This window comes from Numenius arquata, chromosome 5 (genome assembly GCF_964106895.1).
Source record: "Numenius arquata chromosome 5, bNumArq3.hap1.1, whole genome shotgun sequence".
Lineage (NCBI taxonomy): Eukaryota > Metazoa > Chordata > Aves > Charadriiformes > Scolopacidae > Numenius > Numenius arquata.
Genome location: NC_133580.1, coordinates 27020649 through 27084521, shown reverse-complemented (window position 1 = coordinate 27084521; position 63873 = coordinate 27020649). Strand labels below are relative to the sequence as shown.

The following is a 63873-nucleotide window of genomic DNA, read 5'->3' as shown; positions in this document are numbered from 1 at the left end:
TAGTGTGGTGTTCACATCATGCTTGTGCTCTCAAAGTAACATATAAAAAGTAAAGTATATAGTAAAGTCTCAGTACTTTGCTAGAATGTCATCTGATGGTCCTCAGGGTTTAAAGTAAATTTTCAGATATAATTAATGGACTAGCTTTTATTAATGACAATGCATACAGCTTTGTGAGACCCTCGCCAAAAAGTCCAGGTTGAGGTTGGCAGGGACCGGGGCCAGTACACATAGGGCTCTATCCCTGTGCTGCTCTTCTTGGTTGTCTCTGTTGGATGGATGTCTGTTCTATGGGTGGGTTCTGCTCAGCTGATGGAAAACCTCAAAATGCACAACGGCTCTAGATATTTATTGGCAGACCTTTACATTTTCTTGGATATAAGTTAACCTAGGTAAAATCTTACAAGGAATAACGGAAAGAGGACTTTATATGGAAAAACTGTGCATGTCAAGTGGCTCATTAAAATTGTTTTTCGTGTTTTAAAACTTTCTGGATCGCTGACACGGAGAGAGAATGCATTTATATTGAAGTTTGTGCGGAGTGGAGTGAGCCGATTCGGTGTGAATTTGTTTGATACAGCCCATTTCTCAATCCGTTGCTGCTTTTTATCAAAAGTCAGCGGGATCACGCTAAAAAGGCTCAGTGAAACCCAGCAGGTGAATTTCGGGGTGCTGGTCTTCCAGATCTCCAGTGTTGTTAATACCAGTGCTAGCAGTGCAGAGGCTTGTTAGCACTACCTGGAATCTGAGAACTGCTCTCCTCTCTTCTCCTCCTCTCTTCTCCTCCTCTCTTCTCCTCCTCTCTTCTCCTCCTCTCTTCTCCTCCTCTCTTCTCCTCCTCTCTTCTCCTCCTCTCTTCTCCTCCTCTCTTCTCCTCCTCTCTTCTCCTCCTCTCTTCTCCTCCTCTCGACTGTTTGATGCTCTGTTCCCGTGGAGCAGCTAGAGTTAGCCATCTCCCCTGCAGCAATGAAGAACTTATCTTTCCACTAGAACACTTTGAATAGCTTTCCTTCAAAATGTTATTCTTTGAAAGAGTAGTTGACTTGCAGAGATTAGGTTTTATATCAGTATTAAAGATCTTTCTCACTCAAACGCTTTCTTACAGACTTTGCTTATATTTATGCTAGACTTTCCCTTAATTTCTTGCATTCTTAATAGTTTCAGGAATGTTTGTGCATGCAAAACATGAGGCATTTAGTACCCAGCTCAGGTGTTCTCTGTGGTTAATCTCCACGTTTCTTTAGTGCTAGAAGTAGTGAGGATTCTGTGTGAAGATTGTGCTACTGTTAACGAGACTGTTTTGGCAGATCTGATGGATTTAGGACTTCATATACCTATAAAAGGAGTAAAAAGTACATGTGTTCAGCTTTCCCCTCCCCCCTTTTCCTATGTATGGTGAATATGTGAATGTCTATTTTAAAAAAAAAAAAGCGCAATTCAAGAATAATGACTACATAAAAAGAGCAACTCTGGCACCAGCTGGGCCTCTGTGAATGCAGAAGCCCTCTGTGATGCACCTCATCATGGCATCTCGCATCCTGAAGTAATGGGAGTTTGAGCTAGGCAGAGAGTTTGTGTATCCGTCTGACTTGTATCAAATGTTAAGGCTTTAGGTAAGTTCGTATTCTTAATTTTCCTCGTGTCTTTGTTTCAAAGTGGCTGTAGGGCAGTTATTTTAAGAAGGGAACTGAATTTCAGCCAAATGCAACTGGCTTATCAGCTTGAAAGGTGTATCCATCCCTGTTAATTATGTCCTGTGTTGTAATTACAGAAAGCATACTCCAGTGCAGCGCAGTGCACCAATCTAAACCTTTGTCCAAAGGTTGGTAAGTTTTGACCAGATTGCTTTGAAAGTTTATTTTAGTAAATGTATCTTTTGTGTGGTCAATGAAGTAGCTAGCATGGGTGTTTATCCACGCTGCAGAAAGTTTATTGAGGCTCCAGCTTAAAGGTGTCACGAGTCGTTGACAGCAGCAGCAGAACAGTCTTGCTAGCAAGCGAATCATTTTGCATGGCAAAAGTCAGATACAACGAAGAAGTATGAAGTTCCCACTTCTTACAGCAGCACACGAGTTTCAGATTCATACTGCGGAAAAGCTGCAGCTCTAACCTGATGCATTTTGAGCAGCACCATCTTCACAAAGGACTTGTAAGTATTTTCATGAAAAGCAAGTGCTATCGTCTCGTACTATGTTGTACTTTTTATAAATACAGTGGGTGTGCCTTCATACGGTCACACATGATCTATTATGTACAAACACACGGGCATTCTTCTAAAATGACCTTTCCAAGCTTTGACTGACTTCCCTAATCCTTGAAACAAGTAATAATGAATTTGTGATTCCTAAAGGACCACGATGATTAATATTGGTCTGGAAATAAGAGCAGCTCTACCTAGAGCGCTCCCTGTGTGTGCAGGGCGCTCCCTGTGCAGGCTGCTTCGGTACCTAGATCACAGCCGTCTTCAGCTGAGCTGTGTGAATGCTCCCGCGCCTCTGCCACAGAAGAGGTGCTGTTTATTTGGCTGGTTGTTTTGTGTTTTTTTTTTTTTAAAGAAAAAAGGCAGGCTCTGGAGCTAGTCATTTCCACTAGCTATGAAGGAGTGTAGCTCAGCAGCGGGTACCCATCCTGGAGCACTTTATTCAGTCCTGCTGTCTGGCAGAACTTACAGGCTAAAAATACTAAACTTGGATCTTTCTGCTTATCACTTAAGTTGCTTGTTTTGAAGGCTGGATCCCCAGTTTTCAAGAAGATGGATGCTGTGCCTAAGGCTCAGTGGGGGTTCCACAACGGTTTGGTATCATCAGCAGGGCTCTCTCATGCCCTGCTGCCTTCCCCCGTTACCAGCTCTGCGATCTTGTCTTCCCTGCGCACTCGCTGGGGCTTGTCTCAGCCCGTGGGGAAGGTAGTTCAGAGAGCTTAACCAACAGGAACGCTAATTTATTTTTGTTTAGTTTCCTGAAGTAGCTCACAGCAGGGTCTGATGAACACCCCTGCTGGCATGTAGGTGGGAATGTTCATCTGGGCTGGAGATGCCTCGGTTTGCTTGAATTTATGCCCTCCCTCAGCTGCATCACACGGGAAATGCTCCCGCCGCCTTACTCGGGATGTTCCAGGTCCTGTAAGGGTTGCATGGCCTTGCAGAGAGACAGGAATCCCAGTTTAAACTACCCAGACTTGTATTTTCTGCTTTTTGGTCTGTATTGCGCCTTTCTGGCTGTGCTCAAAGCCTCTCTGAGGTGAGGCATCCCTGCTGTCCCTGTGGGATGTCATAAATGGCACTGACACTGTTACGAGTGTGTAGACAAGAAAAGGGGTTTTTAAGAGGACGAGTTTATTGCGCTGTGAGCCTATGACAGAGCTGAGCCCACAAACAGTCTGCCTAATTTCAATACAGTATTTTTCCATCGCATTCTGCAGGAGCAATGTGTCCTCTCTTTCCCACTCTCTTTTTTCCCACATTTAATCTTTTGCAGGAATTGGGGTTATTTGCCCTCCCCAAATCTCAGAAGTTTCTCTGGGAGAAGCTGCATCACGTTCTTGGTTTAGGACCGACAGAACTGTTCTAGAAATTGAGAAAGAGTAGCTTGGGGAATGCCTTCCATTTATTTTCAATAGTGCGGAGTTCCTCTGCTGCTTCCATGCCTCTTTCTTTTAGCAGGGCCGTTTCTGTGTCTGCCTTCAGCCACCAGCTTGCTTTCAGAACACTGGGTCCTCTGCAGCACGTGTCGGAATGATGTACGGCTTCAGGTTCCCTCGGGTTTGGGTCACAAAGTAATTGACAACATCCTGAAGGCTTGGGAGCGTCACCTGTTTCATGAAAACAAAAACCACCAACTAAAAAAAAAAACAAAACAAAACAAACAAACAAAAAAACCAGCTTGCCAAATAAAACACGCTATGTGTGTTGAGAATATATTTTTTTTAAAACATGCTGGCAGGCTGAGATCCCTAACAGCGTATCTCAAGAAACCGATACTGGATTTACATCCAGCATTTGGATGCAGTGAGGTTCAGGACAGCCCTCTGCAATCTGTGGTAACATTTTGACCCCTGAAGAGACAACTCCTTCCCTTCCATCAAATGAGTAAACAAAGCTGAAGAGAGATGGTTCTCTGCACCATCATGCTCTTCAGTGACTGCTGGTGATCTTCCAGCAGATGGTGTTACAGCAGGTATTTTTTCAAACCAATAGGATGTCTAATTTTCTGCAAAGTGGTATTTCTACACCTGCTTAAGAATCTTCAACAAGGGAATTGTTCACTTACCCGTCGTTCTAATTCAATAAGGTAACTTGTTCCTTTGGACACCACTTTATAGTGCTTTAAGTGTGGGGCACTGAAAGAAAATGAAAGTTGATATACTGCCTGAAATTAAATACTTTTTGTTGTATCGTTGTCATTATAAATTCCTTTGCAGGAGAAATGGGTGTGCTTTGTAATACCCCCAGAGCTCACTGAAGGTCTTCAGCAGGGTGAGGTTCCCCCCCCCCCCCATTTTAGTTTAGAAACATGGAGAATTGCAAACGTCATGCCTGGTGTCCCAGACGCCTCTCGTTCTGAAGCTCTGCAAAAGCTAAAACATGGCAATTCAGTTGAAATGTGGTGTGTTTTTTGACTAAGTTACTGTTTGAAAAGACTTCTCCCTCATTTTTTTTTTCATTTTATAAAGTGGTACGGCTTGTTCCGTTTTCATTCTGCGTCATGACCTCTTAAACAGAATAGGATTTCATGGCAAATGGGGGGGAGCCCATTTAGCCAAGCAAAAGGGCTTTTCCGGGAGGATCTTTATTGCTTCTTCATTTAATCTAACTGGCTTTGGAGGAGGAGAGAACTGAGAAATCAGTCTCAGGCCCCATTTGCCTTTCTCAAAATAGCCTGAAAGTAAGGCATATCTCGAGAGATGTCAGCTCTGGGTATTAAGAATTCAGCTTGTAACACAGTGTGTACTAGTTAAGAATGGGATAATACATTGTGGAATCAACCTACTCCAGCTTGTACAGGATAGTGATTGCATAGTTCTTGCTGTCGCTGCCAGGACGCAGGATCAAATTCCCATGTGAAGGGTTCTTTTCTAACATCTCTATTGCTTCTTGCCGAGATACTGCATAGAAGCACCTGGACAGAAGGAAAGAGAGAAAAGGCATACACGAGAGTTGCTCTGGCAAGGACACATCATTCTGAGCTGCGTGAAGAGACACAGTCTGCTGGGCTAACACCTCCTCACAATGCTAGGCTTATCCAGGGTGACTAGCCATGGCTGCCAAGAGGCATGACATCTGAAGAACTCTCGCTGATTAGTGCTACTATAGGAGCATAATTCAGGACAGCTGTGCTTTGGCCTTCTCAGAGAGAAAAGTGAAGCTTTCACGCAGGTATGACACTTTCTGGACCCTTGTAAAGAATGTGGGAAGACTAACCTTGATTTACCTTGACTTTCTCAATGGTAATCGGTATTTTCTCAGAAGGGCAGATACAGGAGCCTAACATCTGGTTTTCTGAAAAGTTTTCTAAGCATAGCAATACGTTGCACTCAGCCTTTTCAAAACAAAAGGCATTGTAGGAAAGCTCCAGGAGTAGTCTTTCCCTTAGGAAATATCTATAAAGGTCTCAAGGTAGATTTTGTTCATTGCGTATTATACAACCCTTGTACAACAGCTGAATTTTGAACCTCTGCACGGAAATAATACTTTGAAAGAAGAAGAGAAGGCTCTTCAGTCAGGTTGGGGTTTGCATAGCTTATTCAGAGCTTACGCTGGCAGAGGGATCGATGTACTGCTGGGAGGGCTCTTGCTGTCCAAGGATGTGCTGGAACAGTTGTTAAGCGTAATCCTTCTTTTCTTTTCTTTCTCTAGCACTTCATGCATTCTTCTAAGTTGCTCAGGTAGTAATGACTCATCTGGTGGAACGGATAGCTGAAAATGAACAGTGTAATTGAAAATGAAAGAGTGGACAAACATTGTGAGAAATCGTTTCTGTGTGCGCATCACGGCCACTCTCTGAGCGCAGCTGCTGTGTAGAAATCTTTCTTACCTGCTTGGTTTAAGCAGCTGTGATAATCTGGAAGGTTTGGATATGCCTCTGCTTCAAATAAAATGCTGCACGTGTTTTTGTTAGAATAGTGAAATAAGGATATCTGTGTCCCGATTTAGAAGCAATGTGCATTAAAAGAAGTGGGAATGATGTAAGAATCCACAACAATATTTTGCGGTTGCTATACTGCAAAAGGCTGTGTAACTGTAATTTAAACTATTTCATCCACCCTCGGCTTTCTAAGCGGTTCAGCTAGGACTATGTAAAGTCATTTGTGAGCAAACTTCATTTATTTTTCCCCTAGTCATTATCACAAAAGGGTCTCTATTTTCAAACTGCATTTAGCTAAGAAGAATAGTAAAATAAAACACAGGGCTGAGGGGTTCTCTCAGGTGTGGGGTTTGGCCACTACTTTGGTTATGTCTTTATCCCATGGTAAAGATCTAGAGAGTCGTCTCTCAGAGCAAGCTCCCTTTTTCAGAGCTGTAGGGGATGGACTTGTGCTAGAAATCTTTTCCTTCCTGGACAGCAAACTGGGAACTGCGCCTGACTAGACACCATGGCAGAGTGTGTATTGCAGACAAGCTGGGGTTAAGTCAGCCTGAATTTTGCTCTCCTAGGGGAAAAAAAAACCAACAAAACAAACAACAGACAAAACGCAACAAATCCCCTCAACAGTTTAGTGTGTGCAAACACCTTAGAAGCAAAGCTTTGTGCCTGTGGAAACCAACTTCTGGCACACATGAAGACAAAACCCACTTACAGACACTTTTGACATGAAGTGAGATATAAAACTCTTCCATACCTCTGTTACGGTGAGAATAAAACCCTTCCATTCTTTCCCACATTCACAATCATTAGCCTGAGAGAACAGAAAATGACAGTGTAAGAACAACTACAGCAACAACAAAAAAAGTATGATATTTCATGTGGAAATGTCAAATAACTCTCACCCTTTTAGAACTACCGTGCCTGGAAATGAGCTCCCTGCCAAGCTCCATCGCACCCCAAAACCCTGCACTTCCCCAGTACTCCATGTTCAATTAGAGGGAGAGAAAAGAGGTGGGAAGGTAAAAACACCCTGTTGGAGTAAAAGGAGAGGGTTATGTGGATCCAAGGAGAAAGCCATGCTAAGGTGAGTCTCAAGGCTAAAACCTTCTAGAAAGTCCCTGAGCACTACAACCTGAATGGCTTCTGAATGGTGGGGTGGTCGGGTATTTTATCACCTTCTTGATTTTACAGGTGATGGGGCCTGTCAGTGTGGTACTTCCTGGTTTCTCTTGTATATCTTCTTGTTCAATTCCTTGCTCATTTCATATGCCCAGATAATCCTGAGGAAAAACTTCTAATGCCTTAGGGGGAGTTTCCCTGGTGTTAGGTTCCCTTGCCCTGCCTTTCGGTGCTGCCCAGCTGCAGGCTGTTTGCTTAGATGTCAAGAAGGCAGCTCTACTCCCACACCAAAAATGCAGCTCTGAGTATCTGTGGGAGACTAAGTAAAGTACCAAGTAGCTTAAAACCACAGCTTTCTTCTTTTTACCTTCAGTTCTAATTCCCCATTTGACAGCATCAGGATGAACCGTGCAGAGCCATTTTCATCTGGATAAACATTGGTTGCTGAGGTCAAAGCCGATACATCCAGTTTCTGTGAGTACTAAGGAGGGGGGGAAAGAGAAATAGCACAAGTTGTAGTTTCCATCAGAAATGGAGCTGCTCTCCAAAAGAATTTCTTTAGAAGAAAATAGACTGAAACTTTTTTTTTTCGTCTAGAACTTGGGTTTAATTTAACTGACAGATGTGTCAAAGCTCTGTCCTTTGCTTCTGCTTACAGAAGCTCTTCTCACCAACAGCGTACCTTCTGGATTTTTCCCATCCTAATCTTCATAATCACAAACAGATTAAATCCACGAGACCTCCCCGAGTATTTGCTTTGTGACTCCTCAGCCAGAGCACACCATAACACCAAGTACTGCATAAAGGAAATTCATGTTACACACCGTGATAATGTTACCCTTGTGCACAGCTGAAGAAAAAGCACTCGGTAAAATTACGGAGCAATGGGGATATGTTTATAGGTTTCCAAAAAAATACTCCTTTTTTGTCTCGATGAGGCAAATTAATATGTTATAGTTTGTTTCACTCTGGCTTTTTTTGGTCTCAGCTTTTCTGTGAAAACATTCAGTACTATTTTTTGTACTCTGCAGATGAGAGAGGAAAGGGTGCCGAGGGGTGTCTGGAGTACATAAGGATTACTCGATGAAAATAGCTGATACACTTAATCAGATGAGTAATTATAAAGACAGCACATTACTCACTATTGGGGCTTTCTTATCGTCATAAAAGAAGAGCATAGTTCCTCTGAGTTCTGTCCAATACACTCTAAATTCCTGTTGGAAAGGAGGAAGACGATCTGTTTAGTTCCCACAAAATGCTGAAAGAACTGCTAAGAAAAAACTGTCGTCACATTTTCAGTGTTTTAAAGATCGTTAAAGAGCAAGTATGTATTTTGCAGGCAGTTTATGCAAGAAAGGCTCAGTAAATAATTCTTTACAGGCAAAAAGATATATAGGCTCTAGGCTTTGTTTTCTGGTATCCTAATCTGGCACAGAACTAGAAACCTTTTAACCAATTCAAAGCTTTTAACTAATTTAAATGTTTGTCAATAATTTGTCAAACAATTTAAAGGGGGTATGTAATGGCAGGAAAATATATTTTAAATACCACTTTAAAATCTTGCTCTCCCTAAAAGGTATACAAGTAGAAAATGGTGTGAGATGAACATGTGTGAAGGCTCCAGTCTCCTGAACAGCATTCTCTTGAACTGCCTATTCGCACGTGAATTTTGATCCTGCCGGTTTACTTGCTACAGGGAGCAAATCATAGACCTTGACAGTAGTCTGACCTATTAACTGGACTTTTTGCATTTGAAGTGGTATTTTACATGCTTTGTCTTTAAATTCCGTGTAGTAGTGTTCTTAAATCAACACCATGCCAAGGTAAATACAATGGTCCGACTCTTCTAACTGTTCCCTAACGCAGTTGTGCCAGAGTGAGGGGAAAGGTTTTTCCGTTTTCATGTGCCCCTGATGCCCTGAGAACTATAGCTGTTACGGGGCACTGAACTGGGAAGGCAACTTCTGTAAAACAGAAACTCCATTCTAGTTTTTGGTTTACTTACCTGTTTTGTGTTTGTTGTTTGGTGTTGGGGTTTCTTTGCTGTTTGTATGGAGTTTTTTTGAGGCGAGGGTTTAAAAACACATTCACAAAAATTAATTAAAAAAAACAAAACACAAAACAACAAAAAAGCAAACTTGTGACGTCTGATAGGTCATACGAATTAGGGTGAGCAACATTCCCTGGACTGTTCTGCAGATGATCCTTGCTTTTTACCCTGCTAGTTCTTAACTAGTCTTTCTGATGGTTTCTCTGAAATTACTAGCGTAAAATTTCTGTAGCATTCAGCCTCCGGACCCCAACCTCTGAGCACTGCTGCAGTGTTGTGTTAAGGTAAATGTCCTCACTAAGCCATCTGTCCCTGGCGTGTTAATGAAGGCTGTGAATGCTGGCTGTGGTGTAGGGCTGGATGTCATGGGCAATTTTTGAACCGTACCTTATGAACTGGGCTTTCTGCTCAATGGCAGAGTAGTTGCCCCGGAGCATTTGTTATTGTTCGACAGCCAAGAATATGTTTTCCTCTTGGGTGTCTGGTCTCTCAAACGTGATGGTTAACACCTTGTCAGTCCCACATAAGTCTCTTCAGATCAGCTGCATATTAGCGTTCTGCCCTGTTAGTTTTTGTTATTACAGTATGATAGTTACTGAATTTCAGGAGGACAGACTGTTCAGGGGGAAAAAGGTTTTACGTGAAAGGATATAAATAAAGGAATGTAAAAGGGAGCTTTATTAAACTTGCAGGTGTTCTGCTAGAGGCAACAAAACAATGTGTTGAATAATTTCTAGTGCTGCAGAATAATTAATAGTAAGATTATTAGTCTACTTTTTGTTTCTTGGAGTTCCTGTTTTCTGTGGTACCTGGCTGTTCCTGTGTTTGTGAACCACCATGCTATTTTGGGCTTTCGATTACACCTACCTTTAGCGCTGTGCGACTCTCATTTTCGCTATTCTGTCTGTGCTTCTACATCTACAGAGATGTGAGTCTAGGTAGGGTAAAAATGACTTTGTCACCCCAAGTACAGGGATTGGGATTATCAAGTGCTAAAAAAGGGCAGTCCCCTTGATTAGGAAAATGCTCTGGACATCTGTGCTATTGTAACATACACAAGCGTGTAGCCATTTCCACATTTGCATCTTAAATAGTTATCTTGGGTCAAAAAAAAAAAATCGCTCTTATTTTCCCAGTTAGTCCACATATCTGAAATCGTCAGCCTTTACTAACAAGAAAAAAACAGATGTAGAGACATAGACTTCAGGTGACGTGTCACTGAAGACTTCAGGATGGATACTGTTCTCCCGTAAATAGAGGATAGAGGATGCGTCAGAGCAATGTAACCATGTAAACTTTGCTCTTGGTATTGAAAATATCACATCAGCTTTTCACCACGGTGGAAGCTATGAAATCAGTCAAACTCAATCCACATTTCAGTAGGTAGTAGTAAATTACAATGAGATCCTGGAGATATTGATGGTTACCTTAATAGTTTATTTTACTTTCCCACCCTCGCCCCCAAGTAATATGGACAGAAATGACTAGATATCATTATTTCAGTGCAACCATTTGTGTCAGCCAGTGCTGAGAAACATCTCCCCCCAACAAACCTGTCCCTCCTGACTATACATTTTTTGAAGAAATATTCCAACACATCCACTTCCTGGGACTGCGCACCCTACCTGGCATCTTGAGCGCCGGACAGACAGGTAACCTTGGAAGTACAAAGGGAGACCGGTGATCCTCTGCCTCTCCTGGAAGATGAGCCGGGGGGCCGGCTGAGGAGTTTCCTCAGGCTGTTCCCTACCGCCTCTCAGCATCCTTTATGTGGGTATCTCAGCAGGGTATCTGGGTATCTCAGCAGGGTATCTGGGTATCCCCCCTTGCTGTGCTCTGTTGGGTGTTTTTTCCCCGTCCCCTCCACTCCCGTTGTTCTCGGTCTGCTCTGTGTCAGCCTCAGCCAGAGAACTTGCCCCAGCGAGAGGGGTGGAAAAAGCATCACCTCGAAGAGGAAGTCTCTGTCCTCGCTTTTAGGTCAGCACACACCGCCTAATTCTTTGCTCGGTGTGTCACCGTGGGGGGGGGGGGGAACCAGACTGAATGGATCCTTCCCTTTGGAAAGCGCCTCTCGTGTTTGCTCCTGAGGAGACATTCAAATAATGAGCAGGCTGGTACAAAAGTGCATTTCTGTGCTGGGTGTCACCTGGAGGTCACGATGGAAAAGCCTGCTTTTCATGGCTTTACAGCACCGGACACGGCATGGGCTGCTGCTGGAGGGAGGCTGCTCTCAGCTGCCTCTGAAATAATATTTAAATTTTTCATTGGGAGTGTGGATTAACTTTGAGACTATCGGAGTTTGGCTTTCTTTAGCAAAGGGCTAGGGGGGATTATACAGGACGCTGAAAGTAATATTGGAAATAAATCTACCTATGGTTGTTTATAATTGGTGAGGATGAATCAACTTTGCAACGGGCATGTACGAAGATGGTTTGCATTGGGAAAGAGCTAATATGCCAAAGCCTTTAAAGAAACTGTGAAGGCAGATGGTAGCTCAGGAGCAAAACGTTGGTCCTGATGAAATGAGAAGTGAAATTTCCATAGGTTTCACAGAACCATGATGTTTAATTTAATTTCTGGCATTCCCCTTAGCAGCCAGAAAGAACAGGGATGACAAGACTTGGTGTTTTGATGCTGGTTGCTACTAAATGCAAAGTAAACATTATTTATATATAAAAAATAATTTTTTTTTTTAATTGTGGAGCATCTTCATGGCCTTTTCTGTATCGATAAGATGGTAAGGTGATCTATCGTAGATCAGCCAGCCACCAACCAAGCCTAGGAAAGGAGAGGTTCAGCCCTACATGTGAAAGTAAATTCCCCACGGGGGCCGGTACATGTTCTCGGATTTTGATTAAATTACATTGTTGTCTTTTTTTTTTTTTTTGGTACATGTTCTCTATTTAAATTGTGTTTAAATGTCAGAACATTAAATACTGACTGTTGCAAAAGAGCTAATGAACACGGGTGCCTCCACCTTTACCTGGCAAGGCAGATTGATGAGGCGGCACACAGTCCGCTGCTTGCCAGTGTGTGGTAAAAGGCATCATTTAAAATTACACTTTTGGCCTGTCTTTTGCAGATACCCTAAGATACTGCGAATACCGTGGCGTTACGTTCTCGAGCGGCTGTTTTCGCCTGTTGCCGAGTTCTTTGCTGCTGTTTTGAAGAAAAAACAAACAAACAAACAAACAAAACCCCAAACAAACAACTGCAACCCCCCCTGTGGTGGCCGCAGGTGTTTTGTAGCGTTTAGAGACCCGAGGAGCTGAACCGGCCTTTCTCATGGGGGAGGGAAAATCAACTCCGGCGCCGCCGCCCGCCCTGAGGGAAGGTAAAGGAAGGGAACGGGCCCTGAGGGGAAGGCAGGGGAGGGGGCGGGGGGTGTTGCCACCGCCTCCTGCGCAGGCGCGGCAACGGCCCGTTGGGGGGTGGGGGGGGGCGCGCGCGCAAAGCAGCCACCCTCGTTGGCGCGCGGCGGATGCCGCCAACCAATGGGGGCGGGGGAGGGGGGCGTGGCCGGCGCGCCGCCTCGCCGCTGGTAGGCGCGTGCAGCAGGAAGGAGCCCGGGGTTTGAAGGCGGCGCGGCGTTGGCGGGAAACCACGGCGGGGCCGGGTCCCGTCCTGCGGCCCCGGGATGGCAGGGCCCTTGGTGAGACAGCGCGGAGGGGAAGGGATGCTGGGGGCAGCGGCCGTTCTCTTCCGTAACGATCGTGGCACGGCCCTCACCACACCACACCACGCTCCTGCGGGTCTGTCGGGCGGGGCTGTCTTTCCGCCCCCGGCGGCGCAGTGAGGCTGTGGGGGGGGCCCTGAGGAAAGGGATGGCGGGGGGGCGCGGTGTTCATGCTCTGCTCTGCTCTCCCTCTTGGCTCCGGGTGGTGGCACAGAGAGTTCTGCTCCGAGGGGGTGACTGCTGGCAGCCCTGCTCCCCTGTGGCTTGTCTCCGGAGATCCTCCTTCCGCGGGTTAGCGCGTAAAGAACCAGCGGTTCTTGTGGAGACCTGCCGGAGGCGCGCTCCCTCCTGCCCTCCTCGGCCAGAGGCCCGCGGGGAGCTTAAAAACCTCTTTTTATGTCTCTCTCTCTTTACGCACATGGCAATAAACCAACTGTTGACGGCTCTTCTAGATCCGTTGCAGGAGTTTTAGTTTCCTAATAAGAAAGCACGCCTGCCCTCCGCTGCAAGGGGGAGAAACGTAAGGCCCAGCGACCCATTCGCTGTGGGGCTGGGGTTCAGCGCTGGCTCTGAAACGATGGGGTTTCGGTCAGTTGTTTTCCCATGTGACCGGGAGTTGCTTCCTGCTATTTTAAGCTGATGTTGAAAATTTGCAGTGGAATAAATCCTTATGTGGTTTTGGTTGGTGGTTTTTTTTTTTGGGTTTTTTTTTTTGTTATTTTTATTACCAGAAGTAATATCCACAGAGGAATTGCAAAGTAACGTCAGTATGGCAAGCTTAGGAAAAATGACCTGAATTGTGTTGTATTAGGACCAGATAATCTCCACACCACGCGTGGACTCTAGTCCAGTCTACACAAATGAAGAAGAGGTCATAATGGTTTTTTTCAGCTAAACATCTAGAATTTTTTTGAGACATTTTCTTGCCACAGGGGTGGAAAAACTGCGCTCTACTTAGCTCTTTAATTTTTCTTGACTTACCCTTCCTTCTTGTTTTTATCCTCTACTGTCTTGGCCTGTTCCCAGCTCAGTAGGCTTTATTTCATTTGTTGGCATAGAAAGTACTGCTGATAATGTGCTGTCATTTGAATTGTCGCTGCTGTAGTTGCTGTAATAGGTGACTGGAGTCCTGTCTGTTATTCAGATTGCTTTGATTGTACTCGGGGTTCAAGTACATGCAGAAGTGCTGTGAGTTAATCGGGACTGTAGTCGTATCGTGGAACAGCTGATGTGCTCTCATGTGGTCTTGCCTGTGATAAACACAGGGTAAGAATCTACATGAGAGCAGTGGGTGTGTGCTAAGGTTATGTCCCAGTTTGCTTTGTGTAGTTCATTCGTTATTTCTGTAGCCATAGAATCACAGAATGGTTCGGGTTGGAAGGGACCTTAAAGATCATCGAGTTCCAACCCCCCTGCCATGGGCAGGGACACCTACCACTAGACTAGGTTGCTCAAAGCCCCATCCAGCCTCTCTGGGCAACCTGTTCCAATGTCTCACCACCCTCACAGCAAAGAATTTCTTCCCAGTACCTAATCTAAATCTACCCTTTCAGTTAAAAACCCTTACCCCTTGTCCTATCACTCCACTCCCTCATAAAGAGTCCCTCCCCATCTCTCCTGTAGGCTCCCTTCAGATATTGGAAGGCTGCTATGAGGTCTCCCCGGAGCCTTCTCTTCTCCAGGCTGAACAGCCCCAACTCTCTCAGCCTGTCTCTGTAGCAGAGATGCTCCATCCCTCATCATCTTTGTGGCCCTCCTCTGGACCTGTTCCAACAGGTCCATGTCCTTCCTGTGCTGAGGACTCCAAAGCTGGACACAGTACTCCAGGTGGTGGAGTACTTAAAGGGAGGGTGTCAAGAGGATGGGCCTGACCTTTTTTCAGTGGTGCCCAGTGACAGGACAAGAGGTAACTGGCACAAACTTGAATTTAAGAAGTTCCACCTAAACATGAGGAGGAACTTCTTTCCTTTGAGGGTGGCAGAGCCCTGGAACAGGCTGCCCAGGGAGGCGGTGGAGTCTCCTTCTCTGGAGACATTCAGAACCCCCCCCAGACACATTCCTGTGCAACCTGCTCTGGGTGGACCTGCTTTGGCAGGGGGGTTGAACTAGATGATCTCCAGAGGTCCCTTCCAACCCCATATCATTCTCTCATTCTGTTTTCTGTGGGGTCTCACCAGAGCAGAGGGGTGGAATCGCCTCCCTCAACCTTCTGGCCACACTTCTCTTGATGCAGCCCAGGATGCGGTTGGCTTTCTGGGCTGCCAGTGCACATTGCCGGATCATGTTGAGCTTCTCATCCACCAACACCCCCAAGTCCTTCTCCTCAGGGCTGCTTTCCAGCCATTGAAATGGACTGAGAAATGAAATGAAAATGAAATCATCACAGAAACATTAACCAAATACTTAGGTGGGTTCACTGTGATTTTTGTCACGTAAGTCTCTCTGACTTTAAGCGCAACAGGTGCTTGGTGGTTCTTGAGGAAAGCTGAATTTCTGGCAGTTGTTACAGGGGTTGTAGCTACTGGCAACATTTTAAGAAAAACAGGGCTGCAGTAACTCCCACTAGTTTCAGATGGATAGAGAATCCGAGACTTGCTTACATGAGAAACAGGAGGTTGGTCGCTGGCCTGTTTTTCTGTCCGGTGTCACTGTGCTTAGTAAAAATTGCTTCTTATTTCTTCACAGAATCAGTTTAAAAAAGACTACAGAGCAAGATTCTGCCATGGAGGAGGGTAATTTACATTTAAAATTTTATTCCTAGATACGATTGTTTGGAAAACTTACGTTGATTTTTGTCCGAAAGCCTAATGTCAAAACTGTCGGGTGTATCTTGTTAAACTGATCTTATGATATTCCCCAGACTTCTTGTATTTCTTAGTGGTGGGAGGAGCAAATTATGCCAGGGGGGGACAAAGCACCAAGGATTTCCTTCGTATTCCTGTCCCAAGGCAGCAGCCTGCGGTGTGCTCTACCTAAGCTACCCCTGATTAGGCTGCCTGAGCACGGAAGCAGTTGTCTGTGCAAACATTTTGCCTTTCAAGAGGAAGCCCACGCAGAGTTCCAGCTTATTTGGCCCGTGCTGGTAAACGTTAGAGATGAATTTGGGTATTTGCAGTGCTGTAGCTTTCTTTAAAGGTATGTCAGAAGTCCATCAGCTTTTTTGTTGCTGGAATCCATTTTTAGATGTCCATTTCATAAGCTTACAAAATCTACTAAATTACCTGGTTTTAAAGGCACGTGATAAGCCGTGGAATATTTCTCCTATAATGGTTTTCTCTTGCTGTTTTGTTTTTGATCAACAAGGGGATCATTTCTGCCGTTTTCGTTTGTCCTGGGGAGGTTGGAAATACTAATCCAAGCAGCTGAGCTGTTTGCTTGCTTATGGATTTGATAGGTCAAGCGGATTCTTGCTGCTGAAGCTTTTATAGAACCACAGAATAACTGTGGATAAGTGGTAGAAAAAGAAGCAGAGGGTGACTCCTTTTATGAAGGGATAGACGTTCATCCTACACGTTTAATTTCTGGGTCTGCTGAGATGGAGTCACTGGGCAGGCAACATTACTTGATGTTTTAAAAAAATATTATTTATTTAAAGTGGGAATCTCCCGAGGCCCTTTTACCTGAGGGCTATTGCGTAGTCATATGTTTTCTTTTATGTAGAGAGATTTCAGTCTTGTCGTATTCTGTGACAGTGGGTCTTTTTCTTCTGGAATCCTTATTTAGACAAGTTTCTTTGCAGATATCTATGCATGGAAATGGTAGGTTTAATATTGAAGTTGGGATTAGTGGAAATAATAATCTAAAATATTTAGTAGTAAGAAGTTTACTAATTTTATGTTGTTGGGATAGGAGCATTTAGCATTTCTGATTGAAAATATTTTTTTTTTTCCCCTCTCCTTTCTAGAACTAAGATTGATGTACGACCAGGTCAAAATGTGCTGGAACTCATAGAGAATTGTTTCCAAAGTAAGCTTTTATTTGGTGTTTTATTTAATTTGCTGGTTAAAGAAAAAATTCATTTCTTCCTTGTATTATATTTAGTGGTAAATAAACAGAAATGAAGAATAAAATGGATAAGAATAAAGTCTTTCTCACAGTCTTTAAAAGAAGCCCCTTCTAAGCTGCTTAAAATTGTGTCTTAACTGTCTTGTAATCTTTTTCCCAAGTAGCTGGTTTCTTTCTTATTTAGATTTTGGTGACCTTAACGAGCCGTAGCAACTTGTTAAAATAAATTAAACTTGGACAATTCCAAGAATCCCTTATTTATAGGTTTTTTTTTTTTTTCTTTATAGGTTGTGGTAGTGATCTTACAATAAATTCTCCAAGTACAAGTCTTTATTGCTCAACTCCTGTTGTCGGAAACAGGAGGATTTCAATACAGAGCCAAAGGGTAAGTTAGTTATGGCAGCGTCACAACAGCGTACAACATTGGGTACGCTTTCACTGTTCTGTAGGATTTAGTTCTGTATGAGCATTGAATGAATAAGCTCCATATGTCACTTGTATTAGTATATAGCTATAATTTAACCTTCTGTAATAGTTGTTGGTAATTTTTTCTGTTAGTTTGTTGTGCTCTAATAGTAAATGTTTTATAACTAGATTTATTAAACAGGTTATTTTCTTGTTTTTTTTTTTTTTTTTTTTTTTGCTAATGAAGGCTTTTTCAGCTTTTTGTCCAGGACAGTTAAATTTCTCATGGTCTCAGGTTGAAGCATGCTGCCTTATAACTGGTGGTGGGTATGGCCGTCTTGGACTCCACTGGGGTTGGTTTCAGTCACTTTGCCAGATACGTGGATACAGTTCTTAGCAGCTATCTGATGGATAGTCAAATGTAAAGATGATCCTTGTATGAAAGCAGCTTGTCAACTCCTGATAAACAGTTATCTGTACAATAACTTTGTTTATCTGTAACTTTTGTTGAAGAGTGGAAACAAGTTGAAGGACTTGTGCTGTCTGAGAGAATGATGCCAATAATCTAGTTTGTATATTTAGTTCTAATATTTTGATTCTAGTATTTTTTTTTTTTTTTTGTAAGAGTAGGGTATTCTACTAATGGTAGTGTTGAGAACAGGCATCCTTTATAATGGTGTTTATTTATTTTAGTCTTATGTTAGAATACTCTATAATCTCAAAGTAGTTCTTGCAAAATCTCGGCCTGGCTTAATAAAGATGAATTAAATTGCTTAAGTTAATTCATTCTAATGTAAAGAGTCGGTAGCTTTCCTGTGGACTACCAGGATGTCTGTTCAAAGCTGCAAATTGATTTTTACTGTACTCATTGTTTTACCTGTTGTTTGAAATTTACAGTTAGTTTTAGAAAGTCTTACGTGATAGAAAAGGGAAGTGTATAGTTAGGAGAGAACTGTGCTTCAAATGAGTAGGAATTAAGGGAAGGAAATTATATCGTGCTCTATAGAAATTTATACTCCTGTCAAAATACTGTTGCTTTATCAAATATTTTACTTTTTCTCATTATTTGTTATTGACTGTGACAGCCAGAGGCAGGGTTAACTAACTCTGTGAAAAGAGCCTGTAATGCTGCAGAGTCCTTACCTGCATCACCACTAAAAACAGCCAGCAGCAGAGGTTGGTAGCATTATTGAATTAAGGTTTTATGGGTAACTATTTCTTGGGATTTTGTAAGGTTTTGAGGAGAATAATTAAACCTATGTATATGGCAGGATGGTCGTATGAATTACCCCTGAAGCCTGCAATACATGATTATGTAGCTGATTCTAATCAACCACAGTCTCCTGTATCTAAAAGAGAAACAAATAATATATTAACAGATGTTGAAGCACTATGCAAAAGTCCTGCCTTGTCTTTGGACGCTGAGGATGATCATGGGTCTCTTGGATCACCTCTTCTTTTGGAGGAAGCAAAAAGTCCTCCGGTACATGAGTAAGTATAAGTAGAGCTGACCGTGTTGGTGGTGTTGTGTCCTGCCCGCCCTTAGAACATGGTGGTTTCAATCATTTCTGAGTTTGGATTGTGAACTCATTAGAAGTAATTCCAAGCTTTTTAGAAAATTTCCTTATCTGGGTTTAGAAAGGGCAGAATTGTTTTTTTTATGAGATGTAAGAGTTAATTCCCAAAAGTGCAGGAAGCCTGTCAGTATAGGTTTTAACTCCTTCTCGGATGGTCTAGATTATTTGTTTTTTTAGTGAATCCTACTGACAGTGTTGACCTCAGAAGTTAACAAAAAATTTGTTAAAGGAGAGATGAGCAGTCATTGTTCCTCTCGCTCTGAGTACGCAAATGTTTTATGCAAAGTAGAACAACTTCAGTTGTGATCGTTGTCTCCTCTTTGGAAAATTTGAAGCCCAGCTGCAATAGTGGCCAACGGTCCCAGCCACAGTTCTGCTTTCCTGGAGGACTGAATCTCCGGGGTAGACCATAGAGAAGGACTGACACTGATCCCATTGACTCCCATTGGTGGAGTGAGAATGGGAAGAGAGTGCAACTAGGGTCTAGGTGACAATTTCTGAAGCACATTCTCCTAAAATTAGGAATTTGTCTTGCTGAGCAGCCCTCGTTTTGATCAAGAGTCACAAGCTCCCCCCATGTTGCCTCATGGATTTGGATACTTGCTACTGTGCTGGGAAGTAGTACCACTAACCCGTGTTTCAGCAAATTACCAAATGAAAGCTCGTTCACAAGTCAGCGGGAGAAAATGAGAGAATCTGTCCATCCGCATGATACTTTAGTGCGCACTCAGGATTTATAGCATCATATTTGAATGCTGTTTCTCATACATAGATTACACTTGGATGACCAAAATACTCCTGCTGCAGTGAAGAGCCACGTGGAAGTTGAAAATTTGGAAGGACCTCAGACTGGGAGAGATGAGCGGGTTGTTCTCGAGCAAGGAATAGAACGTGTTGCTACGTCGTCTGTACAGAAAGAGAAGGATTTCTCTTCGATTGTCTTAGCAGCTGTAGCAACAGGAACGCTTGGAAAAAGGTTTGTTTTGAAGCTTAATATGGAACATAATTTGCTAGTGAAATAACCCAGTCCTGAGTACTGGAGCAACATCCTTTTATCTGTATACATGGTCTGGGAGAATATTTTGGTATAATCCAACATTGCTGAAAAATGTCACTTGAGAAAGGACTTGAATAGTTGTTTGGAAGTTTTGTGCTGTTAGGATTTACCAGTGCTGTTGCTTTTGTCAGTAAAATAGTATGTAGCTGTTGAATAGTGTTTCAGATTGAGCATGAGATGGTTTGATAGGTATCTTGGAGAAATCGGGAAAACCCTATGTGATTCTGAAGTTAGCAGTGATTGGGCAGTTTTTATCAGAGCTAACATAGATTTGGCTGGTTAGATAGGAAGGTGACTGTCCAGCATCAGAGAAATAATGAGGTGTGAATATGAGGCCAAAGCAAGGAGAAGCAGGCCTTCTGCTCTTTTTGGAAGCTAAAGGGTGGTGAACGATGAATTTAATCATAATTCTTCTGAGGAATGTCCTGTAGCGTGTTTAGGTGTTCTACAGTCACCACTAGATTTGCAAGATTGAAAGTCAATTTTTTTTCCATCAAACAATGTGAACACTTTGTCCCTCCTTTCTTTAGGTATTCAGTCTCGATATCACCACCATCACCTCCTCCTGTTAAAGATCAAGAGACAGAAATAGAAAATGAATTTGATTTTTTAATTGATGAATCAGATGATGTTTCTTGGTTTTCAATACCATGTAAGAAGAAAAAATCAAAAAAAGATTGCTCTGCAACTCCGGTTTCTAAACCTCAGCCCTCTGAAAAGGAGAAGACAGAGAGTAAGAAAGGCAAAAACAGAAAAGCACAGGTTGAAGCACGTACTAAACAGAAAGTGGATGGTTTGGATGTTAGAAGACATGACTTCAAAGGAACATCGGAATCGGATCCAGTCTGTAACAGTAAAGGAAAGGTCCTTAAATCTCAAAGGCAAAACAGTGCTCATATAGGTAAGTTATTTAACATGTCTTCAGACTTCTTCCAGGTGATATTACTGGATTTTTTTGGGTTGGTTTCTTGAGAAATAAAGATGAAGTAGATGAGAGACATTAATGGATTCCTGATTTCCTAATTGATGTTTCAGTTGCACAGTTAGGTTTGGGTGTATATAAGGCAATGAGATAGAGTGTCTTTACTCTTCCCCCCGCCCCCCCCCCAGCTTTCCCAGCCCTTCCTGTTAGGACATTAAAAAATAAGTTAGCAGTGTTGTCTTTTCTTACGAGCAGACAAAGGTGGTAAGCACCCACAAGCTTTCGTCTCTCCGTAGAAAGGAGGTTAAGATATGTGCTTTGAACTGGAGGGGATCAGTTTTTAGGAATTATTTGAGAAAAGTTTTGTACCAGGAAGCACTGAAAACTGGAAAGCAGATTCAATGCAACATTTTTGCCTGTTTTATCTGCTAGGAAATACTGAAAGTACACCAAAAATTCTGGTTTGAATTTTTCATGCACTATAGTTCAGAGAAGGCCTTCTTTTAACCATTTTAACCATTAACTTTTCTTCCCCTCCCCCCGCCCTTGATTCATTGTTTATTTTTATGCGTTCAGATGTCAATACGTATCTTCAGGTTTAATGGAAAAAGATATTAATGTCCAAGTGTTTTGTGTGTTGATAGGAAAGACTAAAAAGGATGCACTTAGGCAAGGCTTTCCAAACCAGAAAAAGGACACGTCCTGGAAACCAGAAGCTGAAGAGCTGATGCTGCCACCGTCTGGGTTGGAAACTAAAGCATCTGATGTAGAGCAACGTAAAACAAAAGTCATGACAAGTGAGGATTCCCCTATGCCCTCAGTTGAGCATCAGCAAGAGCCAACTGTGTCTCCAAAAAAGAATCTCGGGTCTTCCAAGTATCTGCAGTCGGATTCAAAAGCTTCTCAGCACTTAGTTGACAAGAAACAAACTGCTAAGCAGAAACTTCCAAAAGATACAGCAGCGAAGAGACTGGCAGAAAGTCCGAGGAAGAACCTTAAAAAATCAGTCAAGAAAAGTAGTAACAAAAAGCCTCAGTTACAAAGAGAGGAGAGTTCTGACAGTGGAGAGGAGAGTTATGACAGTGGACCTGCTGAAGCAGAGCTTGAAAGAGAGCCTGTAAAATTGCACGTGTTGGAGTCACCTGGTGGTGCAAATAACAAAACTCCTGTAAAAGCGCTACAGCATCTCACAGACGGCATGAAGAAGTCTGAAAAGAAACGTTTGTCAAGTAAATCTTCAGGGAAGATACGCAAAAAGATTTGTCACAGGACCAGTAAAGATGTTTGCTCAAACCCTGAGGACAGAGAGTCTCAAACGGATTCTGACAGCTCTTCTGCGCAGGACATGGCAAGCAAAAAACAGAAGTTATCAGATGTGAAAATAAAAAATAATATAAGAAAACATAACAAGCCACGTGGACCACAGTAAGCTTTTTATGTAATTCCTTACAAGTATCTACCAAGTTGGTAGATAGGTTTAATTATCTTGTTAACTTTTAAACAGTAATGGCCCGGTTGAGCTATGTGACAATTGGTGTGGTTGAATAGCTAACAGAGAAACCAAGTGGTGTGATCAGCATCCGGTTCTCAAAGGCAGGTGCCAAATCTAGGGTCTGCTCCTACATCAGGAAACTTGCCCTGGAATTGTTAAAGTGTTGTTTTGAGACTTGAGTAGCAGATCCAGTTTAAAAACATAGAAAAGACACACACGCACGCACAGCCCCACTACCTAGAGAATAACTTCATCGGCACGTTTGTTACTTTGCTTGTAGATTGAAAAAATACAGTGTTTAATTCTTCAGCTGTATTTATTTTTGTGGAAGTAACTTTACTAATGATTCCTAATTGAAAGAGGAAGTTTCCTTAACCAGTCTAATTGAATTTCTAATCACTGTTCTTTGCATTGCTTTTCAATTCTTTTTTTTTCTTTCAAAAGTAATTTTTAAGGTTCTGTTTAGTACATAAAATTACTGACCTACAGGTTCATTTCAGTAAGTAAAATTAACAGTAAACCTAGTAAGAATAATTTTTTCTCTTCTAGAGATTGCCTTGCAGCTGAGAAGGCTATGAGTCATGAAAGGTAATTTCCTGAGTTGTCTGTAAAACTTGCATTTAATCCCACTTCTGCCCCACTGAGACAGAACAGCTGTTTGGAGCTACTGCTGCCTTCTGTGTTCTACTAATGAAGAACCTAGGGGTTCCCTAGAAAGGGATTGTGAGTCATGCCTGAGGTGTTTAAATACTGTGCTAGTACACTTCCTGTAACCAGCGGTGTCCCCCGGGGGTCTATACTTGGCCCAGTCCTGTTCAACATATTCATCAATGACCCGGACGAGGGGACGGAGTGTATCCTCAGCAAGTTCCCTGATGATATCAAACTGGGAGGTCCAGAGGGCTGTGCCGCCATCCAGCGTGACCTGGACAGGCTGGAGAGCTGGGCAGAGAAGAACCTAATGAGGTTCAACAAGGGCAAATGTAGGGTCCTGCACCTGGGGAGGAAGAACCCCAGGCACCAATATAGGTTAGGGATGGATCTTCTGGAAAGCACTGCTGAGGAGAAGGATCTGGGAGTCCTGGTGGATAGCAAACTTTCCATGAGCCAGCAATGTGCCCTTGTTGCCAAGAGGGCCGATGGGATCCTGGGCTGCGTGGGGAAGAGTGTGGCCAGTAGGTCAAGGGAGGTCATTCTCCCCCTCTACCCTGCACTGGTGAGGCCACAACTGGAATACACTGTCCAGTTCTGGGCTCCCCAGTTCAAGGGAGACAGGGAACTACTGGAGAGAGTCCAGCGTAGGGCAACTAAGATGATTGAGGGATTGGAGCATCTCCCTTATGAGGAAAGGCTGAGAGAGCTGGGGCTCTTTAGCCTGGAGAAGAGAAGGCTGAGGGGAGACCTTATCTATGTTTACAAGTACCTAAAGGGTGGCTTGAAGGAGGAAGGAGCCAGACTCTTTTCAGTGGTTGCCAGTGATAGGACGAGGGGCAACGGGCACAAGCTGGAACATGGGAAGTTCCATTTAAATATGAGGAGAAACTTCTTTCCGGTGAGGGTGCCAGAGCCCTGGAAGAGGCTGCCCAGGGAGGTGGTGGAGTCCCCTTCTCTGGAGATTTTCAAGACCTGTCTGGCTGCAGTCCTGAGTGATGTGCTATAGGAAATCCTGCTTTGGCAGGGGAGTTGGACTATAGATGATCTCTAGAGGCCCCTTCCAACTCTGACAATTCCCTGATTCCGTAAACTCATAAAATGCTTCTTCCTGTCATGAATAAGGTTCATAGTAAGTTTCTTGCCTTTGGGCGTTTTTTTTTTTTTTCCTTTGAGGCTTGATTCCACATTAGTTTGTCATTTTTGAAAGGAATACCAGTGCTCCTAGAACTAAGAACAACTGTATTAATGAAGTTGCTGATAAGTAGGGCATAGAACTGTATCTACAATCCAAACTCTTTGTTTGCGCACGTAAATATGCACATATCTTCCCCTTCGTGGGATGGGAGCTTAATAAAGCAAACGGGAATGGCAGTCTGTGATTTTTATTAAATTCTTATGCTGTAATTCTACTGAAAAATTTATATTTTAATTATAAGCAGACGAATTTGTAGTGCAGGTTTGCTAACCTAGCATTGAAATACATCTTTTGGAGTTTAGGTGGCTCACAGCTGAGCTTCGTTGGCACGGTGAAAGCAGTGAAGGGTGACCACAGATGGGGGAAGGAGGAAAGGTTAGGGGTACTAATGGGGAGGCTGTAAGAGAAGTCCTGCTATAAGTGATTTGATTGCATACATGTTAATTATTGTCATTTGATGAGGGAGACCTTACGACAGAAGACATAGTACAAATTACAATTCCAAACTATTTTACTGTCCTTTCCTTACAGTATGCAAAACGTTTCTTTAAATCACTTCTGTGATCATGCGCTGTGGAAAATAGTTTGAAAGGTAACGCTACGGTAGAAGGTCTGTTTCTTCTGGAGGGGAGAAAAAGTCACAAGATGTTTAGTAAACCTGTTTAGAGAGAAGGTGTGAACACTAATTTGTTTGCCCAATGGCTGAGTAGTGGAGCAATTGATGAATTTCAGACCTGTGATTCCTAACTAGCATTCTAATTAAGATTAGACACTTCTATGTGTAATCGGTACAGACACATGTTTACAAGGGAAAAAAACCCACCCCACGGGATCTAAAAAAAACCTTAGATTTACTATTCTTGGTAGTGATGTAATGTTCCTTTGACATTCAACATATTCAAGCAGGTGTATTTTATTTTTATTTTTTCCTTTGAAGCGGGCCTGTTCTAGAACATTATGATAAACGCACTTTGAGAAGTAAGTTCTGTGAACAGGATAATACATCTTCAGGTAATGTTTAAAGTTGGTATTTTTCTTCTTGCATTTTATTTATAAGCTTCTTATAAACTGTAATTGATGGTACATTAATTTCTGTTCTATTTTGCTTGTCCAAAATAAGAAATGCAGATTGTGTTGACGGTGGTCACGTTTCTGCCCAACAGTATGCCAGCTTTACATTGTGCTAGCTTTGGAAGGACAAGCAATACATAGTTTGACATCAAGCCCACCAGGATAAAGTTATCCTTCCAAACGGCGTTGAAGAAATGTTTTAGACTCCAGTTTGTACCAGTTTGGTGTGTTGCCATGCAATGGTACTATAGAGATCACTTCAGGCCACCCTAGATTAAATTGTACAGCCTTAGGGAATCATGGCCTGTTCCATGATTTGGTTTTCTTTTCCGTTTCCCTACAGTTGTGAATGAGCCAGTTGAGAATGTCATTTGTTCATGCAATGCTTTCCTTAGAGACCTACTTTTGTGTGTGTTCTGTTAGGAATTTTACCCTAAAGTTAGGCTTGAGTGGTATAAAGCTGAATGACCTTGCGCTTTGATCAATAAATTATACGTGTGGTTATAATCTGCCAGTGTTTGTTTTATCGGAGGGATGGATCCGAGGAATATTTACTTGAATGTATAGTTTTCATGTCATTTACAAGCTTACACGATTTAAAAACTGATTACATACACTGTTTATCTGCATTGGGTTTCATATATGTTTAATGAAAAAAAGGTTAGTGGGAACACTAACATTGGGATTTCTGCTTGTGTTTCCTTTGGTTGCTTCTAGTGGGCGTATTGAATAAAAGTCAGGAATAGTAAATGCCTATAGTGGTGGTTTTTTGAATGTATTTTCAGATAATTCTGAAGACTTGAATTGTCAAGTAAAAGAACTGTTAGACAACATAGCAAGGCATAAAATAGGTAAGATTATTTTAAACAATCTTACTATAAGTGCATAAACACAAACACATTTCCAACTTGATATAAACTTTGCTGAAGACAACACAGGAAAGCACCTAGAAATGGGTTTGTATGTTAATGAGTATTTACAGATAAGGCTTGTTAGTTCTTCAGGCTGCTATAACCCTGCTCTAATTTTTAAATTACTTTTAAAAGCTTACAGTGTTCCTTTTTTATTATTATATTTAACAACTATCTTTTACCTGTCACGCTTCTGTTTTTCATTCGCTGTTGAGTCAAGGCACTGCTTACGGTTCAGTGAGAACAGTAAGAAGTTTGAATTAGTTTTACACAGAGTAACTGAGGGTGCAAAAAACCTGCCTTCTGTGGCGGTCTGAGTCCGGATAGGATGGAACAACGGGCATGCAGTCGGTTGTAGTCCCATACTAGACTGTTCTTACTGGTTTTTGTGTTCCCTTCATTACTATTCTATGCACAACACTATAGTTGTCTACCTTCAGAAACTATTTCAGCAAGTTTTTAGTTTTTTTTTTTTACTTATTTACCGTTTTTATTTTTAGCATTTATTCTTGACGAATCTGTCCTCAACCCTTAAGGAGCTTTTATTCTTTCTTACAAACACTAAGATATCGGATCTTACTGTATTCATATGTGGCAGCTTAGAAAAATTGAAAGTTGAGACTATGTAATAAGAAAGATAAATATCTGAGAAGTCTTGGAAATGTGTGGGGTTTCTGCTGGCAAAGGTGCTGCTCTTGAAGACCTTGGAGATGGGACTTAAGAATCTGGAAGAAGAGGGGCTGCTTATGCAGTCTCTGTTACTCTCCTCTTGCCATAACCAAGTCGGTGCCTTTTCACTGTTGGTAATGAAATCCCTCAGATTTAGGCACGGTTCTTAGTCTTTGTTGAGAGCTTTGTTTTCACAGTTGTGCTTGAGCCCCTAATGTCTGCGTCCCACTGATTCACTAAGACGCATAGAACGAAATCTACTGTAAAGTCAGCATGGTGATTGTTTAAGAAAAAGGAGAGCGAAATAGCGATGTCTGCAAAAGAATGGTTTTGGCAATACTTGATTTCCTTTTCCTGTCATGATAGCAGTGTGATATAAAATATCAGCTGGGAAGTGCTGACCACCTGATGGGGAACAACAGGAAAGGATATTTAATGTTTTCCATTTCTGAATTTTCCTTTCATACTTAAAGTGAATGATTTCATCCTTTAAATTAGTGATGCCTTCCAACACACCTAATGTTCGTCGGACAAAAAGGATACGACTAAGACCTCTGGAATATTGGCGAGGCGAGCGTGTAAACTATACAATGAAGCCTTCAGGTATTAATTCCAAAATACCTATTTGCTTTCTCCAGATAGGGCAGTAAAAAGAAATCAGTGGGTTGATCTTTGTGCCACGGAAGCTTTGAGACGCTTACTGTTTGGTAATTTAAAATAACCAACCACGTTATTTATGGTCTCCAACTATTCAGTCATCTTTCCGTGTAGTCTTTTTCTCTCCTGATACTCCTGCGTCAGCTAGAAATAGTATCAGCAGAGCATCTTAAGTACCCTTGCCTTAAATGTTTAGTGAAGAACAAAGCGGTTTCTCTGTACGAGTATGTTCATTAAGTCAAAGATTCTGTGTGATACTGGAAAGAGACAATCTACTGAATCATTCATTGCAGAATTTCTTTGTGTGTGGGTTTTTCTCCAGAGCAGGTACTATAATATTTTATCCAGTCTGAGTGTTAAATTCCCTAAGTGATAGGATATGTTTTGTTCTTGGGGATTTTTTCTGACAATTCAACCTAATTTGATCCTTTCCTAATTGATTAGTCTTCTTGAAAATAGTATTTCTTTGTGTCCCTGAAATTGATGCTTTGTCTTAAAAATTGACTCTCGTGTCATGGCTTTCTGAAATGTTCTTTGGCTGCAATATGAAAAAAATTCTTTTCAAAAAGTCTCAAGTTGCATTGCACTCCAAAATATTTGATGTTGAAAAGCTTTTTGCATTTTTCTGGCTTTCTAAACCTATCTGAAAAGTTAAGCATTAAGGAAATATATTCTCAAATGAAATGCTTGTTGGTTGTGCGAGTCTCCAGTCTTGTAAAATTATTATGACTTCATGAACTTTGTTTAACTTTCTTTCGTTTCAGGAGAGCTTGTGATTAGTGGAATAGCGTGTCCAGAAACAGAACCTCACAGGATGATTAAACAGAGGAGGGATGGTCACCGGCAGAGAAGACATGAAAAAAGTATGAATACAGGCTTTTTCCCTTGTGATACTTTAAAAAAAAAAAAATAATCTTTAATCAAATATTCCATTGGTGTAAGATTTTTCTACTGTAAAAACTTGATTCTCTGGGTGAAAATAATTTTATAATGAAGTGTGTTAATGTGATCTGATGTGAAAAAACCTGTTCTTATGTATGTATAGCAATGCTGTGTAATCTCCTCGTAAGAACTTTAACTTCTCAGCGTTAGAAAGGAAGAGATACAGGATGTATCCAGAAGTGCTGTGGTGCCTTTAAAGCAGGGGTTGAAAAAAGAGTAAGCTGTATTTCTGTCCTTGTTCAGCTTGCTGATTAATGATGCTAATGTGCGCAGTTAAGGTATAAAAACTTCTGCTCATTTTACTGATAACCTGTAATACCACATCTGAAAAGGCAGCATATGGTGTCAGTAGAGGTTTTTAAGCTATTGTAGGTTAAATACAAAAAATTAACAGGTCTACAATCAGGGCTGAAATAATCATTAGAGAAGTAAGGAAGAAAACAGTCGATGTTGGTACAAATTTGAGTGGTGCATGTAAATTTTATTCCTTACCTCAAAAAGAAAGTAGTAGGAATACCAAAGGTTCAGAGAAAGCTTGTCAGAAACACAGAAGGACTTCTGTAGGAGAAGCAACTACGTGATGACGGCTCCTCAGCCCTGAAGACACTACTGCAGGGGTGCGAGAAAGACCTATAAAAACACAGGTGGCATGGAGGAGGAGAATAGACATAAATTGTGCTTTGTTTTGTTGGGGCTTTTTGTTTGTTTGTTTGTTTTTAAACACAAGAACTAGAAGGTGTGGAAGGGAGGTGGTGAGAGAGAGGTTTTTCAAACAAAATTAGGGGTCTCTTCCTACTGGGTGCTCCCTGCCCAGAATACTGTGGATAAAAATATTTATATACATTCAAGGCGAGAACTAGATTAACTGTTAATAGCTCTAAGTAAAGTGTGTGAGCTCCATGTTAGAGGTGGAAAGTATTCCATGGAAGTGCCATTACTCTATTATAGCATTTTTACTATATAGAGAGGTGGGGGAGAACATCTATCGTTCATCTCAGTGGCCAGTCTGGCCCAAACCACCACAGGGATGGAAGGGGTACTTGCTTTTGGCCATTGATGGGAGACAGGATACTGGTCTAGATCAACTTTTGATCTAAGTGCGGTTTATGTTTTAATAGAAGTCATTTGCAGCCCGTGTAAACCTGAGCTGGTAGGGACTGTTCATGTTGTATCTTTAAAAAAATTATTGGTTGCTTTAGGTGAATTTGAGCAGTCTTCCAGAAGCGATGGATTTCCTTTTTAACAGACATCCATCCTGAGAGATGAGTCTTTCACTACCATACTTGAATTTTAAGTGATGCATATAAGGGCCATCAGCTGAGTAGAATTTCTAGGGCAAATACCTAGATTTTATTGATAACGATAAAAATTCTGTGGTTATAGCTATGGAGTTGCACCTGTTGCTCCCGCTTTTTATAGTGAGATGATTATGTTGGAATGAAGCTATTTCAAACACAGTAACTTTCTTCCTACCCCTGACTGTCTTGGCGTAAGAGTATTTAAGCAGCTATGAGTGCCTATAAAGTGCTATAGCTTGCCTTTAGCATCCTTGTTCTGACTGCATTTAAAGAAATTTCCCGTGCACCGTGGAGCTAAAATTGTCTGCTTAAGAGAGTTCTGCAAGAGAGCTCTGGGATATTTATTCTGTCGTGAACGTTCTCTGGCGTCTCTTTTTCTATTTGAAAAGTGTAAGGTTGTCATCAACTCTTAGGCTATTTCCTTCTCTGGAAAAATCCTTTTTATTATAGAAACGGTTCTCTGATTTACAACTTACACTGAGATTCCTGTAATGGTATTTCTTGAGAAAAGGAAAATTGAACGTGTGCTTATTCTTTTGAACACTTTATCTCTGAAGTCTCCTGATGCCCATCAGCAGTACGTAAAAGGAAGAAACCTGTTCTTCATACTTCATCATGTATTTTATGTCCTCACAGCATCTGCTGCTAGAAAAGCACTTCTCTTACAATGCAGATACTTTTGAGTAAATACTGTCACTAACAGCATAGGATAAATAGTTGGCGTTACCCTGGAAAACTCTTTAGGATTTAGAGGCCCTTTTGTCTACTACACACAGAAATAATTCCAATGAAAATTGCATTTTCGAAGAATTGTTATGGATGGCTTTATTTGAAGAAAGCGTATTCAGTCTGTTTAGTCACTTAAAAAAACAAATTTAAGCACTTATGTGTGAAATCTAAAATTGTGCACAAGTTGTGGTTAAATAATTCAGTTTTTAAAAGGTAGAGTGATTATTTTTCTGGTTTTGTTTTGGGTTTTTTTTTTTTGTCTCCTCTAGGAAGTGAGGTACCTGCAAATTTGGATCACTCCATAGTTGATGCTTCTAAGCTAACTGTTGTCCTGGACCCACTAACAAATGAGGAGGTACTTGTAGGTGAGACCAAGGGCCTTTCTGAATTATGTAGTAAAAAAGACTGATAAGAAAAAAAAATAAAAAATTGTCCATGCCACACTGGGCATAAAAAAGGTGAGTTGTTGAAATACTCGTTGTTCCTCTGGAGGAAATTCTTAGGGAGGCACAAAAAGTGTCCTGATTTTTCAGCTAAATACTGAGTCTAGCTCTGGAGGGTGTTGCACTGAAACAATACGTCTGCATAGGATTTTATAAGTAGTTAACTGAGCAAGTAGCAAGACTAATTATGTGTTAGCATTAATGTTCATCTCCTGGGCTGTTTTTTGTAGAATGTATTAACACTGAAAGCAGTCACACGTGCTTCTTCAAAGATGATTCGGTAGAAATATATAAAAATTTGAATACACCTGCTTTTGCCGTTGGTAGATTGGTTTTGAAACCATTGAAAGAAAAGGGACATCAGTTTGTCCACATGGATACAATAGTAAGTATGCTTTTTTTTCTTATTTTTATAAAATGGACTATGTGAACAGAAAACCTTAGAAAGGTTAGAAGTAGCATACAACGTTGAAAGGTTTTTCTGAGGTTTTTCCCCCGTAATGGAAATAAATACAGGAAACATTAATAAATCAGTTCAGTTATGAAATGGGTTATAACCCAGGAAACTTGCTCGAGGTACTTTGCGTGCACGTTGCCCTGCTTTGTTTCACATGACATCTGTGTGTCCATGTGCGCTTACTGTCTGGAGCTTGCAGGCAAGGTAGAAGTATCAAATAAATAAAATTGGCCTCCCACCCCCCTTTTAAGTTGTGCGCCTTATTTTTCAGCAGGGTGGGGAGAAGGGATCGCAGCTCTGCTAGCTCCTTTCTTTTTTGATCTTTGTTACGATGTGTGTGCAAAACCGAAGAGTGTATTTTCTTGGATAACTTTTTTTTAAATGTTTGCAAAGGGAACATTGCTAATCTTGTAACCCTTTGGCTTTCATTCAGGCTTTCCATGTTATCTATGGCAAAATTATTGTTACCTTACATAAGACGTCATATCTTCTGACTACAGGTCACTACTTCTATGTTCCAGCAGGTAAGTACATGTGTTTGAAACCAATATCTTGGAGATGGATGAGACTGAATTAGCATGCTAGGAAGCAAAACTGAGCTGAATGATGGGAAGAGCTAAGTTTGAGTAGAGAGTGGGATAGTATAGGGTTATGAAGAGAGGAACGTGACCCAACACTGGGCATGGGTTGATGACCTAACCTTTGAATGCAGTGATACAAACACTGCTTGTTTACCTGAGTTGGCCTCAAAGTTTTTGGTGACAATACCTAGTTCTAAGAGTGAATTTCTCGTGGTATTCTGGTTCTGTCCCTAGGTATAATGTCGGGGAAACTTCACAGACAGCTTAATGTAGTGGTAGTTAATGTAAGTGTTTGGTCACCATCAGTTTGCTGTTTTTTCTAGATAAAATTACGAAAATCCATTTGGATCAGTTCACCGTATTTTGTGCTTTGTGCTTGAGATATAGAAGGTGCAGAGTGTCTTGTTGAACAGGTTGTAACTTCATGTGGGTTGTTGAGAATTTAGACAACTCTGATTTTGCCCCTCCGAGATAGAAGTTGAATGAATTCCACATGGGAAGCTGTCCCGCAGTCGGTAAGACGCTAGTCAGGAGAGAGTTTGTGGTAGTTGTAAAGCAAGCTGTTTGTGAAGCTGTAGAGAGCTCTTTGTACAGCTTTCTTCTGAAGAGGGTATGTTAGAAAATGATGAGCTACCGTGTGTTTTTTCATTAACTTTTCACCATGATGTCCTAATTGAACAATCATTGTTCAATTAATGACTGGAAGGGGGTTTGTTATGTTTGTTTTAATCTTAAAAGTTTAGAGGTCTGCAGAGACAATTTTATAGTCTGCTTTTCAGGAAAGCAGAGTATATAAACTCCTCCAAGTTCCATATGGCCATAAGGATCTATACTTCATTTGCCTTCTTCCCTACTTCTCGATGGCCTGTCTCGGTATGCCTGGATGGGCAATGCAACGGATCTCTTTGCAATTCCTCCATTGTGTCTGTGTATGAATGTTAGGATGTTGCTCATTCCCAATATGCAGTGCCTTTTAGATTCTGTATTTGTGCTCCTGTCAGGATGCAAATCCCAAGTGAAGATCTGCAGATAAGTTTCCATGTGCAGTTTTTATTGAGATTTTCTGTAGGAATAAATTAAAGTAAATTCAGTCACCTTAAAGGTGGTTTTTTTTTTTTTGTGGGTTTTGAGAGCTGAGAGCTCAAGCCCATTACATTCTTTTCAGTAAAAATCTCAGCAAAGATGCGCTTTATTCTTACTACAGGTTGAAATACATGATACTAACTGTATTCCTTGTTAGCTGCTTGAAATGCAATGACGTGCCTCTAAGACTGGCATCCCAGATTAGGGACTAGTATGCCTTCTGTTAAAATATATGAAATAAAAATACACTTGGCTAAAGACAGAACAGGACTTCAAAAATTGCTAGCGGCTTCTAAATAAAACTTCTCTGTTTTTATTTGTAGGAAATGTATACAACATACGGAATCTTCTGAATGAAGAAAGTGTTCTTCTCTTCACACAACTCAAAAAAGACACGTGAAGAACTTTCTGCAGAGAAGTTTGCTGAAACTCTTTTCAAGTTTTCGTATGTTTTGAAGTTCTTTTTACATACAAAAAGTCTTTGAGTATGCCCAAGCTTAACGTTACAAATTAATACAGAGCAGCTGAAATCAACGTAAGAAGAGTTAAGAGCGAAACCAAAAGATTCTCAGTAGTTCGCTATCAAACTGAAATGACATACTGAAGGGCCTCACTCTGCATGTTACTGTTCTTGTGTCATCCAAAGACAGAGAGATATATGTATAAAATTTGTAGGTAAAGCACATTGTAAATTGTATTTATATGCCTCATCTCCCTAAAGATGCCTAGCACTTGAAAAAATTTGACATCTTCAGCTAACATTTGATAGTTTAACATCTGCTTGGTCAAACTGCTTAGAATAATATCTATTTAAACGTAGGACCATGCTGTTCACGTTCCAGTAATTGTTGTCTAGGAGATGGGCTGCTGGAATGCTTGTGTGCTGGGGTCTAACCTTCTTCTAATATGTTAATGACAGGCGTTTCTTCCTTGTCCAGCAGATGTATGATTAGTGCCTCAAATTCGAATTGTAAAATGGCAGCTCTTAAGTAGGAGCTTATCAGTTATATCTTCTGTATGGAAGCTATGGCTTGATTAATTCTGAACATTGTGGATAGCTTTATTTTGTGTGACAGTGATAGGTCATTGCCAAATGTATTACTTTAATACCTCCTGTTGTTTTGCTTGCTGTGTTCCTGGATAATAATGAGGACCTTTGGGAAAACTGTAATTATAGTGTATACTCCAGAAGCCAAGTCTAGACAGCAGATGGTACACATAGCATTTGTCTCCCAAGCTCTTCAAGGTTCCTTCTAGCTGAAGATAAGGATAATCTACAGCTATTCTGGGAGGGTGCTTTCCCTCTGTGGTCACCATTATTCTAGAAGGGAAGGAGATAGGGAAAGTTGAGTTGGAATCGTAAACTTTAGAGGATTGATTATTGACCTTGTAAATAGTTCTGGCCACGATCTTTATGCTAAATCTAGAGTATACATTAAAGTAGGGAAGATTAATTGGCTTTAGTGCTTCCCTTAAGATTTCAGCTGCGAGCTAACTTTGTGTGTCTGTGAAAGGGCTTGGATGCCAAGATCGCTATGCCTGTGTGAAAGACCCTTTAGACGAGGGAATTTGAGATAATATTTTTTTTTTTTTATTACTCTCTTTCAAGCAGTAGTTCCTATGATTAGTGCATATATAGACTGATCGTGGAAATACTTAGTAGAAGTTATGTGGCATCTTTGCATTCATGGCTAGGTCGTGCTTAACTCTGAGAAGATGAAACAGAGGAACGTGCCTATTGCCATTTAGTTCTTCCTCTGTCTTGGCAGGAGCTATTTGCTACCGGCTGCTTCAGACTGCACAGAAGGACCTTTTTTTCTTTCCCAGCCTCAACTTTTGTAAGCAGCTTAAGAGTTAAAATTTAAAAAAAAAAAAGTCATTTAGTTACAGCTGATAATAATTAGATGTCGGCAGCTTTTCTAAATTTTGGGCTTGGGTTGGTCTCTTCAAGGTCAGCAAGATTCAAATATTGTCCCTTCTGTGTTGGAGCCATACCAGGTACCAGATGGACACACATGCTGTCTCCACTGCTTGAGGGGATCCCACCCACTAAAACGTTTAGTTTGTAAGTCTTTCAGCTCCTCAGGCCTGCAGAGGTCTGGAAATTTGCCACTTGGAGAACAGTACAGGGCTAGCATTAGACCAAAGATCCTCTGCTCCTTGCCCAAGTGGTCAGGGCGTGGATGTGGTGGTCACTGATCTCCACAGTTCATTGGTTCCAGCTGAGAGCCAGAACAAGATCACTTGTGTTAAAGTTCAGAAGGAAGGTACCCTGCAAATTTTCTTCTGCGTTACTTCTCTGCAGGTTGGGTAGCAGAAAGGATACTTTTAGGGGATGGTGAACATTTATGAGCTATGGACCTCATAGCTCTAAAGGAAAACGTGGATATATGTTGTGACAGAGCTCAAGGCAGCCTGCTGCTTTCCAGCAATGTGTTCTAGTTTGGTGGCTTCAGATGAGAAGCGATACATTGCCCTTGTGTCTCAGGCACTGATGTGTATTCCCCAACAGCGCTATACTGCAACTTGGCAGCAAGGTTTTGAGTAGATTTTCTTTTGGGTCATGGTAAATAGTGAGAAATGCATCCTTGGGGATGTTTTCTTAAGCGGGAGTAACGTGTGCTTGCCCTTTCCTGACATGGGCTGGAAAGTGGCAGATGTTCAAGTGCGGATTCGAGGTCAGCACACCATGAATGCCTCTTTGTGTTTTCCTAATTCTACGTCTGGGAGTGTCAACAGAACAGGGTGGATTTGGTAAAATATATAACTTCTATAGCTGGCTGGTTTTGTTGCTTCCTGGCTAGTTGGCTTCTTGGGAGAAATGTCCCGTGTAGTTTGCAGAGAACATTTTGTAGTTGGACTACGTCTCAAAATGTTTGGTTTTTATTTTTATTTTTAAAGTAGCAAAATGAGTTGTGCCAAGCGTGGTGATGTATCTAGGGCGTTGCTTTAGTTCAGCAACGATTCCACTATTTGTCACTAGATGGGGCTTCAAGCAAAGCCGTTTGTCCTTGGCTGGCATCTATGTTCAGAAGGGTTTGGCTCTTGAAAGGGAGGGAGGGAGGGAGGAAGAAGAGTATGGTTACAGATGGAGATAAATTCAGTTGAATTCTGTTGTAAGGAGATGTCAGTCACTTTCCATTAACGTTAGGACCTGGCGCTGAACCTTGCTAAGTTCATTCTGCTAGCGTGTATGTTGTACTAGTGGCAGCCAGTTGCCCATAGTTGTTTTTTAAAACATTAGTGCACAGCAGGAGTTGAGTTGAGCTAGGTTGGATTGCGTTTGTCTGGATTGCGTTTTAAATTTTTCTCTTCAACTTGACACTTGTAAAAGGAAAAAAAAAACCAAACAACCAAACAAAAAACCACAAAACAAACCAAAAAACCCAATTTGCTTCCATGTCGTTAGCGTGAGGAGGTGCAGGAGGGTGTTCTGAGTTCCAGGACTCTGTTGGGTGCTGAGTCGTGCAGTGTGGGAAACGAGAATCAGTCATTAGTCAGAAGAAGTGGCTGATGTTTCACCTCTGACTTGTCTTGCTTTGGCTCCCCCTTCCTACGTTTTTGTGTACATCAGGCTACTAGGAGTTGTGGGTTACCTGCCTTTGGTGGGTCTGGTTTACTAGTTTATATACTGGTTTTACTGGTGTAAACCAGTACTGGTATACTGGCTTATAAACTGGTTTTATTGGTGGTCTGGTGTATATGAGTTCATTCCTTTCTGTGAACAGTAATTGAAAGAGCTGGAAACAAAGGCCGAGTCACATATTTCATCAGCTTGATGTTAGTAGATATGTGTTCTATGTTAGGCATTGTGGTATCAACCAGAGGCTTATTTTAAGGAGCTTAACTGACAATGTCCCACCACAATAAAAAGTCAGATTTTTGAAGGCTTTGGCTCACTTTGGAAAAAATATTACCGGTTAGAAGGTTCTTTTGAAAATACCTTTTTGTACCTTTCGCTTGGTTAGGAAGCTGTTCCTGTTTTAAACAAAGCTTTTCCGCAGTTTAAAGCGGCAGAAGAATGGTTGCAAAACTGTCAGATGCGTGTGCGCATCCGTATTGGTACAACTTTGTAAACAAAAAATAGGAGAATATCAGCTGAGTAACTACAGAAAAATAAAGAGTGGCAATAAAACAAGCTGTTGAGGCACACATACAATTTCTTCCGTTTTTCAAGTACACAGCTGAATTGGTTATCTGCAGATGATTTTAGATTAACATTTGGGGAATACAATAAATGTAAAGAGCTATTTCCGCATTTCGTAACAGCTGAAAAGGCGTTTCAGCACGAAGGAATATTTCTTACGTTTCTGTTGTATAGACTCGGTTGCGTGATGTCTTTTGTAATACAGGATTTACTTTACGTGGTGATTGATTGCAGATAATACATCTAATGGAAGGGTATGGAAGATGCCTGTTTAATAGTATTGACAGCTGTTGTAACTGAATATCTTGGTCTTTCCAAGCTGGCGTGTTTCCTCTTCAGAATATCCTGTCACTTCATGGATGTTCACGGATGTAGTCAGAAGAGATCTCGAAGCCAAACGTTTCTCAGGTTGCGTGAAAGAGCTTAATTTAGGATTTGACAATCAAAGTGATTCCTGTGGTCCGGTCCTAAGATGAAAACAGTAGTTGGTCATCAGTCAAAACGGTTGGCTGCGGGTTATTAGGGAGCAGACACGTTGAATGCGGTGCCTGCAGAGCTGCGCTGTGTTCTTAAGCCCACCCACAAAGCTCCTGTGCCGGTTTGCTTCATTTAAACCCCTGCGCTGAGTAAAAACACACACAACAGACGGTAAAACCACATTTACTTTGCGCTGCTTCTTCACTCTTCTATTGTTTGGAGCACAAGAGGGGCAATAACTGAAACAAGGAGCTGAAGGAAGCAAAGTGTTTATTTTCTCAGTCTGACTGAGTTGAGATGCGAATCTCAAAGTGTTCACAGAAAAACATATTCATGTCCTGAGTAAGATTTTTTAATTTCTCTTTGCGGCTCAATAGGTAAGGACTATTTGAAAATTAAACTAAATTTGAAAACTGAAGAATTGCAGTACTCTTGACAACCATTTAGGGAGTTTATTACATTGTTAGAACAACTGCTAAGCTAAATAAAGTAATGCATGTTATTAATTTTTTTGTGGTAATGGTGTTTTCAGTAACAGTAGCTGAAATGAGAATTGATCAAGGTGGCAGATGCATGGTAACACTGTGGGTGTCTTCTGGAATCAACGTGTGCCGTAAAGAGGGAGAGAAAAGGAGTGGTATGAGAGGTGTAAACATAATGAAGAGCTGTAGTAGCACCCAAAGGTGTTGCAGACTGGCTTGTCTAGGTTGTGCAAAGAGTTTTCTATGAAATTCAATAACTTTTGGAGGAGCAGAACGTGACTATTCTGATTGGCACGGAAACCTTTCCAGTGTCAATGCCATGTCTGTGCTGGTAACCTACACTCTTGCTTTGGGATTCTAGTGGTGCTATGTTCGCTTGCGTTTAAGAGCATTAAGTCATCTTATCTAAAAGCACAGGATTCAGCTAATGAATATGATGTATAATCCACTGAACAAGAGGCCTGAACCTACTGAATTTTATCCTTTCTTTGTGTTATCATCACTCTTGTGTTGTAGTACAGAGGAGGCAATTACAAGAAATGGAAGTTAATTATGAAGTTTATTTTCAAATACGATCTGAACTTAAAATTTCATTGCTGACAAAGAGGGGGCTCCCCTAGGATGCAGTAGCCTGTACACTGAAGAAACTAAGTACTTCTCCTAGATTTCAGGTAGTGCCAAGTCAGCTCTGAGGCTAATTAATCAAAACAAATGGAAACATGGAATCATAGAATGGGTGAGGTTGGAAGGGAGATCCAGATCACCTCTCAGATCACCTAGTCGAACTGTCAACCTAACACTGATAAAAAACATCACTAAACCATGTCTCTAAGCACTAGGTCTACCTGTCTACTAAATACCGCCAGGGATGGTATCTCCACCACTTCCCTGGGAAGCCCATTCCAAGGCTTAATGACCCTTTCCGTGTAAAAATTCTTCCTAATATCCAATCTGAACCTCCCCTGGTGCAACGTGAGGCCATTTCCTCTTGTCCCATCGCCTGTGACTTGGGAGAAGAGACCGACCCCCCTGGCTACACCCTCCTTTCAGGGAGTTGTAGAGAGTGAGAAGGTCTCCCCTCAGCCTCCTTTTCTCCAGGCTGAACAACCCCAGCTCCTTCAGCCTCTCCGCACAAGACTTGTTCTCCAGACCCCTCACCAGCTCCGTTGCCCTTCTCTGGACACGCTCCAGCCCCTCAATGTCTTTTTTGTGGTGAGGGTCCCAAAACTGGACACAGCCCTCGAGGTGGGGCCTCACCAGTGCCCAGGACAGGGGGACGATCACCTCCCAAGTCCTACTCCCCACGCTGTTCCTGATACAGGCCAGGATGCTGTTGGCCTTCTTGGCCACCTGGGCACACTGCTGGCTCATGTTCAGCCGGCTGCCCACCAACACCCCCAGGTCCTTTTCTGCCAGGCAGCTCCAGCCACTCTGCCCCAAGCCTGTAGCGCTGCAGGGGGTTGGTGTGACCCAAGGGCAGGACCCGGCACTTGGCCTTGTTGAACCTCATCCTGTTCGCTTCGGCCCATCCATCCAGCCTGTCCAGACCCCTCTGCAAAGCCTTTCTACCCTCCAGCAGGTCGACACTCCCACCCAACTTGGCGTCATCTGCAAACTGACTGAGGGTGCACTCGATCCCCTCGTCCAGATCATGGATATAAATATTAAAAAGGACCAGCCCCAATACTGAGCCCTGGGGGACACCACTCATGACCACCAGCCAACTGGATTTAACTCCATTCACCACCACGCTCTGGGCCTGACCCTGCAGCCAGTTTTTTTACCCAGTGAAGAGTACTCCCATGCCGGCCATGGGCAGCCAGTTTCTCCAGGAGGATACTGTGGGGAACGGTGTCAAAGGCCTTACAAAAGTCCAGGTAAACAACATCCACAAAATATCACAAATTTATGATTAAGGCCAGGAAGGAAGAATAATTAAGTAGCCAGTTAAGAAAAAGTGCTGGAGGAGGGATCAACGTTAGGGGGAAAGTATGAGACTCCCAGTATTGGCCCGTGAAGGACAATTAATTGATAATTGCAGAGGCCTTTTTGCATCCAGCAAATGTTCTCTGACTTTTATTACGGCTGATTTTCTTCACACTAGTGCAAGTTGAGCCGCTAAGCTTTACTGTGCACTCCGGAGGTAATTCATCGGTAAAACACAGGGGTCGCCGCAGGAATAAACTGGAACACAGCTCCTGGACTTGAACGGTATTTTTGCTGGCGAAAAGGGTTTTAAAGAAAAAGTAACTCTGAAATGTTTGCTTTATTTGCCTCTTCGTTTTGTGGCATACCAAGTCCATCTTAGCATCCCGTTTCACCTTTCGAACAAATTATATGGAGTGAATGATGAGAATTCAGAATAGCTGCCTTCTGTTCAGTTGCTAACCCCATTTGAGTTGGCAGAAATCGTTACCTTGGCCTGAGATAGCTTCTGTCGCTTCCATCCCGCGCCGGTGCTGCGTGACGTACTTGGCTTTCTTGATTGGAAAAAAGAGGGGGTGGAACGATAATAGTAATATTGCTTTTACCGAAAATAATTTAGCTCCTTCTGAAGGACTTTTTGAGCTTGCGGGGCTCATCTCTGGTGAGATGCTGAGGGTTGCAAAGGAGATGTCTGTCCCGCTCCTCCTGCACCCCTCCTTGCCTGTTTCCGTGGAACTGTGATGCTTTACAAAACCTGTCTTAATTGGACACGTGTGTGCAAAGAACTTGGTTTTTTTTTTGGTGCACTTATCTGGAACTTGAATTATTTCAGAAATTACAAAGAAGAGGTCTCCTTATGTATTTAAAAAAAAAAAAAAAAAGTTGCTAGAAATTTCCTTTTCTTCATGAAATTCTGTGTGCACTACTAATGTGATGTGCGGTGTCCTGCTATGCAAGTTGGTAATTTTTTCCTTCAAGTATCTGCTTTTTTTCCTTTTTTTTTTTTCCCCCCTCCCCCTTGGAGCGGGCCGTGGGATGCAGCGTTCGCCTGCCACTGTTCCAGCTCAGCTGCTCTATCAAGTTTCAATCTGCTCCATCATTTTTTATCTTGCTGCCTAAACTTAATTTCTTGCCTTTTTTGGATGCATTTCCCTTACCAAAGGTTTCTTTTCTGTCTTTGGTGCTGCTTGCAAGGACTGTATCATTTTTCTAACTCGGTTCCAGGTATTTGAATTATTTCAGAGGTGGTTTTATGCCTGAAGGTTCCTTTGCTACCTCTCCTTCAAGCCGTGTGGGGGGCCTGACAAAGCTCCTAATTTTCTCGCTCAGAGAAGTGATGCAAAGCTTCCTTTGGTCTCCATTCTTCGAAAGGCTTTTTGTCTAGCTTTAATCCCCGGAAGGTCGGCTCAGGGTGTCACTGGCAAGGCGTTTGTTATCATCGTCATCTTCCATTTTCCAGGCTACAGAAGCAGAACCCAGACCGCTTCAGGCCCACGTGATTGCCCTGGAGCCTCGTCCATCTGCTGAGGCTGGCTCTGCAGCCGAAGGAATCCGTCCCAGCACCGTTCTGCCCTGGCCAGACTCATCCCAGAGCGTTGCAGCTTTTCCCTCCTCTCGTAGCACTAATTCAGTGTGCCGGTGACTTCCTTCACCTTGGCACGATCTTGCCGTGGCCCTGCCATCGCTCAGGCACCACGCCATACCCTGATTTTGTGTTGGCAGGCTTAGTCCAGGCGTTCACCTGCTCTTACATCTTCATTCCTCTTTTGCCAGTGGGAATGCCGTTTGGCACCAGCTGGTTTTGGCACAGAAGTCTATAGAGCGTGGCAGCGCGTGCCCATTGCTGCAGATGAGGATGTGGAGGCACGTGCCCTCTCACACCACGTTGCTGCCTGGTTTTTCTGGTAAATGCCAGCAGAAAATAATCTTCCTGGGGTTTGATGTGTCCCGGTTTGAGGTAAAACCGAACCAATTTTCTGTTCTGTAACTTTACATCCTAGCCAGGCCTCCTCTCACTCTCTGAAATTAACGGCATATTGTGGAGAAAACTGCTCGTTCTCAGAGCGATGAGACCAATGTTTGTGCTCCATGCCAAGGGATGGTGTGCAGGGAGGCCCTTGCTTATCCTTATTGCTGTAACAACCAAGGGCAGCCAGTTTCGTTATTGGCCCCTTAGAGGGTCAGAAACGGAAAAAGCGTAGAGGGGTCTCACCTGTGGGGAGGAGCGGACAGGAGAGGTGACCCAAACCTGACCAACTGGGGTATTCCATCCCATCTGCCCCGTGCTCAGTATAAAAGCTGAGGGATCAAAGGGTCAACTCTCTTCCTTCAATGGCCGATGTCCAGAGAGGACTCTGTTCATCTGCCTTTGATCCTGATCCGTGTGTTCCTGACTCCAGAGCTGGAACCCAGTTCCCATCCGTCGCTGAGTCCAGTCTGGGATTCCCCAGTGCCTGCTGGTGACGTGACTGTCATCCTGGCAGCTTGACACGGTTTTGTATAGATTGTATCTATTTCATTATTTTCGTCTTTATTTTTATTTTAATATTAATTCTTCATTAAAGTAGTTTAGTTCATTCTAAACTTCTAAATCATAGAATCATAGAATCATCCAGGTTGGAAGAGACCCTTGGGATCATCGAGTCCAACCATCTACCCTACTCTACAAATCTCCTTATCTCTTCCTCTCCTCTCTTTTGGGGAGGGGGGAAGGGCCATCTCTTAGTCTCATTTTGGTAAATTTGGCTGAAACCACGACATGGCGTTTCTGTGGTGTCTAAGGAGGAGCCTGGACTGAATAAGCTGGAAGAGGTCACCTGCTCATACATTTCTCTTACAGACAGAGCTGACCGAGCTCATTTGACACATCCTTCCATGTGGAACAGTTCTCTCCACACGGTTCAGAGCCTGACATCTCCGTTCTACCCTACTTATTTATTGCCCATGGGTGGGAATCTGTATCTGCCAAGTCCATTGGAGTGCTTGTGTACACACTTGGCATCCTCATTCTTATCACTGTGGTTGCTGTGGAGAGGTCAAGAGGTATAGAAAGGATCAGGAGACAAAAGCTATGTGGGGAAAGAGAGCTTAGCTGAGTCCAGGGCTACCAGCTCTAAGTAGTCCTGCTTGAGCAGGAGGGTTGGGCCAGGTGTCTTCCAGAGGTCCTTTCCAACCCTAACCATTCTGTGAAACTGGAGACTCCCGTGCTCCGGAAGCTGCTCCTCTGTAAGTTTACTCCGTGCTGGCATTGAAAGGGGCCTTGTACCCTACACCTCAAGTGGAGGGCCTGTTCTGTGTCACGCGGCGGGCCATCAGTGGGCCAACTGGAAGAGCGTGGGGTGTGCCAGAGTGCTTGGCCACTGGGCAACCGCCACTGGTTTCCCTTTCTCTATAGGAACAGACGAAATGTGCGTTCCGAGTTGTGTTACAACTGTCCCCTTCTGGTCTTTGCTTTGTGTCCCCTTCTTTGCTTTGAGGTGTCCCTCTAAGGAAGACACGTACCTGGGTTTGATGAGAAGTCCGCTGATCAGTTTGGGGGAATTGGCTAACAATTTTCTTCACATATGCCCCAAAAACGTTTTAGTATAGGATGTTTAGGTCGTGGGCTGTTATTTTCACTTGCAAGCCTTAGAGCGGTCTTTGGTTTGTACGTGGGCTTCTTCCACGTAACTCTTCTTCTGGAGTAACAGCCTTCACCTGTTGTGCCGTGTGGTGAGTTGAATCAGACATTATTCTCTCAGTTGGCAACAGTTTTAATTCTCGGGCTTTTCCCTACTATCAACAGCTTTGTGTGGCCTTTGGGACTGCAAATCACAGGTTATGGACCGTTTGTCTAAACGTGAGCTAAAGCGAGTTAAAATACAAGTTTTTTTTTTTTTATAAAAAAATAGTATGAAGCTCACACAGACTGACTTCTGAGGCCTCTTGGTCCTGCACAAAACACAGCGTTTTATATTAGAGATAGTGCAAGGAGGCACGTGCAGAACAAGTGTCAGTGTCACAACCAGGTGTGGCTTTGACAACTCCAGACTTTGCACGGAGGAACACGTTTGTTAGAGATCACCGATAGCTAAATTAAATTAGGCTAATGGGCTCTTTTGAGCATAATTGAAATGGTACGACTGTTTTTATTGATGTGCCACCGGAGTATGAGAGTGCTGTAATGTCCTTGCTGTGAGTACAATTTGCAGTTGTTCCACTTTAACTGTCTAGTAACTCCCTCCTGTTATGGCCCGATCAGATAGGCCTTCTAAAAATTGTCTTAATTTGAACTATTTTCTATTCTTTTTATAATTTAGACCAGAAGCAAGAAGCACGTTGTTGGGAGACCTCTTCCCCATAACTTCACCTGCAAATTGAAGATCAGCTAATGCCAAGGAGTTCTAAAGAATACTGTACCTACCATCCAACTGGAAGCACACCCTAGTCTTGGTGACATGTTGTTCCATTGATCTTAAAAGGTCGTTCTCTGGTGTAAATTGTAAATATGTGGTTTGTTACAAATTATCTTGTCTTTTGTATCAATAAATATTAAATAATGCAGATTAGTTTTTATTTCTTGGATTTCTAAATCGTTTAAGAATTAATTTTCCAGTAGTCTGTGCAGTTTTGAAATGCAGGTAATTGCGTGTGTTTGACTTGTAAATATTTATAAATAATGTGAGTTACCTTGAGTGGCTTCAAGGATGTCACCAACAGTGCAATCTTTCAACTATTCTGTTGGAGTCGTTGAAGCTCTTAAAAGGTATTTGAAAGTAAAATACTTCTCATAGAATAGAATCATAGAATGGCCTAGGTTGGAAGGGACCTTTCACATCATCTAGTTGAACCATCAACCTAACACTGATAAAAAACATCACTAAACCATGTCTCTAAGCATTGTGTCAACCCATCTACTAAATACCGCCAGGGATGGTATCTCCACCACTTCCCTGGGCAGCACATTCCAAGGCTTAATGACCCTTTCCATGTAAAAATTCTTCCTAATATCCAATCTGAACCTCCCCTGGTGCAACGTGAGGCCATTTCCTCTTGTCCCATCGCCTGTGACTTGGGAGAAGAGACTGACCCCCCCCGGCTACACCCCCCTTTCAGGGAGTTGTAGAGAGTGAGAAGGTCTCCCCTCAGCCTCCTTTTCTCCAGGCTGAACAACCCCAGCTCCCTCAGCCTCTCCTCATAAGACTTGTTCTCCAGACCCCTCACCAGCTCCGTTGCCCTTCTCTGGACACGCTCCAGCCCCTCAATGTCTTTTTTGTGGTGAGGGTCCCAAAACTGGACACAGAACTCGAGGTGGGACCTCACCAGTGCCCAGGACAGGGGGACAATCACCTCCCAAGTCCTACTCCCCACGCTGTTCCTGATACAGGCCAGGATGCTGTTGGCCTTCTTGGCCACCTGGGCACACTGCTGGCCCATGTTCAGCCGGCTGGCCACCAGCACCCCCAGGTCCTTTTCTGCCAGGCAGCTCCAGCCACTCTGCCCCAAGCCTGTCGCGCTGCAGGGGGTTGGTGTGACCCAAGGGCAGGACCCGGCACTTGGCCTTGTTGAATCTCAGATGCCAACACAGATTAGCTTTAAAAAACCAATGTTTCTAGTTGACAATGGCTTTGGTTTCAGTTTGAATCCATGCTGTTCTTGTCGTAATTGTGTGAAACTCCAGGTTGAAATGTTGCAGAATTCTTTTGTTTTTCAGGTAAATCTTAAATGGAGCTACATTCTCCAGCAGTGTCGTGATCATTCGGTGCTCTTCAGATTTGGTATGTGATGACTTACACTCTCCTCTGCATTCTCCATAAAATTTTCAAGGTGTTTCCATTTAGCTGGAGATGGTGCTCCCTGAGAGTTAGCTGCCACAGCAGGTCTCACGTAGTCATCGGAGTGAAATAAAATCCAAGCACCTCCCACCCCTTCGGGAAAATATGGTCCATTAGTTTTTCATTTGCCAGGAGCATCAGGTTTTAATATTCTTCCCCTTCCCTTTGTCTCCCGGGAATATCAATCTGCATAGATCTATTATTAATTCCACAGCAGCGAGCTCATTTGCTCAAAAGTCTTTACTGTGGGTAGTAGAAGTAGGTCTCCCTAGGAAAGATGTAAAATCCAAATGGGCTCAAGTATACTATGCGTAGTGCTGGGTGGTGGGTGCTGTTGTTTCTTTTTGGTGGTTGTTGTTTGTTTGTTTGTTTTTAAAGTATCTTTGACTCAGCTGAACTCACTGTTTTTGTTACAAGCCAAGCGTTGTAGAGTTGTCCAGCATTTAAAACTTGGGGAGTCTGGATCAGAATGAAAGCAATTTTGGAACCAAACCAATTTTTGGAGGTGAGAGGATGAGGAAAAAACCTTCTCACAAACAACAGTGTACTAGGCTATGAATGAGAGCGTGTTGAGGTGTTTAAATGATGCAGAGAAGGGAGCAAGAGGGGTTTTCCACTCCTGGAAGGTTCTTCTGGAAGCTCCACTTATTCATTCCCATCAACCCTCCTCAAGTATTTTGCTGGCGAGAGCCCTGCTGAAGTGCAGGCTTTCGACCTGCGGTTCTCGTGGTTCTTGAAGGCCTGTCTCAATCCCAGCGAGTATTTACCATTAACTGAAGCAGGGGAAAATCCAGCCCTAACACTCCACCAAGTAGACTCAGTCATAGCTCCACAGAAGGAGGGGCAGTTCCAGTAAAATCTGTACAGTGACCCAATATTACAGAATCACAGAATGATACGGGGTTGGAAGAGACCTCTGGAGATTATCTAGTCCAACCCTCCTTCCAGAGCAGGTCCACCCAGAGGAGGTTGCACAGGAACGTGTCCAGGCAGGTTTTGAATGTCTCCAGAGAAGGAGACTCCACCACCTCCCTGGGCAGGCTGTTCCAGTGCCTGACCACCCTCTCAGGAAAGTCATTCTTCCTAATATCTAATCCAAACCTCCCCTGCCCCAACTTCAGACCATTTCCTCTGCTCCTGTCATTATTCCCTTGGGAGAAGAGGCCAACACCCACCTCTCTACACCCTCCTTTCAGGGAGCTGTAGAGGGCAATGAGGTCTCCCCTCAGCCTCCTCCAAACTAAACATGCCCAGTTCCCTCAGCCTCTCCTCGTGTGACTTGTTCTCCAGACCCCTCACCAGCTTGGTGGCTCTCCTCTGGACACGCTCCAGCAGCTCCATGTCCTTCCTGTAGTGAGGGGCCCAGAACTGAACACAGCACTGGAGGTGAGGCCTCACCAGTGCCCAGCACAGAGGCACCATCACTGCCCTACTCCTGCTGGCCACGCTGTTCCTGATACAGGCCAGGATGCTGTTGGTCTTCTTGGCCACCTGGGCCACATTTAGACGGAACTTCTATGTTCAAGTTTGTGCCCATTTCCTCTTGTCCTGTCCCTGGGCACCACTGAAAAAAGACCGGCCCCATCCTCTTGGCACCCTCCCTTGAAGTTTGATCCCCCCTCAGCCGTCTCTTCTCCAGACTAAAAAGATCCAAGTCCCTCAGCCTCTCCTCGTAAGGGAGATGCTCCAGATCCTCATCATCTTTGTAGCCCTATTAACTTTCAGGAAGCAAGGAGCTTCTTTCTCTCCCATCTTTTTATTGGTTTGGTTTTTGGGGGGATGGGGTGGGGTGGTGTTTTTTCAGTTCCTCCAGCGTTTATAGATGTACCGTTCCAAGTTTGTCATGTCACTGGAAGGTCTAAAGCGTTTCAGGAGTTGTAAGGAGCGATTAAGGGGAAAGGGGCACAAGTCATAGGGACACAACAGGACCCGAGGCTGAATTTCTCTTGCGTGTAAAATATTTCAGCTTATTATTTTTTTTTTATCTCAGTGGCTAAAAAGCAGAGTACTGGTCTTAAAAACTATCCCAACTGGCTGGCTTTCTTCGCTGCACAGCAGGAGGAGGCAGGTTATCCAAGTGGTTATTAAGTCACATTTATTACACACCTTTGGCAGTTCAGGGCTGGTTTTACCACGCGAGTCTTGCATTTTTTTTCAGTATCTTGAGTTAAAAGAATCCTCCTCTGCTGTCGGAAGCAACTTGGTCACGTTGGTATGTGGTCTGCTGGTGCACAGCTGTAACTGCTTTCTTATGGGATTCAGATATTCCTAAAATAAGACTTTCATCCCTCTGCAGATAAGCAGTTTAACTTGTCTGTTAAGGATCGTGTGATTTTTTTTTTTAAATTTTTTTCTTTTTTTTTTTTTCTGTTTAGAACTGGGTATGATCCATACACATGCTTAACTGAAATTATCAAACCAGTGCCAAATGTTTTGCAGCCTAAGGAATTAAGACTGTGAAGTGGAGTTCGTTACGTTGGGCAAAGAAAACCAAAGGACAAGGTGTGGAAAGCTCTCCCGGCTGCCTCTCGAGCTTTCCTGTGCCACAATAACCTTGTCTTTCCAGCTCAGACTGATCGCGTTTAATCTTGTTTCCTTTTTTTCCTCATGAAGGAAATAAGCGTAATATAACTAATCTGTAGGATTTACAGGTGGGAGTTCAGCCAGCCCTGAGGATTCACGGGCTCGAAGCCCTGTGCTTGATTATTTTACATTTACGGCATAAAAATCAGGCTGCTTTGGGTTACTCTGTTGAATGTTGCAGGAAAAAAAAAAGGGCACTTGGACCGGCCCCGAGCCAAGGGAACTCAAGTAAAAGGTAAACCAGTAGTTACTGCCTAGAGTTCCCCCGCTAACACTTCTGAATTGGCCAAAAATACTGGTCTGGTGGTTTTTTGGTTGTTGGCGTCTCTTCCCTTCTCTCCTTGAAGGTAAATAGGGAATGCAAGCAATTTGACCAGAACAAACAAGTCAAAAGATTGCACTTGGCTTTCAAAAATGTTGGGTTTTTTGGGTTGTTTTTTTTTTTTTTCAGATTTGTTAGGTGGCTCCCATCGTCTCACTCTGAATGAATGAATGCATGCGTGCTGTGTTGCTTTGGCATGGTTTTTTCGTGTTTGTTTCCTTTTTTTTTTTTTTTTTGGCAGTTCAGCCTCCAAAGAGGCTTTTAGCGGCATGCCCCTTTACCCTTAGGCTAGCGTAGAGGCTGGTAAAATGAATGCAGGAACACAAACCCCAGCCAAAATACGCTGAAAATATACTTTGAATCAGTTTTTTTCCCAGGTTTGAGGGTGCTTATTGCTCTTCTCCCTTTTCCCATGTACTGAGGCTCCCTAGTGCCAAGCCTTTGCAGAGGATGGAAGGCACGCATCCCCTTGGCCCGCTCGGCTGCCTTCCACCATCTCCAGACTGCCGTGGAGGATGGTGTTTCCTAGGGAGCAGACCTCACCATGCTGCCCTGGGCTCCAGAAGGCGGCAGTCGGAGGAGGGAGGAAACCGAGCCAAGCTCACCGAGCTGTTGGAAGGATGCACAGAGATTTGTACTCAGCCGAAGGAGGCCAGCATCTGCATCCCTTCTCTGCTCAGGAGGTATCTGTTGGCTGGTGGTGGACGCAGTTCTGCCGGGGGCAGAGTTTTGCTTTGTAGCCGGCTCCGTTTTTGAGTGCTCTCAAAACGGATGACTTGCTCTTTTTTGTTATCCAATATCTGCGCTGAGCCTGCTGCCCTCCATTGGCTCACCTTCTCAGGGGTTTGTTCCCGGGATCCTACTTAGTGCTTTCTATTGATTTTTTTTCTTTTTTTTTTTTTTTTTTTTTGTATTTTTAATTAATTGAGGAGTGTTGTCATCTTGTTTATATCCATGGAAACTGGAGCCATGAGTTTGGAGACACTGAATTTATACCTAGGCTGAACTGCTGTCGCAATCACTGTCTGCTCCGTACAGGCATGTTTGCATTTTGAGAGCCTGAGTTTCCAGAAGATAGTAAGTGAACTCCTTATTTTAGATTCTACTTTATAGCCAAACTGCTGTGGTCTGAGTGCTACGAGGGTTAAAATTCAGCCTACAGTGGCTTGGAGCTTCTAGCCCAAATATCGACAAACTTAGTGCCTCTGCAGGTGAAATCTTATTTCTTTTATGGCAAACAGTTAAGAGGCGCACCTGAATGGGAACATATGTAGGAAAGAACTAGTATTTAACTTAGCGTCTTCCCTGAGTGATAGCCATACCAAGACTGTGTGTGTAGCTGATGCAGAATAGTTGTCCTTTTCTGCGTTCCTTCATCAGCTGTGTATTCAAACTCTGCGGGGAGTGGTGTATTTTCCCCCGTGCTCTGTAAGTGAAATTTTGCGTTCACAAGACATAGCTTCTGTTTTCCACTAGAGGCCAATAAAGTGTAGGAAAAGGCTGCTTGCAAGGCTTTCATCAGAAAGCCTCATCTTTTTCTTCCCCCCCCCCCCCCCCCGACCTGTTGCTCAACAGTTGCATTTCCGTCTCGATGATTATTTCTTCTTTTAGAAATGGTTCTCCCTCTAATGAAGTGGAATTCAATTGCTTAGTCTTCCTTCCAGTGTTTTGTTTCCAAAACCTTCAAGAAGTTAAAGAGTTGTCCTCTTGATTTGCTCATAGATATTCCTTCCACATTTTCAATTCCTAGCTGCTAGCTCTGTAGCAGCCTCCATGGAATAAAGGGGACATCAAAAAGGCGATGGAAACTGAGAGGGTAATACTGGTGCTTTGGTCTTTTAAGGGTTTCGGGAAATGGTATACCTTTAGCTACTAAGTTTTACTAGGGATGTTCCTAAATTTTGATTCCAGACAGGAGCAGGTCCTGTCCACACTCTGTCATCGGTCTGCAGAGTGCCTTTGCCTCCTGACTCCTCGGGACTCCTCAGTCCTGGGTAACAGCACTGCTCTATTGCACAGTTATTGGGGGGGTCAGGACAGCAAACGTCCTGCAAGATGAGGATGATGGTGCCAGCTCAGCATCACAGGCAGGAGAAGCCATCTGGGACAACGCTTGTTGACTGTGCAACCACCCCGTGTTGGGCATGTTTAGTTTGGAGAAGAGGAGGCCGAGGGGAGACCTCATTGCCCTCTACAACTCCCTGAAAGGAGGGTGTAGAGAGGTGGGTGTTGGCCTCTTCTCCCAAGGGAATAACAACAGGACCAGAGGAAAGGGTCTGAAGTTGGGGCAGGGGAGGTTTAGATTAGATATCAGGAAGAATGACTTTACTGAGAGGGTGTCACTGGAACAGCCTGCCCAGGGAGGTGGTGGAGTCACCATCCCTGGAGGTATTTAAGAAACATGTAGATGTGGCACTTCAGGGCATGCTCTAGTGCCCGAGATTGTTGGGTTGTGTCTGTTTGTGGGCGGGTGTGGGGTGTGGTTGTGGGTGTTTGGTTTGTATGGTTTTTGGTTTTGTTTTGGTTTTGGTGTTTGGTGGGTTTTTTTGTTGTTTTTGTTTTTGGTTTTTTTTTTGTTGGTTGGACTCGATGATCTCAAAGGTCCCTTCCAACCAAGAAGATTCTGTGATTCTGTGTTTCCTGGCTCGAATCAGTGAGGAATAACTCTGCCTAGCATGTTGGGTAAAGCCAGTAATGTCTTACAGCAAGATGACGGCACGGCTCGATGCGTTAGCTTGAAAGATTGTTTGGGGTTTTGTTGCTGCCCAGCAAGGGTCTGGTGTGAGCAGCACGTATACGCAAGCTCCCCCTGTTGCCACACGGCTGGGCCTGGTTATAGCCCCGTGCTCTTGCTGCGTCCCCTAAACCTGCGAGGTGTCAGGGAGTCATAGAATGGTTTGGGTTGGAAAGGTCCTTAAAGATCCAACCCCCCTGCCATGGGCAGGGACACCTCCCACCAGACCAGGTTGCTCAAAGCCCCATCCAGCCTGGCCTTGAACACCTCCAGGGATGGGGCATCCACAACTTCCCTGGGCAACCTGGACCAGTTTCACCACCCTTGTAGTGAAACATTTCTTCCTGATATTTAATCTAAATCTGCTGTCTTCTAGTTCGAAGCCATTACCCCTTGTCCTATCACTACTTGGCCTTGTGAAAAGTCTCTCTCTCCAGCTCTCAAATTTCTCTGGGCATCGTGGGGAACTTGACTTCAGGAGGAGTTGGGCTTCTCCTTTTGAAGGCTACGCTCATACGGTAGGAAGCAAAACCGGGGTGGGATTGTGGCTCAGAGGGACGTTGCCCGAGCCAGCTCTATTTCAGCCAGGACACACACCATGCCGAGAGGATCTCCCTGCGTCGGCTGGCTCCCAGCCCACCCCGCGAGCCGGACGGGCTCTGCTGCAGAGCTTCTTTGGTCTGAGAGGTGAGACGTAGCTCGGGCACACGCGGCACCAGGCAGGCTGTAACCCAGGAGGGCCAGCGCCCCTCCGGCTTCATTCATCTGCCGTCTGCAAAGGATTTCCTGATCCAGCAGGACGGGGGTGCTTTGAAGTTTATACCCTAGAGTAGCTCTTCCAGAACAGATGGGGTTTGCAGTAGCACAACATTTGCTAGGCACGGCCCACTGGAAAACCCACCACGAGTTGCCGGTGGCTTCGGCAAATATCGAACACCTTACTGTCAACTGAAGAAAGCTGATTCAGTGTTATTATTTATTACTCATTAACACTGGTGCAAGGTGGCAGGGAATTGAGAGCAGCAGCTTCCTGGCCATTATCTGATGCTGCTGGTGGCCGAGTGTGTGCGGTGGGACGGCACTACGCTCGTGCAGGACCTACCATCAGGGGGAGGTACCAGCTAGTAAAAAAAATGGGGAAAAAAGGAAGCAGAGGGAATCTGGCTTGGCTTTATTTGAGGATGATCAGAGGGCTGGAGCACCTCCCCTACGAAGACAGGCTGAGAGAGCTGGGGTTGTTCAGCCTGGAGAAGAGAAGGCTCCAGGGAGACCTCATAACAGCCTTCCAATATCTGAAGGGAGCCTACAGGAGAGCCGGAGAGGGACTCTTTGTCAGGAAATGTAGTGACAGGACAAGGGGTAATGGTTTTAAATTGGAAGAGGGGAGATTTAGATTGGATATCAGGAGGAAATTCTTTGCTGTGAGGGTGGTGAGACACTGGAACAGGTTGCCCAGGGAAGTTGTGGATGCCCCATCCCTGGAGGTGTTCAAGGCCAGGCTGGATGGGGCTTTGAGCAACCTGCTCTAGTGGAGGTGTCCCTGCCCATGGCAGGGGGGTTGGAACTCGATGATCTTTAAGGTCCCTTCCAACTCCAACCATTCTATGGTTCTATGATTATTTACTCCTCAGTGTCACAAGCACTCATAGGGTAAATATAAAATGAAAAATAAGTAGGATGTGAGACTGGTTTAAAGGACTCTGCAGGTATTTTTGCAAAATGAGCAATTTTGTGTATTACTGGTCACACACACTGATTAATTTCCCTTGCTTTCCTGCTGTGCGTCTTCTCTTTCTCTTATACATGGATATCAAATAAAGCCTTGGTGGGAATCAGTGTTGATGTTAAATGCCCGGTACCTGTTTTGATCCTCTTTGTGTGCGTTCAGATACGCCTGAGAGATTAGGACCTCATGGTACAAGGTGCTGTGCAAAGGAAGAGAAAGAATCTCTGCTCTACAGTGTTTATGTTCTAATTGACAAGGAGGGGAAAAAAAAAAAAAAGGGTAATTTTTCTGGTGTTTCTATGCTGCTTGAAACAGTGGGGCCAGGGCATCTAGACACTCCTATAAACCAAGCCAATGTTAATAATTCTTCATTTTCTGGAAGAGTGGTGTTACGGAGTGACTTTCTTGCTGTAACTAGAGCAGGGAGAAACAGGCACGTAGTCTGCAGTGTGAGCCCTGAGCTCCTTGGTGGCGTTTCAAGGCAAGCACACCTTTCTGCTGAGGTTTGCCACATCAGAAATGCTCAAATGAAGAATGGGACCCGGAGCCTTTTCCTAACTTTTAACCCCAAGGCGCTATTTCACTGGGCAAGTGACCGTCCCTTTCTGCCCAGCTGTTTTGCCCTGATGTAAAACAGGCGAGTTGGAAACTCGGAGGTTTAGAAGAGCTCGGAGGGTGGCAGAGCCCTGGGTCGGGGCAGGTGCCACAAGCCCAAGAGATGCTGAGCAGAGGCAGTGACTCTCACATCAGTTGTGTATGCGCAAATGGAGGATCACAGAATCACAGAATGGTTTGGGTTGGAAAGGACCTTAAAGATCATCGAGTTGCAACCCCCCTGCCATGGGCAGGGACACCTCCCACGAGAGCAGGTTGATCAAAGCCCCATCCAGCCTGGCCTTGAACACCTCCAGGGATGGGGCATCCACAACTTCCCTGGGCAACCTGTTCCAGTGTCTCACCACCCTCACAGCAAAGAATTTCCTCCTAATATCTAATCTAAATCTCCCCTCTTCCAATTTAAAACCATTACCCCTTGTCCTGTCACTACATTTCCTGACAAAGAGTCCCTCTCCGGCTCTCCTGTAGGCTCCCTTCAGATATTGGAAGGCTGCTATGAGGTCTCCCCGGAGCCTTCTCTTCTCCAGGCTGAACAACCCCAGCTCTCTCAGCCTGTCTTCATAGGGGAGGTGCTCCATCCCTCTTGATCATCTTTGTGGCCCTCCGCTGGATGTTTTAAATGCTTTTTAATATATTAAACTGGAGGAACGTTCAGCCCTGTTTTCTCAGGGCAGGTATTAAATCCGGAGGCTGATTATGCCCAGGGAATAAGTTCCTGCTCCTCTTAGCGTAGATTCCAGGTGGAGCTAGCAGCCCTCAGGTTATAGCACCCAGTTGGGCCAAGGCAGAGACTTAGGCTGGCACAGACCCTCAGCTCCCCTTTGCCTGGCACCAACATCTGCGTCGGGGCTCACGTCGAGCTGCTCTGATGGGGGAAAATACCATTAGATCAGCGCATGTAGTATTATTTCATACTAAGCCTTTGATGCCATCCCTAATACTGCAAGTCAGCAGGACGCTTGCGAACCAGCAGGAATGTTTGATCTGGTCCTGTAATTTTGTTAACTGTTTCTCCTTATGTTAATTTACATTTGGGTGATTCCGCAAGAAACTATAGCAGAATTTAATAACACTAATATGAAAAAACCAATATCAGGCCTGCATATTTCCATCTGATTAGTAGTTTTTCTCTTGATAAATTATGCATTTTTAATACAAGCCCTTCATTTGTCTGCAATAACGTGGCACTGGTAGCCCTCTATGTAAGTCGAGCACATTTCAGTGCCCCCTTCGCTGCTGCTGGATTCAAATTTCCTTGTTTCTCAATAATTTTTTTCCTATATCCATCATACTGCTTGCCTTTGCTTGCCTAGAATAAAAGGTCATTGTAAATCCTGATTATTCTTGGAAGTTGCTCACGCGCTTATTTCCTAGACTTGATATGTTTCATCCTCGAGCACATCAGGAATAGATTTAATCAAAAATGAAAATTTGTCTGGCAGAAACCGTCGGTGATTCTTTCTGTTTGTGGGTTTTTTCCCCCCATATAAAGTGCTTTTGACAAATACAGACACCCACACACCGCCCCGAATTTAAACTGTTTTTCATTTTGGTTTGGAGAACTGAAATGGAATAAAGTTATTCTTCTTTAAGAATTTCCATATTATTATTATTTTTTTTTTACAGGGGAGACAGACGAGAATTCGCTCTTCACCTAACTGTAATCTTTAAGTGATTCTCCGAAGCCAGCCCCAGCAAAGTGCAGTTAAAATGACAACGAGAAAGCTCAGGATCTCACTGAAGTCAATAGCAAAAGGTGTGTTGAGTTCAGTGAAGCCAGGACTTCATGCTGCTGGGGTTACTGAGTAAGAGCATCTTGTTCCTGATGCCCTCAAGGTTTATTTGGTGTATATATTTTTTTTTTTTGTGAGAGGTTGATTACAATTTCTGCCTTTTCCATGTAAAGAGCCAAGATGGGCACCTTCACCCAGTTGGCCTCTCTGCAGTTTCTCATCAAAGTGTTACACCGGGCCAGAGAGCTCTGAAAAATGGTGAGATCTCAGCTGGAGTTCGGTCTCTGCTCTTCCAGAGCAGAAGACCACCCATTGTGGGTGTTGGTGGCCAGCCGGCTGAACATGAGCCAGCAGTGTGCCCAGGTGGCCAAGAAGGCCACCAGCATCCTGGCCTGTGTCAGGAACAGCGTGGCCAGCAGGAGTAGGGCAGTGATGGTGCCTCTGTACTGGGCACTGGTGAGGCCTCACCTCGAGTGCTGTGTTCAGTTCTGGGCCCCTCACTACAAGAAGGACATTGAGCTGCTGGAGCGTGTCCAGAGGAGAGCCACCAAGCTGGGGAGGGGTCTAGAGAACAAGTCATACGAGGAGAGGCTGAGGGAACTGGGCATGTTTAGTTTGGAGAAGAGGAGGCTGAGGGGAGACCTCCTTGCCCTCTACAACTCCGTGAAAGGAGGGTGTAGAGAGGTGGGTGTTGGCCTCTTCTCCCAAGGGAATAAGGACAGGAGCAGAGGAAATGGTCTGACGTTGGGGCAGGGGAGGTTTAGATTAGATATTAGGAAGAATGACTTTACTGAGAGGGTGGTCAGGCACTGGAACAGCCTGCCCAGGGAGGTGGTGGAGTCACCATCCCTGGAGGTATTTAAGAAACGTGTCAACGTGGCACTTCAGGGCATGCTCTAGTGCCCGAGATTGTTGGGTTGTGTCTGTTTGTGGTGGTTTTGGGTTTTTTGGGGGGGGTTTTTTGTGGTTTTTTTTTTTTTTCTTGTGGTTGGACTCGATGATCTCAAAGGTTCCTTCCATCCATGAAGATTCTGTGATTCCACTAGGCCCTTGTCGTGGCTGACACTGGCCCTGGCTCTGTTTGCCGTGGGAGGGTGATGTGGAGGTGTGATGCCCAGCATCCCTGCCAGCACGTACGCACAGCTCTGCTTTACTTCAGGGTTCAAGGTGCAGTTGGGTCCGGTTCAATGGGGTCTGTCAGTGTTTCAGGGGAGACTGGTGGAGGAGATGCTGCAAAATCCAGCCCTTCGTTCCCATCCATCAAAAGACTTGTAATAGCTGCAACCCAAATAGCACCTGCGTTCTTTGTAAGAAGAAAATTAAAGCAGATGGAGTTGCTAAACTCCAATTTGGATGGATATAGTCTGAATAGATTTGGGGGCAGGGAGGGGAAGGTCAAAATGTTTTAAGGGAAAAAAGGGCAAAAAAAAAAAAAAAAGGGTTTTGAAGCCCTAAATCCTCTGTGGGCCAATATAGTGTTTATGTGATTTCAGAGAAAAAGGTAATGTAGAAAAGTTTATTGTGAACATTTTTCGTGAGGGAATAAGTGGAAGATGCAAGAAATAATATTCTGGCCCTGATTCTGAGCGCATGCAAATATTTCTGTTGCTTTTTCTTTAAGCTGGACTGATTTTTCTGGTATACTTTAGGTAACTTCTCTAAGGAGGTTGTTCCCAACATAGATACTATCCCAAGGCAAATTGAAATGATGGAGAAGGTGGACTGACTTTGCTGCCTTAGCGCCTCCCCCCTTTTGGGGAACAATATGTGCAAACTGGGCTTTGCTTTCCCACTGGCTCTCCTTGCCTGTGGTTTAAAAACTCCCCACACGCAGGTAGTCTGATTAAGTAGCCGATCCTAATTACTTGTTGGTCAGAGTCGAGCTGTGTCCCCATCTAAGAGCGATCTCTGCTTTTTGACTGTGACGGAACAGCTACCAAGGGGCTGCAGTTTGGTTTCAAGGCGGAATTTTCATTCATTTTTGGAATGAATCCGCCCTGTAAGCGATGCCGTGTATGGAGCATGTTGTCCTTTGCATGTGCCCTTCAGTGCTGTGCCCATGGCATCACGTATTGCATGATTTCTTGCTGAGATTTTGCAAAAACACAGACACGACATGGAAAACTGGAAAAGAATCCCAGTGTAGCGAAATTTCCAAGGAGAAAGCTCTGGTTCAGGATATTTGACCCAAAAGAAGCCATTTTGGCTCAGCGCTGCGTGCCGATCAGAGCCAGAGCCGTGACAAGACGCCAGTTGAAGACAGACGTAGGTGATGTGCCCTCAGAGGGAATTGGGGGGTTTGGAGGGGTACGGTAGGATGGACACAGCTCCAAACCGCTGCTGGAAGCAGGAATTTGCTTCTCACCGCATCCACCTCTGCCCCCGAGCGGGCCTCGTGTGGGAAATACCTGTGTTTTTCTCCAAAGCGTCAACCTTTTCCAACCTTTTAGCCGTTAAGTGCGGCACTTGGTATGGTTCTTTGGTTCTTAAACCCAGCAAAATTCATCGTGGTCTGCAAGAATTGTAGAGAAAAGAGAGGAAACCACTTGGCCGTGAGGAATATAGTTAAGATCATTTGGCTCAAAATAACGGGTTGCTCCTCTCATCACATACTGTGTGTAGGTAGTAAAAGCTAAAATTTTTTTTTTTTCTAAAAATCTATAGAAAAATTCCTTATATGATAAGATTAAAAAGCAGGTAAGAAAGCAATACATTGAGAAGGAAAAAAAAAAACAAAACATGGCTGTGAAACAAACCTTAAGAGTTACAGAAGGAGGGCTTGATCTTCAGTGCTAAATGTGGTCCTGCCCAAAGACACGTTGCTGCAGGACTTATCTGGGGCTTATACAAAAATCCCTGGTCACCAGTATCCTCAATGCCAGCAAGCATGAGTTGGAGCCATGCTTTAATCAAGACCTTAGATAAAGAACATGTTTCTCCACTGGGGAATTTGGGTGGTATAAATCTGTACTCTTAACGGGTCCGAGTCTCGGGGGCAGACATGCTCCCATTGTGAGCGCTTTTCCTAGGGGTAGATAAAAGCCTCCCATAAATAAAGCTTTGAAATCTTCCAGGAGAGGTTAGCAATACAAATATGGGCACATGAAGCTCAGCGTAAGCAATAATTCCACAGATTTTTATTAGAAAATAGATATATGGGAGCAGCAATACATGATAAATCAACGTATCTGCCTCCTTACTGGCTTTTATGATAGGCATTAGCAGTAGCGACTGTCACAGAGATCATAACTGCTTTATTTCAACTGTCTCTATAAGGCATAGGCAAATGCAAGCACTTGTTATTATTTTTTAAGTAGAAACTCTTTTTCCCTGCCTTGAATTGATGACAAAAGCGTTCCTGGTAAAGATCAAATTTGGGGGGAGGGAGGGAGGGAGGAAGGAAGGAAGCAGTGTTCTCATTTGTTTGTTTTGGTAGGGTTTTCTCGGAGACTTGGTGGCCGCTGCCACGCATTTCCCAGCGCACCAGGACATGGCTAACGCCACCTCTCCCCGCCGACAGAGCCGTCTGGGGCTGCTGTGGGGGCACGAGGACCCCCATTGACCTCTCCTGTAGGGTGCTGGAGTGAGTTCTGCTGTTGCAACGCTGATGCCACCAGGAAAACGCAGTAGTTAATCTTTCTCAGTTGTCTCATTGAGTAAATCAGCTTATACGTAATCTGATTATGCATATAATATAGACATATAAATTAAGTAGATAATTGGTAAATAATGGCAATGCCAACAAAATGATTTAAATATAAGCTTAGAGCAGCTGTTCCGTCTTTAAAAATGTTTCTCTCTTTCTCGGGAAGGCTTTCAAAGACAACTAAAGGAGTTTTGCACCTAAACCTAGACCTGTAAAGGTTCATAACTGCTATTGACTTAAATACCTGTGGGAAACCAGACACTCAGCTCGGATTGGGAACTCCCTGGAGCCCTTTATAAGCTTTGGGAAGAGGAGGCTGTTATGTTGGTATCAAAGCAATGTGTCCTTGCACCCTTCCTAACTGCTCGCTCAACACGTACCACGCAGTGGACAGCCTGGTGAGGTGAATGCCAAGTAGGTGTTTTATTTTGGAGCTGCCCTTTTTGGATTTACATTGCAGGCAAGACTGGAAGCAGTGTTGTGTAAGATGGGAGGGGCGGCTGACACACCAGAAGGCTGTGCCGCCATACAGCGAGACCTGGACAGGCTGGAGAGTTGGGCAGAGAAGAACTTGATGAACTTCAACAAAGGCAAGTGTAGGGTGCTGCACCTGGGGAGGAATAACCCCCTGCACCAGGACAGGTTGGGGGTGACCTGCTGGAGAGCAGCTCTGAGGAGAAAGACCTGGGAGTCCTGGTGGACAACAGGATGACCGTGAGCTAACAATGTGCCCTTGTGGCCAAGAAGGCCAATGGCATCCTGGGGGGCATCAGGAAGAGTGTGACCAGCAGGTCAAGGGAGGTCATCCTCCCCCTCTGCTCTACCCTGGGGAGGCCCCATCTGGAGCACCGTGTCCAGTTCTGGGCTCCCCAGTTCAAGAAGGACAGGGAACTGCTGGAGAGGGTACAGCAGAGGGCTACAAAGATGATGAGGGGCCTGGAGCATCTCTGTTACGAGGAGACGCTGACGGACTTGGGTCTTTTTAGTCTGGAGAAGACTGAGGGGGGGATCTTGTCAATGCTTATAAATACTTCAAGGGTGGGTGTCAGGAGGATGGGGCCATTCTTTTTTCAGGGGTGCCCAGTGACAGGACAAGAGGTAACTGGCACAAACTTGAATATAAGAAGGTCCACCTAAACATGAGGATGAGGAGGAACTTCTTTCCTTTGAGGGTGGCAGAGCCCTGGAAGAGGCTGCCCAGGGAGGTGGTGGAGTCTCCTTCTCTGGAGACATTCAAAACCCGCCTGGACACGTTCCTGTGCAACCTGCTCTGGGTGGACCTGCTTTGGCAGGGGGTTGGACTAGATGATCTCCAGGGTTCCCTTCCAACCTCGTATCGTTCTGTGATTCTGTGATTCTTTAACAGTACAGAAGATGGAAGGTAGTTTATCCACTGTTTCATCTTCTGCCGGTTGTCCTCCTCCTCCTGGCCACATCCGTGGCAATCCCACCCCTTTCAGAGTCTCCTGCCTTCCATAAAACAACCCATGGCTGCCCTGGAGAATAATCAGACCCATAATTGCGATCTTCCTCCTCTACAGTTAGTCCTGCAAAATAGTGCTTGGTCCATATGGTGCTGCTGACACTATAGAAATGATGCTATGGATTAATTACAGCTGGGGACACCAGGAGGGGGGGAGCTTTGCATGCATCGCTCTCCCACGAGGTGCGCAGTTGCGCAGCAACCTGACACATCTGCCAGGGCTGTCTAAGAAACTATTAGCCAGTTGCTACCTCCTGTGCTCAAGAGCTGCAGGCAATTTCACAGTAATAGTTTCTCGGTTTCTTTCACACAGGCAACCGTGGTGCCGAGATACTAACTTAAATATGTATCACGGAATGGCATCCTTAATAGAGGCTTTACAGGAACAAAATGTATACGGGTAATCCACAAAGGCTGGTTGCAAAGCTGACAGCTTTGTTATTGCTCTGAAGATGCACGGCAGGCGCCGCGGGCTGGGAGCAGCCGCGGGAATGGACAGCTTTGATTCGGGTCCTGGGAATGATTCCTCAGCCCAACCTGCACGGGCTCGGGGGTAAAATCGGAAGCAACTGTGCAGGGAGTCCCAAAATGTGCACCATTATCGCGCTGTAGAGAAGCGGAGGTGAGTTACTGGGAGGCTGGAACGCTCTGGCTTGCAGAAGGGACCACGGGCTGGTTTCCTCTGCAAACGCAAACAGAAGGGAGACTTTTATGCAGCAAAGCTGGGCCGAGCATGGAAGTCACCTGGTGTGGTCTGACATCAGAATGAATAATTTGCCTTTTTTTTTTTTTCTTCTTTTTTTTTTTTTTTAAGTAAGAGGGAAGCTGAACTTGAAAGCAAAGGCAGTTTGGGTATGTGCATGTGCAAAAGTAGGTTTAAGGCTCGTTGCGGGTGAATGAGGGAGGAGATCATTCTGGGATGCCTTGGGAACTTGATTTAAAGCATCTGAAAGCTTAAATGGCATTGAGCACCTTCGGAAAACTACCTGAATCCTCAGAGCAAGGGCGAGCTCTAAATTTTCACGACACTGTCAAGATGTGTACCCAGTGCCTGGAGACATCTCCTCCTGCCGCACCGCTTCCCCCCATTCCCCTTCTCCCCCATTCCCTGCCCAAATGGAGAAAAAAAACCCACAAAAATCCACTCAAGGACTTGGCCCTGGAGGGATGCGTTTAGCTGCCGTTATTTCCTCAGTCGTCAAGTTTCAGCGATTCAGAACAAGTAATGATGCCCCTCTGTATGGCTTTAATGACGTTTGCTATCAGAGACATGAGCCACAGGAAAGGACAGGGCTGTAACTTTATTTTAAGCTGGATAGGCTGTAGCTAAATCTCCTGAATCCCTTTCAGCTTTGGAAATGGCTTTCCCCCTATCTCTGCCTTCTACCTGATGCCTTCACATTGTTTGCACTAAAAGGGGAATGATACTTTTAATCTCGAAAACGCCTTTAGAGCTTTGGAGGGGATCATTTTAAAGTCAACAGTGTTTAAAGCACATTAATCAGGGTATTCACCATAAAACAGTTTTATTTCTCTGCGTAACTGATAAACATGAATGTGAGAGAACAGAAGGGAAAAGAGGTGGGAAAACAGCCGTGCTTGGAAAAGCAAATTGTGGATCCATGGTGAAAAGGGTGCTGTACTATTACAACACTAAAAGCCAGTTGTGAATTTTCCAGTGAAACAATTTCTTTCCCTCTCCCCCTCTTCCCCCCTCCCCCCCCCCGGGAAAATGCTCATTTGTCTCAACTGGAACCAAATACCCTCAAAGGTTTTAATGACATTTTGCTGGAAAATGGGCAAGCTTTTTGCCGGAGCACTCCCCTGTATCCTGAGTGATCCCCCAGGGCCGAGGGCTGGGTGGCAGCACCATCCTCTCCCTGGGCTGCTGGCTGTCCCTGTCCCCACTGCCGCCGTCAGGCCCCTGTTTCCCACTGCTAGGAGGAGATGGACAAAGAGAAGCTTGTAATAAAATGACAATAGGGTGTTGGTTTTTTTTTCTGGGCATACTTTAAAAATTTAATTAAATGCGGAAACCAAGTTTCCACCTGGATCTTTACGGTGCCAATTTTGTGGTACATGGCATACGCTTTTTTTAACTATATTTTCCTACCTAACAATTTTGGGCGGCAGTTCATGACCCAACACTTTTCCTGGTGTTTGGAAAATGATGGCTAGTCAGCCTACACTGGGAGAAGAGCATTAGCTTATCGGATAAGCTTTTAAAACAAAAATGGTAGCTGATGCTCATCAGCCTGGCTTATTCCTGTGCAGACACAGGGTAATGCAAGACGGGGAAGGGCAGAAGCAAGCAGGACTGTTGCCTTGTAGAAGTCAGAAAAATTAAAGGAAAAAATATTTTAAAAATTTAAAAATTAAGAAAAAAGCAGGTTAGGTGGGTTCTCAGGCACACGACTTTGACATTTGCCTCTGTTGGGCAGAAGACATGAAAGCTCAAATGTAAATTGTATGTCTGTTAATGGCAATAAGTAAGTGCTATCACCCTTTGCTCAAATGAACCGGAGGGGGAAAAAAAAAAAAGTCAAGCCAATCATTTAAATCAGGCACTTGTTCGGCTCTTAAGGATGTACAATATGATTATAAAACAAATCAATAAGCTTTCAGACTTTCTGAATGTCATCGCAAATGATTAGGTTATGTGTATGAGTCTGAGCTCACCCCTCTCTGGCCCCAGGGAAGTCCAAAGTGCCACATTCGGACTGAACGGGGGTGCACCTGGCTCAGAAATGTGGGGTTTTGTCACTATCGCTCTCCCCCAAAGGATGCTTATTAAGAGAAAAAGCAGCTAGAGCTGTAACACAATATGCTACTATAGTGATACTCTTAACATTGGTAGAAATCAGCTTCTAAGAGCCACTAGGACGTGCATGAAAATGTGTTGGCTCTAGTGGATATTCCTGTGGATTTGGGGCTTAAATGGTATCCCATAACAGGCGCACTGCAGAAAGGAGCAGCTGACATTTTAGAGGTACTCGTCATCCCCACGTAGATACTTAAGCCTTAAAGGCAGCATAGAGAGATTCATCAGGAGTGGCAGGACCTGATGAGAGTTGGTGTCTTTTTGCAGATCTGGCCTTACTCACCTG

At 43.8% G+C, this 63873-nt stretch overlaps 2 protein-coding genes across 2 annotated transcripts; one reads left to right on the top strand and one right to left on the bottom strand.

The window, feature by feature from the left end:
- Positions 1-3699: 3699 nt before the first annotated feature.
- Positions 3700-11015, bottom strand: STAP1 (signal transducing adaptor family member 1). The gene is made up of 8 exons (XM_074147542.1): positions 10878-11015; positions 8345-8416; positions 7570-7683; positions 6838-6894; positions 5754-5914; positions 4989-5117; positions 4269-4338; positions 3700-3810 (listed from the first exon to the last, which is right to left on the bottom strand). The coding sequence occupies exons 1-8, from the start codon at positions 11013-11015 to the stop codon at positions 3700-3702; spliced, it is 852 nt and encodes a 283-aa protein (XP_074003643.1).
- Positions 11016-12778: 1763 nt separating this feature from the next.
- CENPC (centromere protein C) lies at positions 12779-44661 on the top strand. The gene is made up of 19 exons (XM_074147407.1): positions 12779-12904; positions 15614-15660; positions 16833-16894; positions 17221-17318; positions 18424-18514; positions 18718-18829; positions 19688-19891; positions 20503-20873; positions 21539-22319; positions 22936-22974; positions 25173-25246; positions 26092-26157; positions 27385-27489; positions 28308-28406; positions 30782-30877; positions 31186-31340; positions 31846-31936; positions 33400-33521; positions 44407-44661. Exons 1-18 carry the CDS (start codon positions 12890-12892, stop codon positions 33474-33476), a joined length of 2583 nt encoding a protein of 860 aa, XP_074003508.1. The 5' UTR covers positions 12779-12889; the 3' UTR covers positions 33477-33521; positions 44407-44661.
- Positions 44662-63873: the final 19212 nt, after the last annotated feature.

What these genes read in the sequence shown, in the direction of transcription:
- STAP1 (XM_074147542.1), bottom strand. Translation starts at nt 11,015, where the DNA reads ATGCTGAGAGGCGGTAGGGAACAGCCTGAGGAAACTCCTCAGCCGGCC. An exon ending in ACATCGATCCCTCTGCCAGC is followed by an intron (nt 5,118 to 5,753) that starts GTAAGCTCTGAA and finishes CCTTCTGTCCAG; the next exon opens with GTGCTTCTATGCAGTATCTC. An exon ending in ACTATCCTGTACAAGCTGGA is followed by an intron (nt 4,339 to 4,988) that starts GTAGGTTGATTC and finishes ATTTTCTTTCAG; the next exon opens with TGCCCCACACTTAAAGCACT.
- CENPC (XM_074147407.1), top strand. An exon ending in CATAGAGAATTGTTTCCAAA is followed by an intron (nt 16,895 to 17,220) that starts GTAAGCTTTTAT and finishes TTTTCTTTATAG; the next exon opens with GTTGTGGTAGTGATCTTACA. An exon ending in CTATACAATGAAGCCTTCAG is followed by an intron (nt 27,490 to 28,307) that starts GTATTAATTCCA and finishes CTTTCGTTTCAG; the next exon opens with GAGAGCTTGTGATTAGTGGA.